Below are 72089 nucleotides of genomic sequence, written 5' to 3' on the forward strand. Positions count from 1 at the left end.
TACTGTGTCTTTCCCGACGAATCTGTACCTGCCAGACGCCCTAGTTTTATCCAATCAGCACAGTAAGCCTCAGCACTCGAGGTTCTCTCCGGCAACCCTTCCACACAGACGCACGGCCGCACCAACGTATCACGACGATCGCAAGACGAGTGCTACGGTATCCACGACCAAGGCACCATCCCCTTTCCCACCGAGGAGGCGCATGACATTCCAGCCCTTCAGAAAAACCACAACGGCTGCTCCGCCACTTGACTTATCTACGGACCCCACTGCGCAGTGGCAGAAAGAGTCGCCGGTGCCACCGCACTATGCGGCACACGACGAACTGGACGTCGTTAGAAGGAAGGAACCTGAAGTGCGACCCGTTCCCGACACGACTAAAAACCTTTTTATATCAACCGAGCCATCCGTGAACACAGCGCAGAAATTTCCCGAGGTACCTCAGGAGCAAGATGATGACCACCACGTCGAACAGACTGCCTTTGCCCTCCCCGGTGAAAATAAAGTTGAGAAGAACGAGCAGGCTACGCTCCCCGCCAGTATAGACACTCCGTTCGGCCCTGACTCTGCCAGTTCACCAGCAGACGACGTGAAGAAGGTACATAGCAGCCTAGACAAGTCACCAGGCAATGTCCCTGTACCGGCCGCCGACGCTGTACAGGCAAAACCATTTCACTACGGTCTCGACGAGGAGGTGGCACCAGCTGTCGTAGCGGGTGAGACGTCTGATGGTGAGGCAGGTGTCCCGTCCAAGGTGTCTCCAACCACCACTGAAGAAGAAAGTGCCGTTGCAAAACCAGCACCAGATTTCACCTCCGGTTCAGAGGAGGGGTCTCTCGGTCTTCCCGGCTCCATTGGTGACCAGCAGAGTGCGCTCGAAATCCTCGAGCAACTTCATAAAGCCGAGGAAGCGCCGGTTGAAGAACCATCTGCCCTCGCTGACCCACCAGCGGATGCCGATGGTCAGCCGTCCTTCAACATCGATGACATGATGGTGTCCTTAGCTATGGGTGAAGGCGAAGGCTCAGACACAGGTAGCGACCAAGCGCCGAGTGCCCCACAAGCTCCTGCTCATCTTACTGACATGGAAGGAAGGATGATCTACTAGAAACACATACCGGGGCGCGATTACCTTTCGGGGACAGCGTGAACTGCATTGGTGATCTGTGTAGCATTGTCAACCTCTCAGCTAGGCTGTTATAGGTGCATAGTCGATGAAAGCATTTATAGTGAGCAGATGCTAAAAACTTGCTTCTTTTTCGCTGCACACACAAAAAAAAATTATGTTCGTGACAGTTTAGCTGCTGGACAGTTTTTTCTGTAAGCCGCGCATGGCCACGAGATTCATCTCGACGAGCACGCGCAGTTGCATCAACAATTCATTGCGCCTAAGTATTGCTCATCAGTCCAATATAAAAAAAAATAATTCCTGACGTCAATCAGCTCTTGCTCTGGCACGTAAAGCGTGGTCGGCGTGTTCATTTGATGGCCAAGAGGGCAGCGCTATTTCACAGTGCAGCGTAGAGGATGCGGTGTACATGCTTAGCAATTATCATTCTCATAACTCGGACTAGGTTCTTGGGTAACGTATTGCATCGTAAGGTTGGTGTCACGTTGTAATCACGGTTCTGCTCGGTTTCACGGGGCTAATAAGTTGGGTGGTAGGGTGTTTTTTTTTTCTTAGTTCATCGTTGTGTAAGCGTAAGTGTCAATGCCGATGTCGTTGTCCTTATCCTTGTTAAAGCGTGATCATGATCTCATCCGTGTTTTCAGAGCTATTGTGTGGCGTAATTTGTTTGCCCGTTTGGGTAGCGCTCATGTCCCAGCACGGCAACTCTCTACAAGGAACCACACTTCGCAGTCGTATGGATGGGAACCACTGTCATTACTCGCTGTACTCGCCCTTATTTATAGCATCATCGAAAGAGCGCTCTCGCGCTCCTCATCTCGTCAGAATAAAATTCTCATAGGTATTACCACGTGCACTTTTTTTTCGCGCGGTTTTACGTCGTACGGAAGACAGTGCGTCTGGCGAATAGCTGTTTCGAATGGCTCGTGTGCTTCGTGGGTCTCTTTGTTGGTAGTGCGCGTGTGTGTGTTTGTGCTATTAAGTCTAATGTGAGCATCATTTAGCCAATCAAAGACTAACAGGAATGACGCAGGTGCTCTCTACAGCAAGATTATCACCAGCAAAGAGCATAAGTAACGGATAAGCAATAAATGCCTACATTCAGAGTTCAAGCAGCAGTGTCTGTATTTCAAAGAAGGTGCCTTCGTATAACAAAGCGTATGTAATAGATATAAATTCCTGGCGTGCAGAAACGGCACCTTACCAGTGCAATCATCTGTTTTAAAGATGAGACATATTTACAATCGCGATATTTTTACTTATATATGTAAAACATGGGGTGCTAGTCTAGGTTAGAGCCGGCTATTCCATCAATGTGGTATTAGTATTGAAGACAGACACATAAAAACAAGAAAAAACCACAAAAATTTACAGAATAAGAAAAGAAAATATAGTCAGAAGCACTACTTGCATACACAGTCTCTGGCGTATGAGGAATGGGCAAACTCTAATGGTGAATTCCATTGGCAGATTCGGAGCACTTCCGGTAGCAGTTTTTCTGCTACATTCGGAGCAAGTCTGTTCCACTGGCGGATTGAGAGTGCTCCCTGTATCTTTCATTGGCAGATCTGGAGCAGCTCCGGCGCCAGATTCACTCCAAGGAGCAGCTCTCTGTACTCCGCGAAAAGCGGCGGATTCGACCGGAAGTCGCTAGCTCCCCGCTCGTGCTCAGAGCGTGGCGTACCGCGTGCGCGACGTAATGAACTGTCCGACCACGCCCGTTCTCTCCGCTCGCGCCCGTGAAGGCGAAAACGGCGCGAAACGCGAGGAATGCAGGGCGCTTGCGAAGCAGGTGTGCGCTAGCGCATCCTACGATTTGCTCTGGCGAGGGCGCTTGTGTTCCATTGGCAGATTTCCTTCGGTTGCTCTCCTCCGGAGCGGAGTGCTCCTGTGGAGAGTTCGTGGGCCACTCCGAATCCGCTATTGGAATTCACCATAAGGGCGGAGTCCAATACATACATTCTCTCATATGTCTTCGCAAGGCTAGGCATATGTTTTATGTTTTTATGCGTGTATAAAATACGTACAAGCATTCACAATTTAGCCTGTATTGCTCCAACCTTAAAGTAGAGCTCGGACATATACTAATCAAAATGGCTTCACAACGCACACTTTTCACTTTCAATACCGAAACCTAGATGCAGTGCACGTTTATAATGCTGGTGTTAACGCTTCCCCTAGCACTAGTGGCGTACATCGACTACGGACAGATTATGCAAGAACCATATGGCGTGGCAGGCTACTAAACAAACAGTGACTCGAGATGAAGAAATACTAAATGCTGGATGTAGCCAAACGTTACAGCATTTAAATTATTGTGATTCGATTTCTAGACTGTATTGCAGAGAATCTATCTATCTATCTATCTATCTATCTATCTATCTATCTATCTATCTATCTATCTATCTATCTATCTATCTATCTATCTATCTATCTATCTATCTATCTATCTATCTATCTATCTATCTATCTATCTATCTATCTATCTATCTAACTAAAGAGCCCGTCGTTATCATTACCGTCATTCAATATTGATTAGGCTGCCGTTATCGTGGCATCGTCTTCATTGCTTCGTCATCATGCAGTTGCCGTAATGCGTTCCTTACCATACAACAGCTGTGATGTCGTCGTGGTAATGAATGACCCTGGCGTGCGAGTGCCATAACAAAATGGCCCAATTCCGGAGGCAACTTACGTCACTCAGTACCAGTAGAGTAGGCAGAAATTTGTTTCGAAGGGGGGGGGGTGTCTCCCTTGATCCGGCATGGGGTCCAGACAAGGGAGCTAGATGTGGTCGAGTGTCATTTTGTGCCCTGTATCCCATGGAAGAAAACACTTTCGTAGGAAAGGTGTGGGGGGGGGAGGGGGGGCACGGGCCCGGTGTGCCACCCCTGGCTACGCCACTGCTCAGCCCGTAGCAATTTTTCAGTACCACCGACGACACCTTTATCTGAAGGTGACTTCGCCAGTACGTACGAAATGCCACTTCAGGGCACATCGCCTGACCACCGACATCTATGGTGGGACGAGTTCAACCAGAGTGCTTCGATTAGCATTAACGGAGGACACGCAGTAACTCTTCAGTCACTGCGTTTTCGAGGGAGGCAAGTGGTAAGAATCAAGAACGCCACGTCGCGGGCATTCTGCCTCACAGAGTAACCCACCACCAAGGCAAAGTAAGATAACGGTATTGCTGATTATTCATAACGTCTACATGGGGGCTTGAGAACAGTATTTTCTTTTTCTGTTCAAACAAACTCGCTTTCAAGCGAGTGGTGCGCTCTACATTACGTCGACAATACGGGTTCATTCTGTGGCGTACCGGTGAGTATGCGAGCGGGGTCAATGCCACGAGCAGACAGCGCGCAATTTCCCGCTTTTTCTATCCCACGGTTTATATTATCTAGCTTAAAAACAAAGCTGAACTAGAAGTGACAAGACAAATTCAAGGGTCCGCTTCTTATTGGTTTTTACCCAACCGTTATTTGCGAACGTATGCCGTCTTAAGGCAGCGTCTCTTAGCAACATCGATCGCGTATTCGACGGAAAACAGCCGCAGCGTTTCTTAAAACGAAACCTTCGCTTCCTCTCTGATATTTCTCGATCCGGGGTGCTCCAGTTCAAAGCGTTCCACTTTCTTTTAAACAGTTCGAAGCGAACCCCCATTTCTCGTCGGACGTGGCTTCGCTCGGCGCGCTTCCTCGGGGTGGTTTCCACTTCCTCCGCTCTGCGAAGCCTAGGGGCCCGTAGATTGCGTGTTTCACGCAATACCGTAGCGCACATGTGGCGTCTTATCCTCCGCCGACACGCAAACTTTTGGAACGCACTCAAGGCGGCTCCTGGTCTCTGGAGCGCACGCGCAGATAACCGCGGCAACTGTGCAACAACAAACAACTCCTGCTGGATCGTCTCGCGCGTGACACCGAGTGTTGGGATGGTCCCGTTAGAAAACTGGTAAGGCGGCACGTGCACTACTTCTCTTCAGTTTGTGCAGTCGGACCCGAAGGAGAACACGAGCCGTACGTTGTTCTGGACACAAGCTAGTAGAATTGAAGAATATCGTTTTGAACTAAAGGTGGTCGGACGAGAACAATAAAGATAGGAATTCCGCTCGTTTATCGACCACAGCAGGGACTCGGGTGAGTATGTAGGTGAACATTTACTACTACTTCTATTGCAAATTTCGTGAGTGGTTGTGTTTGTTCATTTGTTTGTCTATTTGTTTTTACTCTGACATGCTTGTTCACAAGGCTTTTTGGATAAAAATGCTGTGTCTTCATGCGATCCATGTCATAGATAAATACGAATATTTCCATACTAAAAAGCAACATCCACATATCAGGGCACTGCCTGCCGTATCAGCGTGTATAAGTAGTACCTGTATTTGCGCTGCCAGGTGTGGCAGCGCAAATACAGGTGGCATAACGTTTGCTGCTGAGCAAATAAGCCATAAAGTCCTATCAACTAGCCCCCATAGCAGCTTCACTTGCCTATAAGTAGTGCATCTTAAATTCGATGCTACAGCACAATACCACAAAGTGCAGAAGTTCAGGGGAAGATGGAAGCTTGGAGAAATGAAATATTCGCGAACACTGGTTATTGCTGGAGCCAGAGTTTCGACAAGCGGCCTTGTCTTATTCAAGACTGTAGCTTGCATCCTTGGAGAAGACAAGTTCGCTCGCCGAAACGTTGACTTCAGCAGCGTCCCGTGTTCACAAATATTTCATCCGCCCAATACCAGAAAACCCAGTCGCCTGCCCAGAAAACACAGTCGGAACTCAGCTTCTTCTAGCTGATTCGAGTGCCAGCTGTACCAGCTAGCTTTCGGTGGAGCTTCGCACTTCTAAGTAGACGGTTGTATTTATGTTTTCTTTATTTTTTGTGCATGCAGCACACAATGCCGTACATTAAGAAGTCCAACCACATATAACAGTTTTAGTTCCAGTAGTGCGGTAAGAGAGAGAGAGATAAACACTTTAATGAAGCTGGAGATGTTTGCCTGGCTGCTCGCCTGACATGCTACTCCAGATGCTGGGTGACGATTATGATATATACAGTGATAACCACATAACACATACAGTCACACAAGTTTACAAAGTTTCGTTTAGGCTCGTGGCCCGCAAGAAAGTCAACAGCGCTTTCGTGGCACGTAGCGCACAGGTGCTGCTTGGCCATGGACCCAGAACATGTCGCAACTCTAAACACGATCCCCGTTGAAGATGCAAGGCCGCCTTCAGAGACTGTCTCTCTGATGCGTATCGCTTGCATTCACAAAGAACCTGATGTAGATCTTCTTGGACGTTACATTGGACGCACGTTGATGAGTCCGACAGCTTAATCGGTAAGTCTCACCTTTTGCTACAGCTGATGTTTTCAGCCCGTAGTCAAAACATGCGAATACTCGCTGAACCCTCCTGACGTTTCGCTTCCCCGTGTGTACGCGGTGCACTCGTTCCTGAAGCTCCTTGTAAGCTGTAACTAAACACCTCGAAGGCGTCCTCTGAATAATGAGTACGGGGCAATTGCTGCGTTATTGTAACGATGGGACATGCGCGGGTTTGTTGGCTCGCTTTCTTTCACTGACGACTTTCGCTACAGGTTACTCGCACTCTTTCTTTTTTTGTCGTGAAGCTCCTAAGTGAATGTTTATCGACTATGAGGGGGTGCAATAAAATACAACTGCTACCGCGGTGAGAGTCAGCTCGCTTCCATTGTTCAATTCATCGTATTTTATTTTTTATTTTTTGCTCGTTAGTTCGTTAGTTCAACTAGCGGTTAAAGTTGACAGGAGAATATAAAAAGAAATTACTGTCAGAAAGGGTTTACCGGATAGGGCTATTTGATCTTCCTCGGTGCTCAGTGTTGCAGCGTGGAACAAGACGGTGGGACTTTGGATGACACACTTGCCCTCGTTTGTTCTAATTCCTACCTCTTTCTTTACGTCTAGAACGCGCACGCCGCTGAAAGGAACTAATTTAATTGAAACCGAGGAGCCTACCGACATAATGCCGAAGGAGGCAGAAATTCTCCAAACCAATGCAGCAGCTTTATTTGCGGTACTGCTCAAACTTACGCCTCACCGGTGTACTCCGTGCCGCCGTAACCCGGATCGAAAGTGAAATGAGGGGAAGGGAGAGAACAGAGATGGTCCTATAGAGGGACGGTATCCGATTAGAGGGGGGGGGGGTGTCACGCTCTCCGAGTGCAACAAATATCCCCGCATAGCCGGCGAGCCCGGCAGGGTCGCTTTCTTCGAGATGCTGCTTGGGATATCTGAGAAGCCATCTGCGGCGTGCAACCTCCCCTCGCCGTCGAGCCTGATCTCAAGCGCCCTCCTCCTCCTCGTTCCCACCTCCACTCGTACCACCGCCACCACCACCGTACGCTTTCACTAGTGGCGGGCGCCGCAGGAACAAGAACAGAGACGAGGAAGAGGCACCGAAATGCGAGACGAGGAGGGTGCCTATGCGTATAAGGACGAATAGGCCAGGGGGGGGGGGGGGGATTAGCGTTTGGAGCCGGCGTCGGCCCCTTCGGGAATTACGAAAGCGCGCTCGCGTTCTGTCACATCGCACCCAACTGCAACCTCCACCAGGATCGTCCCCTCCCCCACCTTCTGCCATCGTTACGGATGCAAGGAGCACATGTACGATCGGACATCCGACGACAAGGCAGGCGTGCGCGCGCGCATTGTGTACAGGGAGGGTGGCGTCGAGGAGAGAAAGATAGATGCACGGCGCCCTCACGATCCTCTCCGCGGTGCCCCAGTGGGGACAAGAGCGGAGGGACCGACGGACAAGCGCCCGCTCGGTCTGACGCCGTCGACCTTGAGAGGCCTTGGGCACCTCCAGAGAGCACGACGTCATTTACAGGCTCGTGGCTTTCGCCCTCGCCGCCGGGTTCGGCACGCACGTCCGCAGCGCACGAGCAAAAAGCAAAGCGTCTTCGGAGGCACGTCTTCATCGCCATCAGCGGCGCCTCTCTCCTGGCGCTGCCTTCCTTGGCCATCCTTATACCCAATAACTCTCGCATCCGCATCGTCCTCTCTTGGTCCTCCTCACACCTCCGTTACATCTTGCCCTGATTTTTCCCCTCGGTTGCCCCCCGTGTCAACCTGTTCTGGAACACTTTCCTCCAGCACCCCTCCGCTTTCTCGGCTATTCTTCGCTGAAGCCGCTCCTGCTTACTTTCGATACGGCCACGACGTATCAACGGTCGGCCGTCGACATCCGCTCCCGTTGGGTGTTGTACCTCCTGGGTGCCCGGGTGCTCATCCGCGAAAACAGGACCCACCACCGCGAGCGCGTGCTGGACTCGCGCAGCGCCTTTTACTCCGGCGTGCGTCAACTGTTCGTGTGATCCCTCTTCGGAGGGCGGCCTGTGTCACTCATGAGGACGGTGAGTGGAAGCTGCCCGTTTGTGCCGATGCCTTGGTAGCATTCGGCAGCCTTTGCCTCCCTCTTCATCTAGCTATGCGGCTTAGGAACGTGTTGACACTATAGGTTTGTTCTTAAGCTACTTCAAATCTAGCTGTCAATCATGGAGGCTATCGAATTCATAGAGCTTATCTATGCAGGCCATGCGATCGTATTAGGTTGCACTGAGGCAACTTGCAGTTCACCGTCTACACTTCACTGGAAGCTACAATAGACACTTACGATCCCTTTGTTGCACGCCGGGCGGAGCATAATAAGACGGCGTATTGATTAATACCCAAGCTAAGCTACATGCACTGCAAAAGGATTTCTAAAGGGTTCGCCATTCTTAAAATATGAATACGTGCGTCACTAGGTAAGTATGTTATAGAGTAGAATGTAGAAAGAGCAGTTGCCCTGTAGCAGGAAGTGCGAATACCGCTGCTGGTAAATTTGATCGTTAGTGTCATATACGTGAAGATTTGAAGTCATCAGCAACTGCATGCCGTATACTCGCCGTCTCGTATTTATGCCGTCGTGTCGCTGGAAGCTAAGGTGAAAAAGAAAAATCGAATGTATCGATACGTTTGTGCAATTTTCTACATAAAATCTGGAATACGCTGCCAGCAAAACCATAAAGATCAAAGACAAACGACGTTATTCACTAGGCATTGCGCGTCTTTAACGACGTTGCTTCCGGAAATTCGCGAACACTCGCAAGGCGAAGTAAAAAAACCCCTGAGCTCATTTCTATATAACAAAAGAGCGCTGAACAATTGAAACAGGTGAGCAAGTTTGAGCCACCGAAAGAGCTGAATAAGGTTTTCGTAGAAGTTTGCCAAGTCTCAGAGAGCAGTTCGTGTATACAAATGAGCAATGCATTCCGTAACCATGAAGAGAAATTGCAGCGCTCCATTTGCATTCCACACAAGCACTGGTTAGTACACGTTTTGTTTCGAGTGTCACAATAAAAAAAGCTCACTTTACATAACCTGTAGAAATAAGTTCATAGTATTGTATTTTACAACATACTTCACTGACATTTCCTTGATGAGCAGGTGTATATACTGATGAGAAGCTAAGCTTCACTGAGCGTAAATTACAGAAAAAAAAAGAATATTTCCCTGGAATTATCCTATAACATTTCTTCAGCTGTTTTTCGCTTACGTATAATATTGACAGGAAGTTGGCTGGCAACTGTGGTCGGCCTCTTGAGTGAGAACGACGTAGTTAGTCGCGTGTGTCAGCCATTTTCTAGATTAGACGCCCCCGTATTGTATCTTCGCCTCTATATTTTCTAGCATCTACCTTTTAGCCTGGTCACATTTTCTGTATCTTTATGTTTTCGTGTATTCGCTAGCAAAGAGCACACAATCATAACTCGCTAAAGCACAGTCGCAGCATTATTATATTATTTACTGTTGGTTGTAACTCTGGCGGAACTTTCTTTTGCTTTCGACTCATACACTTCGACCGGGTATTTGGTCATAAAAGCTATTTACCTCGTAGAAAGACCACCTATAACATTTGTCGTCATATCGGACTATACTGGTGCCGTACAATAAGCGGCGAAAATGTTAAGCAGCACTGTGCATCGCTACTGCTTTCCGGATTTGTATATACATTTTCCCATGTAAGGGCCGAGACGCTGTAGGCGATGGGACCAGACATCTGCAATGCAAGCCGTAGCACCAGCATTATGTCGATTTAGGCCAAACCTGTGGCTGCGATGCTCATCAATGCACGCTGCCGATGGCACCTAACTCTCATATTGACATTCATTTCGAGGTGATAAATAGGGGTGGTCAAAGGTTCCCAGCCAGCTATCCCCTTTAATCCTATGGCCGTAGGGCCTGGAAATTTTTGACCACCCTTGAACATTTCGTATCATAATTTAAATGGCCCAACAGCGCATCACAGCGGATAACTACCTGAATATTCCGTTGTTATATCGAGCATTCAATAAAGTTTTAGAGCTCTATAGAAATACAGGACAAAAAAATCATTTCTGTGATGCAAGTCAGCGCTTACTCGCCGCGTTCCACCCCCCCCCTCCCTTCCTGCTGATAATTCAGGAGCAGGTAATTTATAGTAGCGATCAAGCGCATTTTCTCTGTGCTATATGTTGCAACATGAACCAGCGAATTATAGCAGGAGGTCCGTGGAGGCACCGATTGAATTTATGTCGGCCAGACATGCTTCAGCGACTAGGCATTGCCGGCGGCGTGCACCTTATAAGCCTCGTCGTAATAGGACGAACTGGTGCGGTCATTTCTTGCAATCTTCTTTTTTTTTTCATTTTGCTCCAAACTTGTGCGCCCGCATATGGTCGAATCCTATTGCCCGCAATGTCGCAACGCGCATTCTTTAGAGTGGTACGGGGCAACCCGTACTTTCCGGGCCTAAACGTCTTTCGTAATATATTTCGCGCTTTTCCATGTAACGCAAGAAACACTTCAAGCAATATGTGTCGTTACTTTCTGTATAAAAAACGATTATTCCGCAGTAGAATTCACATGCAGATACGAATGATGTTTTTTTCAATGTTATTAAATTACGTTCTCAATGCCGTAATTCGCATAGCGTGAAACAATGATTTCGAATTTATGGCATGCAGAGGCTGAAGGTGAGGTATTTGTGTGTACGTGGACAGAGGCAATCATTCGTGTGCTCCAAGCACCTGCAGTTTATCTTAGATGGCAATTATTCCTTGTGAAGTCGTTTTGTGTTAGTTCGTTGATAATTTTAATCAGACTTTCATCCCAGTCGATACCTGGCTTTACTGTTTTTTTTCTAGCACTTCTTTTTTTCTTCTCCTTCCAGCGTAACTCATATGCTTCACTTATTCTAGAGCTGTCGAGGATGTCCTTGAAGAAAGTGCTCCCGAACACCGCTTACTGAAGTCACTACGCGCTGTGATGCAACAAGAACGCGCTCAGACGTGCTTCATTTCAATGCCGGTCAACTTCGATGCACCTTGCGGTATGGTGTCACAATTATTCACCGAGAGGTCTGGCCTAGACTCTTCAGCGTTTCTTCTCTATTTTCTTGCCATTAACGGGAGAGACGTTTGGTACCGGTTAGAATTTTCCTTGTCCTGCACGAATACGGATCGGATCGCGAATTCCCACCGCATTCTGTTTTCATCTCTGCATCCGAAAAACCTTGAGCGTCATCTTTTACCCCATCTGCTGCAAAAAATAATTCTCGTTATCTATAGGCACGCAAGCGAGCACGTGCAATTGGCCTGACAGGGATTTGCAGTATCGACTTACTAGGACCGTAGATCCACGGGGCAAACAGCTTACTGCAGAACAGAGAATGAAAGAAGGTCACGAGATTAGCAGCCTCGGAGTGCGCAGTGTAGGCAAGGTGGAGATGCGTTCTTGCGAAGCAGCCCTCCGTAAGCTCTCATTATCAGCGATCGGCCTCCGCGGGAAGATCTGTTTTGGTGTTCCCCAGCCGATTGAAACCACCTAAATCTCATCCGACTTAGTGCTGACCTCTCACTCGAAATCGAAGCGATTCTGCGCGTTGTGTGCATTGTAAGTATTACCTGTCACTCAAGCATGCTAATCAAAAGTGAAATAATCGCTCGCCAAACGTGGTATCACTTCAAATTAAGCGGTGAATTGTCATAGTTACCTAGTGAACATACATTTCTTGAAATTTAAAGGAAATATTCAGTATTCGGTGAGCCGTTAGAACAGTCTATATATTATTTCTTATGAAATCAATTCTCTATGGCTGCACGAGCTGTACACTCTACGATGATGGCAATTATGTTTATAGTCAGCGACACATGCCAAGTTTTACAACAATTACTAGCGCGTCTGTTGGTTATCATACGTACCAACTGCTTCTTAAGTACTTTCTTAGGTATTCATGTTTGCCCCCTGTAGATAAAAACAAATTCATTGTTTTACGTTAGTCTAAATTCATCTGCGCATGTTGAGAATCATAAAAAAAGCTTGCCTAACGCCACATCCTATCTAGGTAAATGCCAATAAGTTCTCAGAGTTAGCTGTGATTCCCATGCTTCTTGTCTCTGTCGGTAATCCCGTCACCTTTTCACTACTTGTTCATCAATGTTGTGAGCTTTGATCAACTATTTCCTTTGGCTAAATACCACACCGAAGCCTGATTCTTATCATAAGATAAACCTGCTGATCATCCTTGTCGCCTTACTTTTCGTCGCTTATCGCGCGCCCTAGTTCCGTCGTGTATGTTTTGCCTTACCTCGGCTGCTCTCCATTCAAGAGGATTTCACGTAGGACATGAAACCTACGGTATACGTGAAATAATGCAAATCACCGTAGCAGCGCCGATGAATTCGTTCGCGCGAATTGTCATGTTTTTTTCACAGAGTTCGCTGATTCGTTTCTCGAACAGAGAACAGACTTCTGTCGATCGTAATCATATTTGTTCGCGACACGCAGTGCAGTCAACGGCGTTCGCGGAGAAGAAAAACACGTTCATGTGTCGCTATTATCGCAGGCGAGGCCTAGCGTGTATGCAAAAGGCAACGGCTGCGGCACCTTAAGCAACTATTGGCACTGTCTGCGGACACAGAACTTCCTAGCCCCTGTCCGGCTAGTTTTGTAAACAGAAAAGAAAATAACGCTCGTAGACACGGCACGTGCCGACCCCTAGCGCGATCTAGTTCCGTCTCATCTCTCGCGCCACGCCTGTTTTTCATGTTGTTTTTCTTCGTCGTGCAGTCTCGTTTCCGGTTGCCTTCGACCCGCAGCGATTTCCGTCGCTCGTCCTTTCCGGAACGAACAGCAGGCAGCAGCGCTCCTTCGGGTCGCATACGTGAATTTCACTCTCTACAGCCAAGTCCACTGGTGCACCATCGCTGCCTGCCGGCATGAGCGCACCCATCTTATAACATAGCATCACATCGTTTGTGTTTTTCGATCATTCTCCTTTTCCTACCGCGCTGCAGTCTACTTTTCACAGCGCCGATCTGGCCGTGCGATATGCCATTACGGACCACCCCATTGGAATCGAGACGAAAGAGGAGGGCATGCTGGCGAGACGGCTGGCGCACCTTCGTGGGAGCACATGCGCACTGGCGCCGCTTCTATCTATCCGTGGCCATGAGGCAAGGCAGATTCCGCGGGGATCGGCTCGAAAAGCGGCCTCTCGGTGGCGATGAAGTGATGGTGCGCTTTTCTTTTTTCATCTCCCCCTCCCGTTTCTGCTGCCATTTCCTGCGATATACATCGCAAGAAGACAGCGCGCGCGTTCGTTTCGTACGTAAACAGGCAGGCCGCCGGCGGTGTCGAGATGCCTCCGCACTGCTGGCAGTGCTGGAATGACTGCCTCGTGTGCAAAACGGCGACGCGGCTGCGACTGGCAAATACATCGAAGACGCCTTCCTCAGAAAGGGTCCTTCTCGTTCGGAGACATCCGAATCACAAAGTGACGCACCCGCGACGGCCGATGTGTCCGTACATAGGTCAAGCGAAGATTGATATCTGGCAGAGAAAAAAGAGAGAAGTCATTATAAAACGCCTGCCAATACGGTGGAAAGAGGAGGAGATGGATGACGGAGCGACGGAGTGCTTTCCAGGTGTATCCGCCGCACCGCCACGATCCTTCACCCATTTACTTCGCCCAGACGGGTCCGTCGCCGCTATAACGCCGCACGCTGTGTGCATCTACGCGATGAGAGGAGATTGCAGGCCGTACCACGCCGCGCAATGTTGGCTCAGTTGTCGGTTTTGCAGGGGAGCGGCGGAAGCGGCTTTCGCTGCTCGTCTTTTACTCGACGCTGAAGAATCGATAGGAAAGGTGCATTCGAAGTGCGGAACTACTTAATATTCCGGTGGAGCAGGCGTCGGTTGTAGGTTTCTGAAGAGAAGCAATAAAGTTCGCCTCTCGAAGAAGATGCCTGGAGATGTTCTGCATAGGCGCCATTCTTAAGTAGATCACATTTCCTTTTGTTTTTTCGTTTTGTCGTCCGTTGCCTTTGTGCAAAGCTGGCAAAGTAAACGACGGGTCCTTGCCACCGGCTTAGAAAAATGGTGGACTCGAGGACAGGGTACAATGATATTATGCTGAATTCCGCTGACAGCCAAAAGCAAGTACTTAGATAATAGCGAAACTGCAATGTTTTTTGTAATCACACTTTAGGACAGCGACCTCAAAAATTATGCGCTTAAGGCTTCGATAGCATAGGATACAAAAATAAGTGATTGTCTTGGGCGTTTTTGTTTGGGCAGCATTTTAATGAACATCTAGCTATCACCCGATACAACGTTGCATTGTGTAATTTATGTTCACTGCGCGACGGTCGTTTCTCCCAGCGATTCTCAGAAGAGCCCTGCGTCGAGTAATCTGACCCCGTGTTACGCATTAAGATTTTTTTCATTTCGTCACAATTCCTATGTCCATACTTCGCTTCCCATTCAACGCTTTTCCTTTCTTGGCGCCCATTCTATAAATCTAATAGACGCTCCGGTTTCCAGTCCTTCTGATTGCTTTACCAGCCCAGTATCATTTCTTGCTCTTAAAGGAATACTGATACAATAATTTAGAAGGTGCGGGATAGCTATGTGTGGACACGCATCATGTGCAAAATATCGATGGCTAATGCAGCCTAGAACATTTATAAAATCGATCTTAAGGTGTGTGCCGTTCAACTGCAGGCGAGAACGAGCACCTCGCGATATCGACATCAGCTTGGTTTGAATGTAAACATCCAACAACCAGCAACGCAACCAGTTTGTCCTGGCTGCCATGCTGCTTCCGTGCACTCTCTCCCGCGGTTGTCAACTCGGTCATTCACGTTCCCGACATGCCGCGCGTGGCTATAGACTATTTTGCGGATGGCTTTCTGTGCCGCCATATTGGGCTGTTAACCTTGCCATTTTTTATCTTGAATAAATCAGCGAACAGCGCTACGGTGGCCGCATAGACATGAAAACGGTTGGGTTGGTGCATTCGACGTTTCCAGACCTTATGAGTTCACGTCACGACATACAAAAATACGAAAATTTCTTTTAACAGCCCAAGGTGGCGGCGCCCGTATGTCTTACTTAAAATAGTCTATAGTGTCCCACTGTTTCATGTGTTCACGCGACCAGATTCGGTTTACAAACAAAGCACGCTGGGTCATGCCTCTCTTGGTGTCCTCTGAAACCGAAACTGCGACTCAGCGCTGTAAGCACGTCTCCACTTAATCAACTGTCGCGAACTCAAGTTAACGGTGCTTCCAGTCATGATAAGTGGGTCGTTAGCTACTTATTTCGGCAGACAGAAGACGAAGTAAACCTTTTGTGTCAGCACTCTTTAATGGAAACCGCGTCTGCCTTCGTTTTCTCTCAAATGCACAGCGTTGTGCTCCTGCCATTTAACATGGTGCCCACAATTTAGCGTTCCTTCTCTCGCTGAATAGTCTTCAACTGGTACTCAAGCAATGGCCACCGCTACTACTAACTCTTCTTACGCTGCAGCGTTATCGCAGTCACGCAAAAAAAAAAAAAAACGATTCCTGGGAGGCCGTAAAGCTTTTCAGTAATGTGTGCTAACGCGTCGTTAATTGGATCTTGCCAAAGGAATTTCGATGCAAAGAGCACCAAGAAACGGCCCCGTGCGACACGCACGTTTAACAGTTTCTTCTCAATTCTAAACGGTTTACGGCACAACTGTTATCATGTTCAAGCAAGGAACGCCTCGGCTAAATTTTGGCACGTACGTTGGCGAGCACCCCTTGGCTGCACCTTATCTGCCTTATCTTTAGCATTTACGGAGGATAATGCAGGTATTCTGGTTTTGGTGGGATTAATCGCTTGCACGAATCTCTTTATTCTCAAGAATTTTATCAGATCAAGGAATTTTGCAGCCTTGTAGCCAATGATAACGCTATGTTCCTCAAGGAGCGCGCATACCCGTTGCTTTCGAGGTAAGTCACTCCAGCTGTCCGCATGCCTATGGCTGTTCATAACGAAACTTCTCTGCGCAAAGAATACGGGGCAAGAATACCCAGACGACAAAGCCACGTCCTGACAAGAATGCAGACATCACAAAGCCTTGCATTATCTGCAAACATGTCACCTCTCGTTCGCGGTAAACTTTTGTCGTGAATATCGTCACGTGGTTGAGACTGTGCAGAAAGCAATCGCAGGCGGTAAAGATCAAACCCTTTATTGGACGAACTTGTGCCCTGAAAAAGAATGACACTCAAAGTGCAGCGATATCGGCGCGCACACAGTTTTCGGTCGGCGAATGATCTGATCATCGGCGGAATGCGTCGTCTTTTATACATCAGTCATCGAACAACCTTCCAGCGCTATTGCTGGTGCTCGCGTAAGCTCTCGAATAAACTTCACGATTCGCGTCCTGCGCGTAATCTTAACCTAATGATCTGAAACAATCGCGAAGGTTTCCAAACATTGTGGCGCGGGCTTCGCTGAGCGCTGCTAGCAGTTTTTGTGGGTGAATACCGGATACATAAAAATAAAGCAAGAAACGTGCTTGGTAATATGATTACTGAACCAGAATTAACCCGTTTTGAAGAGAACCTATCCAAAATCGTCTCGGTCTAGCACTATCCGCGCCGCGCCGGACGATGCCGGTGTGGTCACTCAGCATGGCGCCATCTTTCACAGAAGCGGCGCAAAACCCGCGCCGCGAAACTCACGGACCATTGGCGTTGAGAAGGGCACAAGCAACCCTGTCTTAGCGCTAAAAGATGACAATTAAGTGTATGGTGCCATGTATCTGCCTTTGGAAAGTCGCTTTTGGAAAAGCCACATAAGTTCAGCGTACTAGCAGTTACAAATTGAGTGATGTTGTGAACAAACGTTTAAGAGGAACTCGAAAGCAATACTTCTTTAACTTGTTTGGCCAGTAACTAGGGCATGCAATGCGGTACTGTACGAAGACCAGGTGAGCGAGGCCGCATTTCTTCAGTATGATCTCGTTTTGTTCTCGCAACGATGCCCGGATGTTCTCGTTGAGAGCCCTGATAAAGGCTCTGGCTTTTGAGTCACGGTCACTTGAAGGTCGCCGACAACCGGAGCTAAAAGCGTTTCACATTTGACATAGGCTGGCCATCCTCAGTACACGTGCTCGTCTACCGAGACAGACGCGTATAGCAGGCAATCAACCCTGTATTAGAAAATGCTTCGTAAATATGGTCGTAACAACTAACTAATCAGCATAAGCAAGTAGTCGTCAAATGCTGCGATCACCTTCGCCATCTCAATGACCTGCATGTTTGCGGGCAACGATGTGGTTGGAACATGCCGTAAAGCCTAAAGAGCTGTGAATCGCTATTGAATAAGGTCCACTCAGCTGTTGCGGCAGGTCGTGCATTTAATCCAAATCATGGCAACCGCAAGCTACATGCGTGAAACAGTTTGTCAAAGACAGAGACTAGACGTGTAGCTGTCGGAGTGGCCGCGATAAATGCTTTCCCAAGAGCCTGCGCCATACGGCTTTCTGTCAGCGCCATTTGCGCACTTCTGACGCTGGTCAACTTTATACTAAGGCTTCAGTTGTGGGGGCAGCCACGGGGGGGGGGGAGGTAGTGATCGTCTCCTCGTCCCCCCTCTGAGCGCGTGCATGGACACGACCGGTCCCGTCACACTCAGCGCTACATTAGCAGCCATAATAAGGGGCTGCGTTTTGTGCTGTATATATTTACTATAATGCTGGAAGGCAAGTCGCACAAACTTGCGACTTCGGATCACAACAATGCTGCGCGATTTTCTTCTTATCCCTCACTCTCAACTCCCCCCCCCCCTCCGTCCCCGAAGCACAGACACATCGGGCTAAACCTACGCATCTAATTACACATAGCAGCAAATGTAACATTCTACTGGAATAAGGTAACCTAAAAATGAAAATTTGCATGCAGTGTAGAACCTACCAAAGCTACTTCAAACAAGGTTCATTCCGATTGCTATACGGAAATAATGTGCTTGAAACTTCCCTGCAGGGTTCGTATTAGGATATTACCAATCATGATAAACAGCGACATCGTGCGCAGCCTAGTACTCCTACCGGAACTTAGCGGTCGGCACACATGTCCCGCGGGCAAGTCAGTTTTCCTTCAGAGTCATCACCCAAAGCGTACCATATGCTACTGAATCGACACGTGTGTCCACGAAGCCAACTGGTTTTTGGCGCGCAACGCACGAAGTCTTGCGCCCCGCGCCCTGGAGGCACGGCCGCGCAGGAAGTCCGAGTTGTCCGCCTCGAACGCGACCATCCGGGAAGAGCAGCGAACATGAAAGAAGCGACATGACGCGCAGTAGCCCCCCGAAAACCCGTAAAGTGCTCTAGAGCACTCTGGCAGGAAGGTTTGCCGCCGATGACGATGGGGGTGCAACGCGCGGTGGGCGAAGGCAGCGAGAGAGAGAGAGAGAGAGGAGTCGGTGCGGTTCTCGGCGTCTTCGATCAGAGCCGCGCATCGGAAATTCCGGAGACGGCAAGCCAGTTGCGATCTCGGGCGGGCTAGAAGTATAGTGCACCGATAGCAAACGCGGGGTGGTGAGCGTTGTCGCTGGATACCGGCCGGCGTGGCGGACCTGCACTCGTCGAATAAGAATCGCGACGGGGCCCTCATTTTTATTTCGCAACCGCAGGAAACGCAAGAAGAAAAAAAAAACACGCGGGTACCACGGAAGACACCGCACTGCGAGGCGTCGGAAGAGGAGAGTGAGGGGGTTCCCGCGGAGGTCCGCGGTGGGTCAAATGTAGCGCACGCGACCGATCAGATCAGCAGCCAATTTTTTTCCTCCTAGGAAGGCCTGAAATACGCTCTTATTCGGGCCCTTTGCCGGCTGCGGATGCCGTAATAAGCGCGACATGGCTGCGCTCGCGCATCTGGCTTCTTTTTTTTTGTTTGTCTTTCTTTTTGCGAGGTGTTGCGAGTTCTGGCGCGGCGAGCAAACATGAATCTACCCAGCGGCTACTACAGCAACTACACAGCGCCCGAATGCGCCTTAACGCTGGGCTTCGTGCTTTTTTGTTTTTTAAATCCCGCCGCTATAACACCTTCTCGAGCTCTCACCCTCTTCGCTATTTCACGAATGAAGAAAATAATTTGCAAACCAGGTAGATAATAAATGAAAGATTGAGCTCCAAACGCTTCCCGCATACCTATCAGGCATTTTATTCTTTTCTTAAGCAAACTCTGGTCAGGGCAGTCCGTTTTTAGAAGCTGTGTCTGCCGCTTCTGTGGTTTGGGCATGCCTTATTGCTGTCAAAGAGTGCAACCGGCATTCGTGGTGCGCACTTGCTCTGGTGGGTGTCTGCGCCGTAACGAATACTGGCCGGTCACGACTGGCCAGCAGAGGGAAGAAGGTTCAAGCCGCCGCTTATAAACCGGAAGGTAACCACGTGTTTCGGAGATGCTAGTCGAATGCGCCCTCTGATTGTTTTGCATCCTTGCCGTTACCTACGAATTGCTACGCTTGTAGGCACGCCAGACGGGCCGGAAAACAACGCGTGGGGTGGAAGTTCACATCCGCGCCGACCTTTGCACTGCAACACTTTTTAAATGCGAAGCATTTCTTAGCGAACCTCTGGCACTTTGAGCGTTTCTATCTACGTATCTATCTATCTATCTATCTATCTAGCCGCCTACGTCTGGGTGCTCTCAAGGTCGCCTATTTAACTTGGTGTCGACCAAAATTGGCATGGGAGGGTAGGAAGATGTGGCGAATATGACTGTGGGGTCCTGATATGAATAACGCGAAAATCCTGTCGCGTACGTCGTCAAACCCGTTCCTCCAGACCCGTGTGGCACATACCCTTTTACCTCGGGCCGTGGTGTACGGGTATGCGCCACAGGTGATTGACAATTTATATCTACCCAGGAACGGCGAGAACAGACATTGGTAACTTAAATGCGAGAGCGTTAAGAAAAACCGTCATTGCAGCGGTGACCCAACGAATGCAAAGAATGAAAATTAGTATCCCGGCAGGAATCGAACCCAAGCATTCTGCGTGGCAATCAGGTACTCTACCACAGAGCAACGCCACGTCTATGAACTGGTTTGCAAAAACAGCCTACGCAGGCGTAATACCGGTGCAACGTCAATTGTGCTTATGGTGCTGGCTATCTGCAAGAAAGCAATAAACACTACATGATACTCCTACCACGTGTACTCCTACAATACAGGCGTCATATCAGATTGAAGTATGTGGTTCCGGTGTGGGTTCCGCTTTTATAGCAGTCTAATAAACATTACATTTGTACTCCTATGATTCAGCAAGCTATATTGAAGCATCGCTCGACCCTGGAGGAATACATTAACGAAACTTACGTATGATATTCACATCATCGCACCGGAAAGTGCACTTATTCCGCCAGAACGACGTAGTGTCCGCTTCATTTCTTCCGAGGCTGGGCGATGGCCGCATGCTGACCTAAAATGATGCCAGATTCACTACAGCCGCTTTACTAGGCTACGTAGGCCCCATACACCCAGGTAGTCTAATAATGCGACAAGCGTCATCCACTGATGTTCGTTTGCGTAGCACTATCCAGACCTACCAGCCTCGACGGCCTAAAGTTCACCAACGCGAAGGGTGACTTCAGGTTCCGACATGTCGCTGCCACTATCGAAAGACAATTTGTCGACGAAATGACCGAGACATCCACGATTTCCAACAGCTGTACTATCCCTCATACTTCACTACACATGGACCCCTCGTCACCGCGATCACTACCGGATCCGATAACAAGTCATGACCAGCTGCTGGTGCTCACTGTCCACGGTGATGATGACCTTGTTCAAGAACTGTCAAGAACCTCTTCCACACGTGCACACGGGTTCGTGAAACGTGCGTGCGTTCTCCATCATAACGGACAAGTGTAAGCACTACATATCAGGTTACCGCTTCTGGTGATGTAATACCTACGTTGCCGCTGGCAGCGTTACCATACTGTAAACAACTGGTTATGTAACACATATGCGACTCTTCAACATGTATGTGTGCGTATAAAATTTATACAAATCTATAGCGTCACTTTGTAAGGTTTCGCTCAGTAAAAAGATTAGGCCACAGTCACCTTCCCGCCGCATGCTTCGCATAACATCGACTCCCACGGTACGTGGCATCTGCCGAATTTTGTATTGTAATTTTTCAAAAGGAAATCTGTTAGATCAGAATGTGCATGTACAGGTCGTGAGATGGCACGGGTCGCGCTCGGTGCCCCTTCTATGTTGACGAATTTGCTCTGTTTAGCATACTAGCGATGCCTGCTGTCACCATGGTCACTTCGCTGCACCACGCCGATAAGACGTCGAACTGGCAATAAGAAGCGACAACGTGTGAAATCAATTATCGCAAGCTTTTCAATCAATCAATCAATCAATCAATCAATCAATCAATCAATCAATCAATCAATCAAATAACTTTATTTTCACCAAAAACAAAAGCATTTACGGTGAAAAAAGGTGGCCGGGAAAAAAGCTGTCCAATGACAGCTTGACAAAACCCCAGCCACCCATCGGCGGTGAAACGACAGGGTACAGCACTTGATAAAAGTAAAAAAAAAAGAATGCATACTAATAGTTGTTCTACAGTTACGCATTGATATCGTAGTGCATTCACTACGGGCGCAGGTGCACTAGTTTTACAAGGTCAAATATAACTAATTATACACTTCCTAAAAATAAATAAATAGGAAGAAAAGATAAACAAAAGAAAAAAAGAAGCCAGAGAAGACAAAACAAGAAAAAAAAAATGCAGAGAAATATACTAAGCACTTCAAGTACGTTAAAATGTACAATGCGCAGTTATGTACAGATATGCATGCGCATATGATACATATAGCCAACAGCGTCAACAGCGTAGTCAACAGCGACCATAGAAAAAGAAAACAAACTTTCTTTTTCCGGCGTACATGGCGGCACGTGTGCCCTAAACTTGTAGATATCCTCGATTCGTACGATTCGCGTTGCTGTCTGAGGTCATCAGAAACAAAACTGGTCCATTTCCTACACAGTTTAACTACGCCGCATCGCCTGTCGCGAGGGAACGCCGGTTTTCTCACTTCCCGAAAACCTACAAAAGTTGCGTGTTTCCATACACCAGAAGACTTACACCAACCATCTCTTCAGCTATCTTCCGAAGGCCTCTTTTGCCCTCAGCCAGGTCGATCGCCGAAGGCGACGACTGCAGCCTTTGGGCGTTTCACTGTTTGCCCTGGAAGCAGCACTGCACCTCGGCCGGTCACTGTTATGTAAAACGAGGCGAATCGCGACACTTATCGCTCGGGCCGACATACCAACAACGAACGCATGTTCCTTGTCCGACCTCGAAGCGCGCGTGACTTTTGTCAGAAAGGGGGGAGGTCGCGTGGACATACGTGATCGAGCTTGTTTCGAAGAAAGGGGAGAGAGCATTGCGATGACATGCTGAACCACTTTGCTTACTCTGCGTTTCCCTCTTGTCAAGGAAGCGACCTAGACGCATCGATGACGCCCTTTCGTTCCCAGAGGCTCGCGGAAGAGAGACAGCGTGGGACCATCAGCACGCGACTATTTGTTGTCGTGTTTTTGGGTTGTGGCGATTTTTTATTTTTTTTGCCAAGCGACAAGCACCTTCGATACTGCGCATTCTGTCGTTGCAGAGCTTGCACAGCTCTCGCCGTTCCTTCCTCATGTGCAACGTGAGGACAGCGTTGTAGGTTGATGTAGTGCGCGCGTATCTGCGAGCACGACAACTAGCGGTCGAATGGAATCTCGAGGCGCGGTATAGACCTCGAAGACTCGGTCGATGCTCGTAAGCGAGCGTACGGCAGCTGTCCTAAATGCATGCGCATCGCTTGTACACAAACGTGTCGTCAGATCTCTTCCGGTGGACAATCGTACTGCGTCCCAGGAACGCAGTGGTCAACTGCAAGCGGACGATAAGGATGGCGTCGAATCGTTGTACGAAAGTTCTTGTGAAAGAGTGCTAGCGATGTTCGCAAATGATTCCGCGACGACAACCACTCGAACGACACGCGAATTACTGAAACGCTATTGCGCAGTGCTCCAAAACACGGGCTGATTTCGGAATTCGCCAACTCGGACAGAATGAGCTCCTGCTTATCAATCGCGATTGCCTCAATGATACACGCTTTCGACAGTCTGCTTTTGTTTTCACAAAATGCTTTCAGAGTAAATATATAAACAAACTCGTGCCTTGGCACAGATTAGGCACAGAACGCATTTAGATAGATTTTCTTTTTTTTTTTTTTACTCATTGAAAGCCAGTAAAGTGACAGAGTTGAAGAATAGGAAACGTTATGAAGGGGAATGTCTTCCCAGTCAAGCCCAGCCTTTGTTCGCACGTGTCATACTTTGCTAAATTTGTTCACTTTCCGGCGCGGAAGTTTGTTTTGCTTTCCTTAATTTTACACAACCACCACTTCGGCATAATTCTCCAGCTGCGTATCGCATTAACGAGTTTGTTGACACTCGCGCGGCCGTCTCGTTTGTATTCCAGAGACCGCAGTGGCTCTGCTTAGTCATGGCAGTCTTGCTAAACCAGGTTTTCAAAGAAAGTTATTTGCGTCCATCCGTCCTATCGTTCACCCGTCTCTCCATAAAATAGAATAAATGCCGAAGCCGTGCGCATTACTAACGAATGCTAATAACGATCTTTAAATACGTTCAGCCTGTTTTTATCAGGGTACACTTGGTCTGCATATACAAAGGTGCGTTTGGTCAATAACGTGAAGATGGCATCTCTGTGCGAGGACGCTAGGTGTAGTGGTAGATGCTCGGCGGTTCGCTCATATGTAGGGGTATAACTTGAAGAAACGGCGATGGCCTGAGTACTGATGTCTGGGAGTTTGCAGTGGAGATTTTCATTCTGTGAAACACTCCATTTAGTCCTGAAAACGTTGAGCACTGAAGAAAGTGGACGTTAAATTAGGTGCGCATTAAAAATGAACAAATGTACGCAATTCTGGCGGACTACAACGCGCGCGGAAGCATTCCCTTTCCTGTGTAATGAATGCTCACGAGGCCTAAGGTGCCCGCATAATTTAGGCAAATCTTGCTCGACGTGACAAAGCGCTGAAACGTAGGATCGACACCATTTTAAGAAACTGGCGTCGCTGGTGGTAAAACTAGATGCTTATTTTCCTGCCCTCAACAGAAGACATATACGTTTGAACTGGAAGTTGTAAAGGAGTACGTCTACTTAGGACAGGTAGTAACCGCGGAGCCGAACCATGAGAGTGAAATAACTAGAAGAATAAGGATGGGATGGGGCTCATTCGGCAAGCATTATCAAATCATGAATGGTAGTCTACCACTATCTCTCAAGAGGAAGGTATATAACAGCTGCATCTTACCGGTACTTACCTACGGAGCAGAAACCTGGAGACTTACAAAGAGGGTTCAGCTTAGATTGAGGACGACGCAGAGAGCGATGGAAAGGAAAATGATAGGTGTAACCTTAAGAGACAGGAAGAGAGCAGAGTGGGTCAGGGAACAAACGGGGGTTAAGGACATCATAGTTGAAATCAAGAAGAAGAAATGGATATGGGCCGGGCACGTAGCACGTCGGCAGGATAACCGGTGGTCGTTAAGGGTAACTGACTGGATTCCAAAAGATGGTAAACGCGTGAGGGGGAGACAGAAAATTAGGTGGGTAGATGAGATTAAGAAGTTTGTAGGTATAACGTGGCAGCAGAAAGCACAGGACCGGGTTGATTGGCGGAACATGGGAGAGGCCTTTGCCCTGCAGTGGGCGTAGACAGGCTGATGATGATGATGATGATGATGATGTTATCAGGGTTGTGGACGCCACATCCTTATTATAAGTGGGCATACAATTTTAAGGTTTTGTATATGTCATTAAGCAACCGGAAAGGAGATCCCGCATGTTTCAGTTGTTTACTGGAACAACGCGTCCATTTATGATCCCTGGTAGAAAGTTAATGACACATTGACTCCACTTACGGAGGGAACGCAACTCTCGCATCTTCGATCCAAACGAAAAACAGACCAAATCAAATTTACAGCGGAGAGAAAAGAGGAACCGAAGTGCAGGAAAGGTCCTTTAGTGTTGTTTTTTCACCTATTATTATTATTATTATTATTATTATTATTATTATTATTATTATTATTATTATTATTATTATTATTATTATTATTATTATTATTATTATTATTATTATTATTATTATAGAGAGGTGATTACACGGGCCTCTATCATCACTTGTCCACCGTTGACTGGTCACAGGTTACTGACAAACCGAATGTTGATGACCAGGTTGATCAGTTTGCGGAGCTTGTACTGAGCAGCATGCGTAATTTTATTCCCCAATACACACATAAACAACGTAAATATCCCCACTGGTTCTCATCTGAACTTATCAGTGCACTGAAGCATAAAGATCACGCACACAGGAAATCTAAATGTTCTCCATCGAGCGAGTGGAAGGAAGAGTTCAGCTTTTTTCGAACTCTCGCTAAACGCCTATATAAACGGGATCATAGTTCGTATATTGAATTCTTAGAAAAAGCGCTTCTGACAGGCCAGCTGAGTTTTGGAAGTATGTACGTAAACGGTCCAGCAAAAGCGGAGAGTCTTTCAGACTACTAGACTCAAATGGGGTAGAAGTGCATGCCGTCGCTGACTGTTTTGCCGCACATTTCTCATCCGTTTATAAGGCCTCAGACTCTAGCACTGATATCAGACAGCCTAAGGCAGTTCGCTCACCCAGTGCTTTGTCGCTGGATGAAAATCTTATCTGCGAATGCATTAAGTGCTTAAAACCATCCTTATCATGTGGCCCACATGGCATCCCCTCCGCCATACTAAAAGCTTATAGTAGTATATTTGTCCCAGTACTGACTACGATATTTAATAACTGCCTGGACACTTCCACATTTCCTAGCATGTGGAAAACTGCTCGTGTTTTCCCAGTATTTAAGTCGGGCTCTAAACAGATGTTTCTAATTATCGCCCGATTTCTCTACTATGTGCCACATCAAAGATCTTCGAGCTGGCTCTTCACAAAATATTGTCTTTTAGTGTTAAAAGCTCATTGATTCCTAATCAACATGGTTTTCTTGCTGGCCGCTCAACTACCACAAATCTTGCTAGTTTCATGACGCAGATCTCCACACCTATTTCTCAGAGAGGACAGGTTGACGTACTCTACTGTGACCTGAGCAAGGCTTTTGACGTAGTCAGCCACACACTGATTATGGTTAAACTTGCGCAATTTGATGTTGACATGTCGGTTGTGAATCTCCTGCAGAGCTATCTGCTCAATAGATATTGTTATGTAGCGGTAAATGGCCAAACGTCTTCTTTGTATAAAGTGACTAGTGGGGTCCCTCAAGGGTCAGTACTAGGCCCACTCCTATTTTTAATTTACGTTAATGACGTTTCTTTTGCCATTCGTAATTCTTCTTTCCTCTTGTATGCCGATGACATCAAGATTTTTAAGGAAATTCATTCAGTTAACGACTGTCGCTTGCTGCAGTCAGATTTGCGCTCTTTTTCCGAATGGTGCAACGCTAATAACCTTTCTCTGAATGCCTCGAAGACAAAATTCATGTCTATCACTCGCAAAACATCTAGCGTGTCATTTCAATACTCTGTCAATTCTGTGTCCTTATGCAAGGTTTATGAGATCAGTGATCTTGGTGTTGTTGTTGACAGCGCGTTAAACTTTTCTTCTCACGTTAAGCGTGCTGCTATGCGGGGCCTTCGTTCTCTCGGATGTGTTTGTAGAATATCTCGAGAATTCAGGTCTCCCATGGCCCTACACAAATTGTACACGGCAATATGTCTTCCGCAACTTGAGTATGCGTCCGTGATATGGAATGGCATTGCTCAATCCAGCGGTAACACCATTGAACGAGTCCAGAAAAAATTCCTTAGCATATATAACCATCGCTTTGCTAAAAAATCTCGTTCAAATACTGCTGAATTATTATCATTGCCATCACTTCACTGCCGACGAAATCGTTCTGATCTCTTGTTTCTTTACAAGCTAGTCCACGGTATCATATCCTGCCCTGTACTTCTCAATTGTGTTAATTTTCGAATTCCGCGTAAGTTAACCAGAGAGAACAGACCGTTTCATGTACCCGCCTGCTTCTTCCAACACTCTACCGTTCACAGAATACAAAGTCTCTATAATGTTAATTTTCTTGATCTTGACATTTTTCATAGTCCACAATCATTGTTTTTATCCGAGCTTTGTACTGTTTTGACATAGTATGGCACAATGTACAAAGTCTTCCCTTCTCCGTCTTTCCGCATAGTTGTATATATGCAATCTAATTTTTCATTCCCCTTCAATATTTCTCGTGCTGTCTTATTTTACTCCTCCCCTTTTGTGTTCATTTCTCTTTGTCTACGTGTATTTGCTCTTTTTATTTCTGAAGACTGTCTGTATTGTATAGTTTATTTTTATTGTTTTTTTGCGTGCGCCTGCACAAAGACCTTACGGTTGTTCCTGGGCACGTTAAATAAATGATTGATTGATTGATTGATTGATTATGTAACCAGCATATATTTCCAGAAAAAATTCCTCAGCATATATAACCATCGCTTTGCTAAAAGTGACTCTGGATCTCGTTCAAATACTGCTGAATCATTATCACTGCCACCACTTCACTGCCGACGAAATCGTTCTGATCTCTTATTTCTTTAGAAGCTAGTCCACGGTATCATATCCTGCCCTGTACTTCTCAATTGTGTTAATTTTCGAATTCCGCGTAAGTTAACCAGAGAAAACAGACCGTTTCATGTACCCGCCTGCTTCTTCAAACACTCTACCGTTCACAGAATACAAAGTCTTTAGAATATTAATTTTCTTGATGACGTTTTTCATAGTCCACAATCATTGTTTTTATCCGAGCTTTGCACAGTTTTGACATAGTATGGAACAATGTACAGTCTTCCCTTCTCCGTCTTTCCGCATAGTTGTACAGGTGCAATCTAATTTTTTATTCCCCTTCAATATTTCTCATATTGTCGTATTTTACTCCTCCCCTTTTGTGTTCATTTCTCTTTGTCTACGTGTTTTTGCTCTTTTTATTTCTGAAGACTGTATTGTATTGTTTATTTTTATTGTTTTTTTGCGTGCGCCTGCACAAAGAGCTCACGGTTGTTCCTGGGCACGTTAAATAAATGATTGATTATTATTATTATTATTATTATTATTATTATTATTATTATTATTATTATTATTATTATTATTATTATTATTATTATTATTATTATTATTATTATTATTATTATTTTCCCTTCTCAGTCTTTCCACATAGTTGTATATATGCAATCTAATTTTTTATGCCCCGTCAATATTTCTCGTGTTGTCTTATTTTACTCCTCCCCTTTTGTGTTCATTTCTCTTTGTCTATGTGTTTTTGCTCTTTTTATTTCTGAAAACTGTCTGTATTGTATTGTTTATTTTTGTTGTTTTTTTTTTGCGTGCGCCAGCACAAAGACCTTACGGTTGTTCCTGGGCACGTTAAATAAATCATTGATTGATTGATTATTATTATTACCGTCATCATTATTTTGTAGAGGTATGCTAATAGTGTGACCGCTCAAAAGCTGCATATCCACACAGATACGAATAACCACCACATCTTGCGGTGTCAAGGGAAAACTGCATACCACTATTTCGTCGGTTCCACGACCGTCCCTGAAAGAGCCGCCTCAAAGGGTCACGCGAATCGAAGGAACGGAACAAACGAACCAGGACGCAGTATTGTTCCCACACAAAAGCCGCCAAGGCGAGCACCCGCGCGTCGTCCTCTCCTAGCCCACTCGTTTCGGCATCGTGTGGATACAGCCAACAAATCCATTAACCCTGAAGATACAACGCGCCGTATTGGCGGAGATGAAAGAGCTATCGAAGTGCCCGCAGGAGGTTGGGGGGAGCTGTTGCTGATATGTCGTGGGCGGGAAAACATAGGTGTACATACAACTTTACGCGCACTGCACGCTTCTGCAAGACAATAATTGATACGTCTCTAGTTCGAATGGCTTGGCAAAGTCACGAGAGAGGCAAGGTCGCCACGTGCATGGCGCCCGACGGTGCGCGCGCCGGCTGGCGTGCAGCGCTTCTCACGACGAGTCGATGGTGCAGTAAACCGTGGGAAACACGGAGGAACCGCAGCGCACGCGGACATTCACTGGGCCGTTTACTAGAGCACGCGCAACGAGCGATTAAGACTTTTAAAAGACCGAAATGAAGCTCTGCGCTGCCGTATTCTCGCAAGCGTTCAAACTGCAATTCCGATGCCTATGTAACTAAGACCAGACCTTCTAACGCAGTCACGGAGTGCCAAGCGTGCGCAGGCCCACTGCCGAAGGAGCCAAATGATTTTCGACGCAGGGATCACGTAATATGTTACGCTTGTGTTGCGAAACATAACTGCAGCGGAATCTGCTCTGAAACTTATCGCTCCATTGTGCAATTATAGCGGGCCGATGCTGGAATCTAGCCCGCGTAATTGGGAAGTGAAAATGCAGCTCGAAATTGCCATGTAAAGGAAATAAATAGTGCATAGCCATTGTTACGAATCGCGTCGGTTGCTGAACTATCCATAATACGGCTGCCTAGATAATTTGTTTCGGCCACAATCTGAAGCGGTTGCCTTTCTGTTGCTACAAGAATACTACAGACCAACAATCAGACCCTTTTGTTCGATTTCAAGGTCTGCCCAGTGCAGACTGCAGGCCGTTCTTGTCATATCGGGAAAAGTCAACTGAAATGACTTCACCGCTAGAGTGCGCCATTTTTGCTTCTGCGCCAGCTTAATTATAATATCTCGCGTTTAACGTCCCAGAACCACGATATGATATGAGAGACGCCGTAGTGGAGGGCTCCGGACATTTCGACCACCTGGGGTTCTTTAACGTGCACCTAAATTCAAGTACACGGGCCTCAAACATCCTCGCCTCCGTCGAAAATGCAGCCGCTGCGGCCGGGATTCGATTCCGCGACCTTCGGGTCAGCAGTCGAGCGCCATAACCACTAGACCGCCGTAGCGGGGCTCTGTGCCAGCTTGTTCTTTCCCAGCTATGTCACAGTGACTGGGAATCCATTGCAATGCAACGGTATCTCCGGATTGAGAAGCCTCAGTTGACATATTCTTTATGTCTCACACCAGAGGACCGTATCCGGTTCCTTCCTTTGTGTAATTGCTGATTAGTTGAAGTGCCGGCTTGGAGTCGCAAAATAATGTCCATTTCGCGGGACTCTGCTGTACAATGTAGCGGGCACCGATTTCATTTAAATATAGCAGCATTCATTCTGTTAGATTGGGAAAAATAACGCCGAGGACAAGGGCACGTGGTAAAGGCAAATTAAGGCAAGTTTATGTGCCGAAGTGACGTTATTAAAGGTGTAAGCTTGCAGATTGATTAACACAGGGAGGACTGATTCGTTTTCAATGAGAGATACCTTCTTCCCGCTGCAAGCATATTCGCACCTTAGGCAAGTTAGGCAACACTGGCAAGGGTGGCGGCGGCAAGGAGGCCCATGTGCGGATTGTTGCTGCTGGAAATACCGTGTTGCATAGATTGCGATGTGAAAACGTGGCGTTTTGTCGAAGGTGAGCTGATCAGCATACGTGAGCGGAATTGTGGTGCCCGCAAATTCTTCTGCTTACCTGCTGCTACAGCAGTGTATCGTTATAGGTAGGTGAAAATTGGCACTTTCCTAGCTCCCTGAACCCAACGATGAGACATCAGGCAGGCTATACCAACGTTACTAGATAAGGTTGGGCTATACCACTTACGCGTGCCCACAAATCAAGGAAATCGTGCCCGCAACATCTAAAGAGCAAGGCTCAAAGCTACTATAAGTCATAATATAGCAAGCATCTCAAGCTTGCCTTGACGCCACGCAGCAAGCACGCTGACATCAACACTACGAGGATTACGATTTTGCCAGCCGCTGTGGCACAGTACGGTTAGAGTGTACTAGATCAGAGGAGTGCTCGGAACGGCCGCAGCACCAATGCACAAAAAGTGAAGCCCAAACAGGGTCAATCCGCTTGTGTCGTCGTTTAAGAGCTGCGCGCAGCTCCGCCAATGTGGTGCAGGGGTAGAATGCCCGCCTCCCACTCAAACGGCCCGGGTTCGAATCGCAGCTGTGGATGGTGGGTTTTTATTCTTAGTGTCACCTTTTATAGCTGTATCGGTTTTCCTTTGTTTCTTAAGACTAGCTTATGTTGCTACATATTCGTACAAAAATCAACATAAACTGTGAAATGTCATTTCGAGTCTCGTATTCGCAAAAATCTCGGAGGCCAAACTTTTTCGTTTTTTTCAATCCCCGGTGGTGGCGCTGCAAATAACTACGATCACTGGCAAATTTATTCCATTTTGCTTCACATTTTGCGTTACTTTTTGGTCGCTTTTGTACCAGTAACGATGATTTATCTACGTTGGGCCTTTTAATAAAATGTTCTTGTTTATTTTTCTGCATACTGCATGAATCGTTGAAGTTTGTGTTACTTGCCTCTGTTCTACGCATCACTTCAATCCTTGCCCGCTGCTATATATGTGTGTACCTTGACGACATTATGCATAAAACAAATCAAAATAAATAATTCAAGACGTGTTATGAGCTCTAACGTGGTCAGAGATGTGGCTCGTCGTTTTTCAAGCGTCGTCAATACTAAAGTCACAAAAGAAAACTATTCTAACTTTCAGCTACGTAGCAGAAAGGAGGAGGAACTTCGGTCATAAATTGAGCAATTAGACATTATACAAGCTGACGAAATTTCTTAGGCTGCGACGTTCATCTCAAACTTCTTTTTACTTCTTTGCGCTTGCATCTTGCCAATCTCTTAGTCTATATTCAGATCATCTAATCGCCCTCCCTCTCTCCTATCTGTTTCAGGTGTGGCTGCTGCTCCCTTTTCTGGCTGTCTCCCTCGCCGCTTCTCTCGGCGGCACCGAGCCGAGTGGCCTGATTGGTCGCAGGGAGCTCCGCAGACCTGCGCTCTTCGTGGAGGCCCAAACGGTCAGCAATGGCGCCGCAGGCCGGCGCCAGGGTGTCCTATTCAAGACCTTGTCCAACTTCGGCGGCCGCAGGAGGCTCTCCGCTCCTGCTGGGTCCGACGTAGCCGGGTCGGTGGATCCCGGTTCGAGCGAAAGCAGCTCCGACGACGCCGTGGCCAGTCTCATCAACGACTTCGGAGGTGTGATACACCAGAAGCGCCGACTAGGAGATGACGACGCGGTTTCCGAAGAGGGCGAAGAACTTGTCGCGGGCTCTTCGGGCACAAAGAGCCCGCTTCTCAGTGCAGGATTCGACGGCAAGCCTACAGCGCCGGAGGAAGGCGAGGCTTGGATGCCGACTTACGGCGGTGGCTACCGCCAGGAGCCGGAGCTGCAAAGCAACTACAAGGCTCTTCTCTCTGAGCCCGACTTCGGTTCCAATGTGCCACCTTCAAGTAACTACGCGGCAGTCGTAGCTGGCAGTACCGTTGGAGTACAGGATACAGCTGGAGGTGCCGCGGCTAGCAACCTCCCTAAAGGCGGCGTGCCTCAGCAAGAGAAGATAGCAAGTGGGGAGGCAACCGTTAAGACTGGGGACTCGAAGGACTGCAAAGACAAAACTACAAAAACAGACGCGGCAAAGCCTTCGAGTACCGTAGACGCTGTGTCCATTATGCAATCGGAAGTAGCTTCATCGGCCGCTAACTCTGCTGCCGAGACATCAGCCAAACAGCCAGCGCCTTCGCAAGGAGCCCAAGATGTGCCTAAACATGTTTCTGATGAAGATGACGAAGACTACGAAGATGATGAGGATTATGAAGACGAAGAAGAGCATGTACAAAGCAATGCGGCCAAAGGTGACGCTAACAAAATTGAAGGCGATGATGTCAAAGCTACAGTAGTAGGGTCTGCAATAAACGAAGCATCCAATGCCAATGCTGAAGCAAGGCTTTCTACAGGGGGACAAGGAAGCGAAGCAGTTTCGAACGCCTCCCATATTTCTCACCTTAACGAAGGCGATCAAAGCCCTGTAACGTCCAGCGCGGCTGCGGTCACTCCATCACAAGATAGCATTGCCCTTATTGCGAACATTGAGGATTCACAACAAAAAGCAGAAAAATTGATCCCCAGCATTCACGCACCAGCTAGTGGGCCTACGCGTATGGTTACAATTCTGCCACTTAGTGCGGGTGCTGATAAAGTTACCGGAAGGAGTTCAGTTGATGTCGATATTATAACCAAAGAACAGCTGGCCGAGTCGCCTTCTTCGCAGCAAAAGGAGGTTTCTGCTGGGAGCAGTTCCAGCAGTGGTAGTAAAAGCCCCGATTCAGGTAGCTCCGGAGGAGCGGATGCTTCTATAACTACATCATCGGAACTTTCGGCGCTTCTAGTAGGAGGCCAATCACTCGCTGTTAACCCCAATAATATACCGCAAGGAAATGAGCAAGTTGCCAGCAAAATGAATCCCAGTGATCTGTCGCACGTTGCAGCCGAATCAACTGGATTAGGCTCCGGTGATATAACTAAAAGTGGTGGAAGTTTATCAGGAAATACTGGTGTCGCCGCTTCAGAAAAATCGCCTGAAGACTGCAAGGATAACTCTAAGGACAGTGATAACAAAGCAAAAGAAAGTAAAACGGTTGTGAATGCGCAGCCTGCGCAAGACGGCACCGAATTAGTACGTCCTAATGAACAAGAGCAAAATTCCGGGGCTTCTACTGCTGTCTTACACTCAAATGGTCAAGGCGTGCAACATGCAGTTGTTGACACTGTCAGCCGTGAAGCCGCAGAGGCAGAGATAATCGCTGCCTTAAAGCTGCGTGCCGGAAAGAACGGCTCATCAGAGCAGCCAAACACGCAGACTGAGATTGTGGCTGGAAGACAACCCGGACAAGAAGACCTTGGTGTTATTCCAGATGGTCACGTGCAAGCTGCCGCAGCTGAACAAGCAAGCGTGCCACTTTTGATGAGTCAGAAAGTGGCCGGCCATTCTCAACCGGCGGTTGAAAGTACAGGTCAAGGTGCAGGTGTTGTACTCATCGACCATGGTGTGCCGTCAGAAGTGCCAAAAGAAAACTTACCACTCTCGGGCCCTGGAAGCTACAGTGAACTAGCTATGCCAGAAAGCGTCATCCCTGGCTACGGAAGTCCGGAAGATGTGGGTGTGTTTTACTCTCTGGGAAATGTTGCAAGTCAAGGTACTTTCCCGTCTGACACGGCTGCTTTTGTAGCCGAAACGCCCGCTGTGGGATTGCCGAAGGTCAGTAAAGACGAGAATCAAACGCAGTTATTAGAGCATCCAAGCAACGAAACGACACAAAATTCATCTAATTTATCGACTAAAATTACCGGTGAGGGTGGTGACTTAAAAAGACCTAGCGAGAATTCCACTGGCGAAGGAATTTACCAAATGGCTTCCTCTCTCGGTGGAACCGTTGAAGGTGTCGAACCTAAAAGCACGCAGGAAATTGTTGCGGACGACTCATCAACGTCGTTCGTTACCGGTACAGACTCACTCAGCACGTCCAATGAAAACAAGTTAGCTGTTAATGACTTGGAAGAGCCGACAGGCGCGAACCCAAAGCCCGAATTTCATGGAATAAGCATCAATGTCACGGATGCGAAAACTCCGATTGACGTCAGCGGCATTGTTATGACGCCTGCCGACAATGATAGCAGTACACCATCCCGGCCCAAGCCTTCCACAACCATCACGGACAGCACGAAAGCTCTCATCGTTGAAGGCGGGAACTCAGACGAACCCATTGATGTCAGTGGCATAGCTACTTCTTCGGAGACGCCAGCAGACGAGAAGGAGACACCCGGCACAGGACCAACGGAAACAGACGTAGGCGGCGAAACTCTGAAAACACCTCAAAATGAAACTGGACAACCCTCAAGCGGCAGCACTACATCGTCAAAAACGAAAGAGGACTGCAAGGATGATGACAATGATTCGACCGCGAATAAAAGTCCTCATGGAAAGCCTGTGGTTTTTGACGTCACGCTTAATACGACGGCCGCTGGTGCTTCTAGTCCTGCTGCTACTGAAGGTAAAGTTGGAACATCTGAAAAAGCATTGGGCAGCGCAATAAGAAATGTATCCGAGGAGAACCTCACAGAACAAAACGATGCGCCCTCTGATGAACCAACTGAAAGGAGACCTGGCGACGCCTCAGTGCCAAGTGGAGGAGAATCCACAGTTAACGACAGCAAAACTCAGCCACAGAAGTCCCAAGGTACTGGAACAGGGTATGTTGTGGCAGTAACTTTTACATTTACTGATGATGATGAAATTACCACAACCTCAGCACCACTAACTGACGTCAAGAGCGTTATGACGTCAACTCCCAGAAGCAATGAAGGCGCGTCACCTTCAATGATATCAGAGGCGCAGATCACTACGCCTTCGTCAAAGACAGGTAGTAACGAACAAGACGATAGAGAATTGGGCGGCGTTGATGTACCTGAGCCTAATTCCAGTGACGTAGAAAAACCAGCAGAGCAAAATATTGCGAAGGTCGTCAGCCAGATGATGAATTCGAATGAGTCGTCCAAGCATGCCAGCACTACCATCTACGATTGGAAACAGCGTCCTCTCGGCAGCCGTCAAACACACGCCACTTCCCATTTCAAGCGTAAGCATATCGCCTGTGGGACCTTCAACAGCCACGCTTCCAGCACTTGGATACGCGACAGTGAAAGAAATTCAGATCTCCTCACAGCCAGCAGTGGCGCCTAAGCTAAAAGAAAGTCCTTTGTTAAGCGCTACCACGTCGTCTGACAAGAAGCAGGACATTGACAGCGTTGCAGACCAAAACAACGCTTCTCAGGCCGCACAACCAAACGTTGTTGAAGTACAAACTGTTACCGCGGCAACTGCTCCAACGAGTGGCATCGTCTCCACTGGTCACCACACTGTAAGTGATGTCGCGTCCAGCGAAGCGAGCACTGAAACACCAATGCCTGACATAGTGCCCACCGAACTAACATTGACCCCTGTAAGTCTGAACGCCACTACAGTACACAGGAGCACAGCTGCGCCATCGGCCGAAAGTTCATCCACCGAAGCGACGTTATTTGCGAGTACTTCCGGCGCACTCACAGAACAGTCTCTCAACCAAAATGCACCTGGTGAGTTTCCTGTTTCTGCAGAGACGCCACAAGTTCTGGCTGAAAATGATGGCGTAACTACCCACTTTGTTAACGAAAGCAAACCCGGACTCGGCGCAGCGCTGGCAGAAGTTCCGTCAAGGGTCGTAATCAATTCAAGTGAAGCAGCACATGACGTAGCTTCAATAGAAAACGTGCCGACAAACCAAGGTTTGGCCCCTGAACCAAGTGAAGGTTCGCTGCTCGGCAAAATTAGCACAAACGCAGGGGCTGCACAAGGAGTCAGTACCGAGGCGCCGTCACTTACGCCCACCTTAGCGGTAACCTATGAGCCGTCACCTGCACTGAGCTCCAGGGGTACTGAAGCGCCAACATTGCAAGCAAGTGTGCCTATTCCCGAGATCCCACCAGCAGCCATTAATGAGCCATCACCTACACCCATCTCCACGGCAACCGATGCACAAAGCTTCGAAGAAAGCGTGTCTACTCAAGAGAGCCCATCAGCAGGCGTTAATAAGCCATCACCTACACTCAGCTCCACGGCCACCGATGTGCAAGGTTTGCAAGAGAGCGTGCCTACTCCTGAGCGACCACCAGCAGCCATCACTGAGCCCTCACCTGCACCCAGCTCCAAGGGCACCAATGCGCAAGGTTTGCAAGAAAGCGTACCTACTCCTGAGAACCCACCAGCAGCCATCATTGAGACGTCACCTACAGCCAGCTCCAGGGGTACCGATGTGCAGGGTTTGCAAGATAGCGTGCTCACTCCCGAGAGCCCAACCGTGGTGAAGCCGTCCGTTATTACAAACGCGCAGGCTACAAACGAGACGTCACCATCAAGCATGTCTGTGCCATCAAGCTCTACAAGTGCCCCATCCACCACGACTGAAAATCCCCATGCAGTTACGATGCAAACCGTCACTGAAACTGTAAAGGAATTCTCAGGCACAAGAGAACACGCGTCGCCACCTGATGCAACTGTAGCTACACAAACGTTACCGACTGTGCATTTACCAAGAAGGCCGCATGTTACACCGGTGCTCCCTCTAAAGCGACCGCTATTTCCTGCCCGGCCACCGAGCTTTGCCACCACAGTTGGACACAGAAGGTTACGGCCCTCAGATCGGGTTAGCACCGAAGGCAACCAGGTCCAGCAAACAACCACTATGGCACCAGAAACTCATTCAGACATAAACAGTGCAAACATACCCCCCACTAATGAAAACGAACAACCAAGCCATCCAGTCATAGAAACGCCGAATATTCATTTGAGGCGGCCCCACTTTCCGAGGCCCATAAGTGGTAATCGCCATGCCACATCCAGTGGGAAAGCTCCCGGAAGAGCTTCAGGCAGGCGACGTAAGCCCGGTAGCAGAGGTGGCAAGCGCCGTACCACTACGACACCGTCACCACAAGACACTACAACCGCGGTACCTGTGTTCCTTGAGGATACCAACGCAGGACCTTCCGGAACGGCACAGTTCGGAGCACGTATTGGAGCTCGTGTGCCACAGGGCACGCACCAACCTGTGCCAATGACAGAGCAGCCACCAACAACTTCAGAACCGATAACCACAGGTAGGGTGCTAAACCGGCCAGCGAAACCTCGCCGCACCAAACGGCCTAAAACACGACCCGTGACAAGACCACCTGGAACCGAATATAACGATGTTCGGTATGCTTATAGAGCACCAAATTTTGCGAGTACTAGAATCGCTGTCGATAAGGAAACGGCCTACGAGACGACACACGAAGCTTACATTACCGACGTTGCCCCCGCTTCTACAACTTATCGCACGAAGTCGCCTCTTGTTGCCGAAGTGACGCTACCGTCTACAGAATCGGCTGACAGAAGCGCCATTTCCACTGTGGAGTACGACGAACCCCTAAGTGATGAGCCAGATTCATCAAACACAGAGGAGCCTGGCCAAGAGGCATCTCTGCTACCTCACAATGTCGCAGCGCAAAGCGAGTCATTGGAGGGGCAGCTATTACAAAACCAGCACAATTTAAATGTTGATTCGGGTGTTAGCAAGCAAACCGCAGAAGTTACTAGAATTCCTCATGTCACAACTGACAGTCTATTAAGTCCAAACAACGCAGCTACAATTACCATTGACAATGAAGATTCAGGGGCGCCTGGAACTTCTGGTTCAACCTCTCAGTCATTTTCCACCTTGTCACCTACAACTTCTTACGGTGCGAAATTGAACTTGGGGCCCAGTGTTGCGCCAGGGACTTCAGGCGATGTGGCAAGAGGAGTTAGTCATGTTGAATATAGCGAACCAATATTGACCGATGGTCCGCCAGTTGAAGGTCACAAAGCAGTCACTGAAGGTGCGCAGGCCATGCCAGTCACTGCAGGGGAAATCACAAGTCAGTCAGGAAAGGCGGTAACCCAAGCGGGCTTTAGCGGTCCAAGCCTGTCCAGTGGAACGCAAATCAGTTCCGGTAGTGTCACTGATTCATCCGGTGCGGATGGGAAATCCTACTTTACTGGCTATGACCCACAACATAAAACAAGGGCACCGACACAGGCTCCTACAGAAGGACCAAGAACCTCGATTACAGACACTTCAGCAGGACAGCCTACGAGCGCACCAACGGCAAATGAAGAATTCTTCCCCTTGACTCCCGAGCTCGACATATCCAGAATCACCACCACTACGACGCCGAAGCCAACGCAACCACCGACGACACAGAAGCCGTATTATCCGCCTCTTCCAAATCAGCCAGCTAATCCAGTGGCCGTATTTTTGGTCGGCGAGCCCGGGCAGGAACAAGGGAACACCTCGGCTCAGAAAACCGTGCCCGAAACAAAAACTTCTCAAGATAAAGTTGTTTCTGAGAACTCTAGCAGCGGAGGCCTTCTCCAAGGTCCACAACCATCCGAAACATCTAAGATTTCTGAAGTTCCCCAATACTCCACGACAAAGAGACCAGAACTGGCCGTTCCTCCGAGTTTCCTTATTCCAAGTAACCCTCCTCAATCACAGGCAGCTGTCTATGGACAGACTAGAAAGCCGGGTCAGTTAACGCAACCAAACCCCGCAGCAGTAGCCACATATGCTACAAGTACTGATTCTCTGGCCGGAACGAGTGTAAACAGAGACCAGCAGAACACTGCCGTGTCTTACAGCGCTCAGACAAGTCGCGCCCCATACACAACAGTTAGGCCTCAGTCAACAAACACTGGTGCACCTACTTCAGAAACATCAGTGAGCGGATTGTCCACCCCTCTACAAGGCAACGCCGCACCCCCTGAAACAAGGCCAAGGCTTCCTCCCTCTGCCTTCTCTCAACACCCAAGCTCTTTTTCAAATGTTTCTCCTAATGGTCCTTCGAACACACACACGATAGGGACATTGGCAAAGCAGCCAAGCGCTGAAGGTGTTCCGCCGAACACCGGTGTCAGTACCAAGCCGCAATCTCACCCATCAGCATCTACAACGAAGTACCCCATTTCGTCAACCAATAGACCTCGCGTACCGCCATCATATGTTCCACAGCCTGCTTTCTTGGAACCTCTAGGCCTCCAAGTTCAACCATTTATTGTCAGTCAAGTTCACCCAAATGCACAAAGTTCACAGCCTCAAAAGCAGACAAGCTATTTTCAGTCATTGGGCCTAGAGCTAAGCAAATATCAACTTCCTGCGCTTCAGCTACCAGCTGGGCCAACACAGAATAGAGACACGGCTACCGCAAAGACACAAGCTCAAAGTGTGCAAGGCTCGCGCGTGTCCGCTGGACAAACACAGCAAACTGCCACATCTGGCGCTGCCACAGGACCCAGCAGGCCCACGTATAATGATGGTGCGCCAATTAGACCAAACCTAAACCAAGCAAAGCGGCGACCGAATGTATCACAAGGGCCCCAGACACAACCGGCATATATACAGTCCTTGGGACTGCAAGTTCCTTATTTACCGGAAGCGCAAGGTCACACAGTAAGCAATGCAGCCGCCTCTCCACGCTTGCCTCAGTTAGGAGTACTGGTGCCACAAATTACTCAGCCTGCTCTCTCCAAGCCTACGGTACCGCAACGCCCGCAGGTCGCAGCTGCAAAGAGCCAACCACAGACACCACAGACATTTGTTTCTGGCCAGACAGCTGGAAGGATTCCACTCAGAGGCGCTGGTCAGTATGTTGTGGGGCAACCTGTCCGTCAAAATAAACCTGGACCTGGCTCCGCCCCCGCAAGGATTGTTCCCAGTGTTGCACAAGCACAGAGTTTCGTTGCACCAAAAGCACCACAAGCCAAACCCGGTGCTCGAAGACCGCCTGTTGCCCCCACTCCTTCTCGGGCTAGCAAACCGTCAGAAGCTTCACCAATCGCTCAGCAGCCTAGGCCAATCAGCGTTCCTCAAGGGCAGGCTGCTCAGAGGCCACACATAGGACAGGCCCACACACGTATATATTTCTCTCCACCAGTCCCCACGAATAAGAATGGATTAAAGCAACCTCCGCTGCCGGTTGCTCCTTTCTTCTTGAGCATTCGACACGATCAAGTTGTCCAAGAGAATGGACCTTTCCCTGACGTAGGCAATATATTGTCCTTGAAGCAAACTATTCCTGACGACATTGTTTTGCCCGCTCAGAAGGCATCGCAGCCAACCCGAGTAGCCGTGGCGCCCAAAAAGTCAAATGCCGCTTCTGAAAGGCCTCTCCAGATTCCACAAACACCGAGGCCTACGCGCGTTCAAGCACAGAAGGCGACGGTTTCTGCGCCCGTTCCAGCGGCGAAGAAACCTTCCCTTTTCCCGAGCTACGCTCCCCAGTCTCAGCAGCCTGGAATCGTGAGGCAAATAATATTGAGCCCAGCGACAGGGCCTATACCTTATCAGCCAAAATCTGTCGTACCAGCTAGCCAACCACCTACCCAGCAAGGAACTCAAGGTGTGTACAAAGTCAGCACGTACGTACCAGTCGCGTCAGCTTCCTTGCCAGGAAGGCCAGGCCTGACTGCCACATCATACGTACCCACAACGCCAGACGGTCAGGTACTAAGGGTAACGTCCGTTGCAAAGCCAGTGCCTTCCACCGTTAACCAGGCTAACAAAAACGGAGTGCAGGGTGCCGTCGTAAGCGCTGCTAGTTCACCAGGCGTTTCTGGAGAGCAAAAGTCTGTTAGCCCGGCAGCCGCTGCACAGACCTCTACCACGGTTCCTGTTGGCGGCGCTCAAGTTCAGGGCGGGTCCGCTGCAAACGTTCTCCTTCCGCAAGGTCTCGTGCAAGCACCCCAGCAACAGGTCGTGCAAGTAACTTCATATACACCACAGGGTAGCCCACAGTTCCAGCAAACACAGCCTACCTACGTACAGCAAGTCCCTGCACAGCAGGCTTACACCAGAGGTCAACAACCCGGTCTCGGATTACAAGTGCCCGTATTTTACGCTGCCGGCCCACTGCCGTCGGGACAAGTACAGTACCACCCGAGTGCAGCCGGTCTCATCAGGCAGTATTCGCCGCAACAGTTCCAAACCGTGTACGCTGTACCACGAAATGTGAGGACGTCTGGAGCCAGCGCTTTAAGGGCGTCGCAACCCGTTTACGTGGCCCGTGGAAACCCCGCTTTACAAGCCGCGGTCGCCGGGACAGGAAAGGCGCCGGGCTTCGCACCGATAGTGTACGCCAGGCCTCCCGTGACACTGGTCGAGAGGAGACCGTACTACGCCTTTCAACAGCCTGTATATGTGGCGGCATCTCCGCAACAGCCAGCTCAAGGCGCGCCTACGCTAACAGGTGCTGGCAACCAGCTTCAGCAACCTCTGACTCTGAGCGTTGGCTAGAAACGCGCTGTTGGTCCTAGGTTAAACCTATTTAAAGCGTCCTGCTGAGGATAGTCCTTGGTCCGAAGAGGACCGTGATCGAGGGCTGCGCATACAAGTGAAAGAATTCCGCCAATGTGGAGTAGCAAGTACGGCTTACTTCAACGACCGTTAGTTTCGGAAGTGACCTGTTTCTCGAAAGAGCGTGACCGTCCAATGGTCAGTGCCTGGAAAACTGGCTGCCTGGCATGTTCAAGTCGCGTTTCAAGGCATGTATTTAAATAGAGCTGTGAAAGAATCCGGATGCGGTAGCGAATAAACATAACTGCACGGCTCAACGTCAATAGCAGCTTACTATACAAAAAGAATGCTGTTGTTGCTGCACTGTGACTTAAAGATTGTATTTATTTGTGTTCATGTTGGAGAATGACGGGCTTTTTTGTTTTTGCGAAAGAGGAGAAAGCACTGGCAGCCTGCTTGCCATGTTTTCACGTTTCGGCAAAGCGATGGCATATAAAATGAACAGTACTTCTAAGGAAACAATGTAGAATATGCAAGTTGCTTTGGGTTATTTTACTCACGTTGTAACTCGAAGATTATAATTATTCGACATTCTTGGAACGTCAGAAACATACAGCACAGAGATGGTATATCTGTGCCTCGTGAACATATGCTAAGGACCAACCGGATTTTCATATTTTCGGGTCTAGAAACATCCACATACGTAATTTTTTGGGGCGTCAAATGGATGTTCAAAGTGCGATTGCACAAGATGCGTTGTTCGTTTTGTGTGCCGCCTTGTTACGTAGTTTTTGTAGCAATCACCTTGTCACAGTGAATGTGCTTTGTAATGAATTTCGCGAACAATGTTTTGTCTCGTGCACCGTGGATGTTTTCGAGCACGAGAGTGTTAATTATGTGTGAATGTAGTCAGTGTGTCGTAATGTATGGTTGTGATTCATGTTACAAAATAAAGTTGTTTGAACACAAACGTTGCGTCGAGCACTTTGGCACAAGAGGTTGCAATTTGAGCACCTCACAGACGTTCTGCAATATGTAAACAAGCTACAGCACATATGCACGACAGGTGCTTAGCCTTACGCTTCGCCTCATGTGCGGCCCTTCGGAGCGACTATCGAAAATTTCAAACTCATCGATAAGGCAGATAACATTCCTAAGAGTTACCGTCAAAACAATAACAACTGGAGCTTCAACTACTGCAAAACACGGAACGTAAGTTCGAAAATAATCTGTTGCTCACCCCACTTCACGCGAGACGTGAAAATAAATCTCCTCCCACGAGGAGTTTACTCGAGAGATGCAAATGTAAGGACCCGGCCACGTCTCGGTGGAGAGAAACCACGCCGCCATGTATGTGTTTTGTGACAAGTCCATGGCGACGAGAGCTCGCCTAATTTTAGAAATCCATCGTGAACTTAATTAGTAATTTACTTTCAGGACAATACTTTCAGTTCTTCGTGGCACTGTGATTAAAATATATTGTTACAATTAAGCAAGTATCCTATATTAAGACACAATTACGTCACTGAAACATGTCCATTTTTTAAACCGATATTGGTTTGTAATTAATTACAAACGACCACACGATAGCATTATCTCTATTTTTTATAAAATTTCGTGTGAAGAAATTTCAAGCTTGTAGCAATGCGTGTATTTTTAATAACAGGAAACCATCATATGCGCTCCATGCACACTGCGCTACAAAAACTGCCGGCCTTTAGCGCCTCCGTAAGTGGTCGTATTTTGCGAACTAATTCCTCTTTTGTTTGAACGCCGACAGTTTATGCTTATTCGCCTGCTTGCTACAACGTGATCGTTGTGAGAGCAATGTACTCCAAACTATCTGCGCGACAGTGTTCAGTCCATAGCAAGAGCTGAACCTGCGGCGACAAACGTCCTGCAGACAGACGTCGTCCCCACATTAATGCAACATTATTGGCCACCAACTCGGCGTCATATAAATATTAGTGCGCGTTCACTGGGTCAGACTACGTACACGTTGCTCCACTAGGGCGTCACGCGAGACGTCGCCTCACGCAAGGTAAGCGTATATCTCGAAAGCGATTCGCATCGCGTTTTACCACAGCACAAATTCGTTCGAGAAAGAATTGTGAAACGAACTGTCGCCTATGCGTAGAAGCCATCACATGTTTTCCAGCTATATCGGTGCAGGCATCGCATATTCTAGGCGCTAAAATATATCCTAATGCACCTGTCATCCCCAACTCCTCCAAACTCACAATTACACAAAATGGAATTGACTGAAGAGGGGACCCCTGAAGCGAATTACAACGTCGTAATTACCACAACTGGTTTCAGCGACACCTGAGGCCGTTTTAATTACCAAAACCTAACACTGTGTCTGCCGCCACCTGTGCAGTACTTATTGTATGTGTCAACCATAACCACAATAAAAAGAAGGTGGCTTCATGTGCCTACGCTAGTCAGCACTTCTTTTTTTTTTTAATTTCGAAAGCCTGTCCTCAGGCATAGTACAATTTGGTGCACTGTTGCCTTTGAGATGCATCCTCCCACAATGCTACTCCTCTCCGTTGTACCGCGCCCACAGTTCCCAGAATTTCTTCGCGATTGCATCCTGGCTTAGCTTTCAATATTCTGGCTGTTACAATACGAAATATACCCCAATTTCTCCTACTCGCACCGTTCCAGTGTAGAGTGTATACACTGCCCCTGTTTCAAACGTCCCGTCCCTTCTTAAACATTCTGTATGCAATTCTAATACTTCCATACCTTTCTGTTAGATTCTTACGGAAATACAGGGCAAATATATTCAGTGCGTAGGGAAAATATATGAATTCCGTGTGAAAACATGAAAAATGGATTCCGGCTGCTGGAGCGTCACCCCTTTAGGGTAAATAATGAACTGTAATAATTTGGTGAGCGAAATGAGCTGTAGCAAGGTATGCGAGCGGGCAAATTGGTGTGTACACATATGACAGCGTGCTCTTAGACAAAGGGCGAAGACAGAACGACAAACGAAGACGAGCGCTGCATAGTGAGCGAAAGGTGTACTTCTTTTAGAAGCTAGAACGGCTGCAATATACGCAGGACCGAAGCGTGGTTTGACGACAAATGAAAAAAATTCTTCAAGGAAAGTGACATCGCCATTTGTTCGAGCGTGACACGAGTATGCCCTGCTGTTCACGCAGAGGCGCAGCCTCGCGCAATATGTCTTGATGTGCATGATAATGGATGGCAACTCGTTGACAAATGCGTCATAAAAAAAAGTTGCGAGAAGTTAGCCCCGGTATTCATTTGAACGTTCCTACTCAATACCTCACGTCGATTCAAGAGGGAACAGCCGCACTGGCCCTCTACAGAAGTGGCTCGCTTCATTCACCGTCAACTGCAATGTTTCAGAAGCTTGGCAGCCTTCTGTAGAGAGGTGATGGTGTATTGAAATCAATGTGCAGGGAGAAAATCTTCCTGTGGAATGTAACATTAGGAAACGGGAGTAAGAATACGAGAGGAGGGACGAACTGAAAAGAAGCATCATCCAGCTACCAAGGGTGTACAGAGAGCAAAAGGCGTGTAACTCATTTCGTGAGAGAGAGAGATAGATAGAAATAACATTTAATTTGGTTGCCGGCAGATTGGTAGGGGGTGGGGAATGGGGCGACCCCGGCTAGGTGGCGGCCTGGAGCCCCTAGGCTCTGGCAGCACCCTCGGCCTGCTGGACGGCCATGAGTTGGTCGTCAGCGGCTGGCTCCCACTGCCTCCCATTCTGAGCTTCTTGTCCCTGACGGGTCGCCTGTGGGCAGGCCCAAATAATACCGCCTAGACCCGCATTTCCTTGACAAAAATTACGTTTGGCAGAATAGTGTAGTCAGGTGTCATATAAAATGTGGTCTATTAAGCCAGGTTATGGTCACAGAGTGACTCGGAAATCACGTACCGCCTTTCCGACGCGTCCAGGTACGTTATGCGCGTTGTAGGGCTAGGGAGCATGAAGTTAAGTTATATTAAAACCATGACCCAGTAAGCGTTCGCAAATCGGTGAACATCATGTCGGCCGAAGAGGCCACTGCAGCTACGTGCGTACTAACTCCAGCGTGGTGCAGGCTGCCATTCTCACTTACTATTTGAAGTTGTCTAACCGATCACTTTTTGTTTCTTTTATGCTCACATTGCAAATACCTGGGGAAAAATTCGACTTTTTCGAGCATCTCATAACTATCAATTAAACCTGCGTTGATGTGACGTGTCCAGCTGAGTAACCGAGAGTCTGTGGCCACTAGCACGTGTGCGCGTATGTCATCACGCATATATGTGGAAAATGAGTGCAATGCTGTACAGGGCGATTGAGCTAAGAAGCGCCAAGTACTAAAAAATTAAACATAGAGGCTACACGTCTCCAATTAGCGCATTATTGTTCTGAGCCACATTGTCACGGGCGGAATAAGGCAGACAGTCAGGTGTTGACGTCTTCCCCAGAACCAGACTAGCAACAACAACGTTCTCTTCTTCCTCCACTCGCGTGCACGTGCCACAGCGGATGGCTGATACATGATGGCATGTGGCAATATAGAGCACGTCAGAATATTTTTTTTCAATCCAAGCTCAGTAATTAAGATTGCTTAATGAACATTTTTAAATAGTATTTCTATTGAACAATCATCACTACAAAAGTTGTAGCGCTTGCTCAGGAACATGAATCTTTTTATTCTATGCTAAGATAAGTCCCCTGCTTGATTTCTTCCAGCCTTTTTTTTTTAACGCGCGAACTTTACAAAATACCATGTTACTACCGCCTAACGCGCGGCGCTTTTAATGCCCTCGAATGTAAATTGAACGAATTATCACAGGCTACTCCGCTCACGAAGGTCCATTGAGCAGGCTATCGGTTACTGCGATGGACGCTAAATGATGGTAGGGGCGTACAAAATACAAAAAACATGGCTGATCCCTCCGTCATATGAATCGGTAAAACATGAAAGTGAAACGTGTCGACACAAAAGTAGTGCTTATTCTGTAGTGATATATGAGAGCTTGTATTCGTGTTTAGCAGTTACAGCACCGATTGGCGTGAATGCACCCATGTCGACGCCTAGTTCGTAGAGGTTCTTAGCTTGAGCCGCAAACGCGTGCGTCCCGCTGGCCTCTGTCTCGCTCCACCAAGGCACGACATTCGCCCGTCGAAATTGTGTCGTTTCTGCAACGCGTATAGCAGCAGTTTTGTTAGTCGGTGCTCTCGCAATCGAACTAGTCGGCGGCGGAGAAATTCCGTTGGTGCATGTGGAAGCTACACTACTCCGGTGAGCCGGCGCACGCTCACACGAAGCGAAAGGCAAAGAACGTAACTGCGTCTAGGGTGCCTCGGCGACGCCAGCATGGCCCGTGTCCCTCGCTGGTATCGAGACGATTTAACCATGACCTCCGATATCGCACGCAATCTCGGAGTAAGCGCTAGGAAGTGTCGATCGTGACGCATTACTTCTTTTCACCTCTCACAAACGGCGGCACCGCCCACTCTCCGCACCGCCTATCTACACCGCCAACGGAGAGCAACGTGCAAGAGAGAATGTGTGAAAGATATAACGCGCGTTCGTGAAGTGTCCGGCATCTCTCAAGCTAGCTTAGTTGTTTTAGCGTCGGGCGCTTACCGTCGCGGCCCCAGCGTCGTGGGTTCAGTTCTCAGCGGCGGATCTTTTTCTTAGTTTTTTTTTCTTTCTCACCCGTTGGAGTCCATTTTATGAACGTCATGTCCGGTAACGGAAGTACTTGGTGGACCCCGGCATAATACACTTTCGTTAGAGTGTACTAGAACAGGGGAGTGCTCGGAATGGCCGCAGCACCAGTGTACAGAAAGTGAAGCCCAAACAGGGTCAATCCACCTCCAGCGCTGCGATCGGTAGTCTGCAATGCGTCGTCGTTTAAGAGTTGCGCGCGGCTCCGGCAAAGCGGTGCAGGGGTAGAATGCCCGCTTCCCACTCAAAAGGCCCGGGTTCGAATCGTAGCTGTAGATGGTGGGTTTTTATTCTTAATGTCACCTTTTATAGCTGCGTTGGTTTTTTACTTTCTTTCTTAAAACTAGCTTCTGTTGCTACGTATTGTTACAAAAAGTAACGTAAAATGTGAAATCTTGTTTCGAGTCTCGTCTTCGCGAAAATCTCGGAGGCCATACTTTACGTTTTTCTTCAATCCCGGGCGGTGGCGCTGCAAATAACTGCGCTCTAGGGTGCCTTGATGCGCGTTTTGTTGCGCGTTTTGTCCAGGGTGAGGACATCTGCGGCGTCTACTGCGGCGCGGCTGCCATATTTTAGCCCACGGCTTCTTACCGGCGTCTCACCCCTCTACGGCAGCTGCGCTGAGAGGCACGAGACGCGGGGCAAAAAATGGCGTCGTGGCGGCATCAGCCCCTTCAAAGAATGGCAACACCCTAAGGGGGGCGCACACATCGAGGCACACTACCGCGCTCGCTCTCAAATTTATTCTATATTACTTCACATTTTGCGTTTTTGAACCAACACGTAGCAACTTAAGCTAGTTTTAAGAAACAAATGAAAACGAATACAGCTGCAAAAGGTGACACTAAGAATAAAAACCCACCATCTGCAGCTGCGATTCGAACCCGGGCCTTTTGAATGGGAAGCGGGCATTCTACCCCTGCACCATTTCGGCGGAGCCTCGCGCATCACTTAAAAGACGTCACATTGCAGACTACCGATCGCAGCGCTACAAGCGGATTGACCCTGTTTGGGCTTCACTTTTCGAAGCTCGTTCCGGGCACTCCCCAGTTCTAGTACACTCTACTTTCGTGTTAAATAATCTACGAAAGAGCGGCTTCCACCTGTGTGTGAATCTTTTACTGCCGTCCTTCATCCCGCTGTTACCCTTGCCCCTTCCAATGTGTTTCTTCATTGGTGCGAAAAGAAAAAAAAATGCCTACGCTGCATCAAATGCTGTCTATGCTCTCATGTGGCGTTTGCTCCGTGGCTGCCGCTTTTTCGGTGAAGAATTTCTTTCTTTTTTTCTTTGAAACGGTATGCTCCTTTTGTCGCTTAACGTCCATCACGGTCACCGATAGCCTGCTCAATCGACCTCCGTGCACGAAGCAGCCTTTGATAATTCGTTGAACTTGAGCACCGCGCGTTAGGCGGCATTCACGTGGTACTCATTTCTTTTAATTTGCGCGCTTTAAAGGCCAGAAAAAGTTAAGCAGGGGAGTTATCTTACCGACTGAAAATGTCGATATTTCTGAACAAGCGATTCAACTTTTTTGTTGAAGATTTTCCTCTAGAGTTACTACTTAAAATATTCATTAAGGAATATTTGTTAATTTCCGAGCTTAATTGGAAAAGGTATTCTGACGTGCTCGATACGGCTCAGAAGAATGCTGCGCCTATTGGACACGCGTGGCGCCTATGTGTAATCTTTTTTCAATACTTGGTGCTTCTTAGCTGAAACACTTGTATAACCTTTGCTCTCCGATCACGCAGAGCTGGGCATCGCGTATTGGCTACAAGTAAGCCGGCAAAATGAGAGGGCGTCGTGAAATGGAAGCGCTGTCATCTGTCTAAAACCAGTGCGAGGCTACTAGGGACATCAAAGCGAGGAACTTAATTGAAGTTGAACAAACACTAATCTTTTTCTGAAGACTGAATTCGATACCAACGTCCCTGTGGTAAACACCGTGGTTATGCTGTAAGCGCTGTTATTGCGCATATATTTGAAGAATAACTTGCCCTTGCTCCGTGACCTGTTAGCCTTCTGGTTATCTTAACCCAGTGTTGTGGACCGTCCCTGCACTAAGCATTTCACACTGACTTGAGAAAGCCGATGGCAGCGCCACTCCTCCGCACAAGTGGTCATTGAACGTTTATCCACGCACCACGGCATACTTGAGAAGTGTAGCGTCTTTTTCAGCCGATGTGCGGCGCTGCGCTGAACTTGGTAAAGTAAAGAATGAGCTTCGAGTCAAACATCGTTTGAGAATACGGAAGTTAGAGTCGTTGGTTGTCCACTTCTGAAAAGTTTGATTCGATCCCCGGACCGCCGTTGTGACGCGGCCGGATGCGAAGTGATAGTACCTGAAGAAACAAGTTGTCTCTCGAGCTGGTTTCTCTTGGGGAGCGTAATTACCTAAACGAAATGTAAACAAGGTTTTATTGCGACAGCAATTATATGGACAGTCTCGGCTGAAAAATGTCCGTCCCCGTCGCCGTCATTCACCGTATATGTATAAGTGTGTGTGTATATATATAGAAAAGCCACGAAGGAAAATAATTCAAAAATTCCTTCCGACGCGCGAAATCGAACGGGCGACCTCTCGCTTTGCAGCCCGCCGCGTTAGACGTTAGGCCACGACAGCACCGTCTTTCAGCCTGCTAACGGCGAGCTATTTTTTCATGATGCTACCGTTGAGCGCAAGCGCAAATGGTGCATTCCGTAACGCTTTATTTCTTTGCCGCGTATGTCTACATGCACTACACCGTAGTACTTGTACTAATTCAAACGACTTTGCTTATTTGAAGAGCTGATGGGAAACTTTGTGCGCAAAAACCAGACAATTCACGAGACGAGAAAGACAGGACGGGCGCTTCCTGTCTTTCTAGCACCCGTCCTGTCTTTCTCGTATTGTGAATTGTCTGGTTCTTGCGCACAAAGTTTCCCATCAGCTATGCACCATCTCGCCGAATTTCAAGTTTTGTTAAACGAATTATTTGAAGAGGGCGCGAAATACTTTATAGTAAATGTGAATGGCATGACCTGGCGTTCGGCTTGACGGTGGAGTCCCTGCTCGTGTCAAAAGACCGGAAACCACGGCAAAGATGGGCCCCAGCTTCTGCCGCAGCATCCCGTGTGGGTGTGTGCGTGTGTGGGCGCACTCCACGCAGCGGCGGCGCTGCGTGACGCAAATGATGATGCGTTCCATCCACAATATTCTGCTACCCACGAGATACTGGGGGTCAAAGGAGGCAGCGAAAGTAGAACGCTTATCGTCGTCGAACAATCGAAAGCGATGGAAACCAGTCGATCGAATGCACGCGGAAGGAGCTCGGGGAAATACGTATACGGCCGGTTCTCACGGGTATTAGGCGAAAAACTTGGCAGTGGGCTAGTTGGTTAAACATTATCGATGATTTTTGCGCAAACTTTACAAAAAGTGACTGGGGACAGAGAAGGACCACACACACGGCACATATGAGCGCAAACTAACAACTGTTTATTAGAACTATGGAATGAAATATATACGGTGACCCACGCATGCGCAACGCTGCCCTAGCTACGACGCCCCCTGCTCTCCTTTATCATCTTGATTTCCATATCGGTGAGCGCAATAGAAGGCGCGCTATTACACTTGCCCTCTGCTGCCGTTCTGATAATGAAGGCCTCGACGACCTCTCTTTTGGTGCGCTTGCTCGACGTGTGCAAAATGTCCGTTTCTTCAAACAAAGGATGACACGTGCACCTGCTGCAGTGTGTCGCCAGATGCCCCGGAGCTTGCAGGAGGCCACAATTGTGTCTATGTTCCTTCAGCCTTTCGTTGACACACCTTCCCGTCTGCCCCACGTAATGAGCACCGCAGGACAGTGGAATTTTGTATACCACGTTTTTCGCGCACTCGACGAACCTATTTGCATGTTTGGTCAAACACACTGCTTCCTTGTCCCTGTCAGAGTCGCCGTTCACTTTTGCGCATAGTCCGATGAGCTTTCTCGGCGCAGTGAAGACCGTCCTCACGCCGTACCTTGCCGCAACCTTCTTGATTCGGTGTGCCACCGTGTGCATGTACGCCATTGTTATGAAAGGAGGCCTTTTGCCATCTTCTAGAAGTTGTTCTTTTGTATGCCTTAGCACAAATGACGACATTATCGATGACACTAAATGACGTGGATAGCCACTCGTTTCAAGGCGCTTCACTTGCATGCCAACCCCTTCTTCGATGGAGTGCTCACATGACTTTTTAATCGCTTCCAAAAGGCATGCTGTGGCTATGCTTCTTTTTACGATCTTTGAGTGTCCGGAATTGTACGGCAAAATTTGTTTTTCACCTCTCGTCTTGTACATCCAGCACGTGTGCTTGCCTTCCATGGTGATGATCAAATCGAGATACTGTAAGCGTCCGTGCTCCGGAACCTCTGACGTGAACCGAAGCCGTTCATGTTCTCTTTCAAATAAGCGCAGCACTTCGTCTCTTGTCTTCTCAGACATCAGCCCATAGGGAAGGCAAACTAGAAAATCATCGACGTACCTCACACACTTCACCACACCCACTTCCTGTAAACAGGCCTGCAGTTTTCTGTTTCCTTTTGCCATGAACAAGTCACAAAGCGCTGGAGCAATTCTTGAACCTATGCAAATTCCGTCTTGTTGTAGAAGCATCTTCCCACCAAACACGACGAACAGTGATTGGAGGTACCTCCGAAGTAGGTCGATAAAGTTTCTCATGGACGTGCCACACTCGTTTTGAAATTCTGTCACGCCGAATCCTTCGATTGCTTCCTCAACAGCCTCGACAGCCACTTTTTGTGGTATGCTGTAAAACATGTCGGTAACATCCACTGAGAATGCACATATCGGGTCGCACTCTTTCAGAAATAGCACAACTTCTTCTGAGTTGCGAATTATGAACGGGTCTTGCACATCGAGTTTTACCAGGTGTTCTTGAAGGTACACCGCGAGTGCCTTCTGCCATGTGCCCTTGTCCTCAACAATCACCCTGAAAGGTGAACCAGTCTTGTGGGTTTTTGCCGTAAAGAAAGGGCTTAGCGTAGACGCCTTGCTCGCCCTTACTTCCTTCGCTGTTTTCTGTAGACCTGCTTCCTCACACAACTTTGCAGTCATGCTTTTTTCTTTTGACAGCTTCTTTTCGGTGATGTCATGGATAATTTTGAAGTTCCTTCGCATGGCTTCATCAGCTCTGGAATCGTAATCATTGCGTAATCTATTGCTCTCACCGATATGGAAATCAAGATGATAAAGGAGAGCAGGGGGCGTCGTAGCTAGGGCAGTGTTGCGCATGCGTGGGTCACCGTATATATTTCATTCCATAGTTCTAATAAACAGTTGTTAGTTTGCGCTCATATGCGCCGTGTGTGTGGTCCTTCTCTGTCCCCAGTCACTTTTTGTAAAGTTTGCGCAAAAATCATCGATAATATTAGGCGAAACTGTCGGGATCGAAAGAGCCCGGCTAACACGAACGAAACTGCGTTCAGGGATGTAAAAAGCGATGGTAAACATTTCGATAGAGGGAAAGCTCTTTGTTAAAGAACAGAAATTGTAATGAAGCCTGCGCGAATTTCAAACGCCCACAAACGTCCGAAACACGATTCCTCAAGTGAGTGCAATGGCACCTAGGACATTGCTTCTGCCTAAATGTTTCTTCCCAATATTGGTTTATTCAGCAAAGGTAACCTAAGGACGAGCATGAACTTGATGGGTCTCATGTCACAAAGCATATTCTAGATCTCTTTTGCTAGGTGTGAAGGAGTAGCCGGTACCACCGTAAAGGCACCAACATCTCCTATAAATAATTTTTAAAAAAAGAATGTATGGAAGCTTTGCACTATAACGGTGTCAAGCCTCAAGGAAGAGCAGGGCTGGGTGGCCTTCCATGTTTCCCTGTATTTCTCCATTCTTTCTTTCTCTTTCTGTTTCTTGTATCTGTTCTTGTACCTTTTTGCTTTCTATTTCTTTCTTTGTTTCTCTTTATTTACATATTTCTTTCTCTTTCGATCTTGCTCTCTGCTTTTTCTTTCTCTTTTGCGTGTATGTTTCTTCCTTTCTTTTTCTTGCTCTTTCTTTCTATCTATTTCTTTCTCTCTCTCTCTCTCTCTCTCTCTCTCTCTCTTTCGCGTGTTTCACGTGCTCCACTTCGCCGAGCAGAGTTTTCGTTTAATGCTCGCACCTGCTGTACCCGATAGTGGGGCTTGCCCAATTCATGCGGCGCATACCCACATGTGGTTTTCTGCGGATACCAAAGTTCTTACGGCCGGCTTCAACAGCTGCGCTGTAAAAAGAAAAAAGAAGAACAAAGGGCCTGCGCCTGGGTTTTGACAAATGCCGTAGCGGAGGCTGTGCGAAATCTCACTAGAGTAACGGTGTTGCTCCTGGAAGAAGGTACACGAGTGTTTATTACGGCGAAAGGTCCTTAAATGCCTCCTCATACGCGAAATTTAACCGTCGGCGTCGGCGTCCCGCGGTGTCGGGGACGAGTGATGCAAAGAATCATCTCGTGATGGCGTTACAGATCGCCAAAATTTGTTACGTCACGTGACGTAACGTTACCTGATGGCGCCATCGCAAGGTATCGTAGCTTGGTCAAAGGTGGCCCGATCACGAAGGCAGTGCAAAACCAGGTGATGTGCCTCCGATCTTGGGGGCAGTGCAAAACCACGTTAGATGCAGACAGCTTTCAAAGGGTGGCGGAGCAAGATCAATACGTCGACTGAGAAGAAAAAGAAGATGGCTTTAGCCTTACAGACGTCTTAGGTGAATGCATAATGGACACTGTGACATTTTGTCTTCCTTTGCAGCAAAAGCGTATCAAGCAACTTTTCGGGGTGAAGGACGCCCGTATATGCATGCTCGTGCGTGTGCGCGAATGTGTGCATGCATATATGCACGTCCAGAATGAGATTTCGGAGGGGCAGCTTTGACCCTACACACACGCTCTTTTCCTCTCTTTGGCTGCATCGATGTTTTGTAGGAAGAAAGGGGCAGCTATGATCCGGGATCAAACAATCAACGTCGTCGTTCAGATGCCAGAGCCAGCGAACTAACGTGGCGAGTTTTATGGGTTCGTTTCATACAAGAATGAAGTGCACCGATTCATAAATGATGCATCCGTATGCCAGGGCGGAAACAATTCGCCAGTTTGTTTTGAACATTGGTGCTGTTATTCTTGGACCAGTGAAGCACTCCTCATTGTAAGAACAGATTTTATCATCAACACATGTCACCGATAACAGAGAGCACAAGGTACTCTTGGTACATCTCTTAGTGCATCATGTATAGTCCTAGAAAAAAATACGTCCTCCCCCGCCCCCCGTGTTCATTCTTTATGTCTGCGAAAAACTATAAAACACACAAAAACACCAGTAAACTGTAGAACAACAACCAAAATTGGACCAGCTCCCGGAAGGGAACGCTGATGGGATGCGAAGCAGCAGCGTTGCGCTCGGGTGGCGTCACGGGTTGAACGGCGCTAACGTGGGTGCTGCGGTGAGCGCTGGAAAATTCGTTTGAAGCGAAACTCGGTGTAGCGTTGACTGTTGTAAACGTTTGTTTGAAACGCAGACACGGGAGGCAGTCGGCAGCTGCGGCGCTCCGACGGGTGAGGGAGAGAGTGACGTACGCGCGCGCCTGCGAGGAAAGCGTGTGAGGGGTGCGTGACGCCAACGCCCAGCTGCGGCGTGACCTACTTGGCACCGCTCCAACACCTGCGCCGAGGGAAGCGCGTTGCCTCGCGTTTGTGCGGACGGACAGCGTTACACAGGCTAGTGAAAGAACTGCTACGCATCTAAAAAAGCGGGCACACTTGGAGGAGTATTTGTAATCGCGTAGCATGCGTAGACTTTTGTACCTACACTCTCCTCGGCTTTTTCTCAAGCAGCCTGATTGCAAGGACTGCGTTAACCCCTTTATTCTCGTACCACTCGCAGGCTGTTCATATTATAAAAAAACAATGAGACCAACAGCGACAACAACCCATTATGCAAGTTAAGCGAAAAAAGTGATTAACTGTACAATGACTGCCACCTGAGATGTGCAGTACAAATATGTTTACGTAAAGGTTTGCTCGAAGGCGTGCTAAACGTAGAGCAAGCGCTTCTTCTTGCCGCGTAGGTTGCGGTGCATGTGCGCGCTGCCCCATCTTTGTGGCTAAGCAACCTCTACATTTTGCGCATTCGCTGCAGAGGATCACCATTAAACCAGCTTAACTATCTGCTTCGAGCAGCCCGGGAAACACTCGAAAGAACGCCAGCGACGTGCTTGTAGAGAGAAGCCTTAGGGCTGGCGCTCTATGCAGGATAGCGCTATGCACAGAGAGGACTTCCGCTCGACAGCATATATATTTTGTTATTTTTCGTACGCTTTGATAGTTATTGACATTGGGAGAAAAGTCTGGTAAATGCTATCAGAAGCAGTGTAATTGTAGCCGTGATCACGATCTTCACCGCGCGCGCTATCTCTCGGTTCTGGATGTCTCATTTGTAACAGAGAAAGAGAGAGAAAACTGTATTGAGGCCCTGAGGAAACGAATCATGGGGGCCATATGGTCCCCCTAGAGTCAGTTCGGTGGCTCCAGCCAAAGTTGGAAACTGGAGACGGAGTCTCTCGGCGACGGCTCGGGCTCTCTAGACACCTTTCACAGTGTCCGTGAGTTCCGTGCTTCTCAACGAGGCGTCTCAGCTGGTCTTCTTGCAAAAAAAAAACAAGAAAAGAAAACAAAAGAGAGAGAGAGAGTACACATGGTATGCATTCCCGTAAGACGGCACGAAGACGCCGAAAGCCATCATCTTTTTCTTTTTAAAGCGAAAGCCCTGTATGCCTCATCAAACGCGAAATTTGACCGTCGGCGTTCCGCGGCGTCGGCGACGAATGATGCAAAAAACATCATCACGTGATGACCTCACTGTCTGACGTCACTGTGACGTCACAGATCACCAAAATCAGTTATGTTATTATGACGTCACTGTGACGTAAAGTAACGTAACGACACATGGTCACGTCACCACATGACATCGTAGCTTGGTCAAATGTGGTCCGATCACGGACGCAATACAAAATAAGGTGAGTTTCCTCCGGGCTTGGAGGCACCGCAAAACCACGTTAGGCACAGAAAGCTTTCGAAGGGTGGCGGGACAGGATCAATACATCGGCTGAGAGGAAGAAGATGGCTTTCGTCTTCGAGTCGTCCTAAATGAATGCATAAGGGATCCTTGTGAGTTTTTTTTCTTCTCAGCTGATTCTAGGGATCCCCCTCCCCCTTCGCGTGGAGCTTTCAGCGTGTCACTTGGTATTGTACTTCCTCAGGGATCGGCCCACCATTGACCAAGTGACGATGTGACGCAATGACGACCTCATGTAACTTCGTGTTATCTTACTTCATAGTGAGGACATGATCACGGCACAGATGCGTCATCTGTGATCACGTCACATTTTGGACAGTTCATGTTGATGACGACGCCGCCGACGATCACGTTTCGGGTAGCAGGAATGCTATAGAAAGACGTACCATTTTGGAATAGATGCAGGACAATGATGAAGATAATAATTTCCACAATTCATCAGAGAGTTTCAGAAGTGGGGCCCCAAGACGCTGGGTCCACAAGCTGCGTTGGGTAGTCTGCTGTTGCGTTCGGAGGAGCAGCAGTGTTTGAGAGCTGCGTCAAACGCAAGCTGCGTTGGGTCAAACGCACGGGCCGCCACACGTGGTGAAATAAAAATCATGCGATACGCGGGCCATACAGCGTCGTGGCCCTCGCGGCGTCTACGTAGTCTCGCTGCGACCCAAGATGTCTTGGGAACCCACACTAGTTTTCGATTTTTGGGTCTAGGGCACACGCGAGCGCAAGAGCCCAAGTGTGGCTTGGGTTCTGCGCATGCGCCCTGGCGGCTGGCAAGCTCTTTGGGTCCCCAAGCACCTTGGGGCCCCAATTCTCAAGCTCTCTATTTACACATGGAACGTCCCGTCAGCACAAAGAGGTAGTTATTTACCATGGCGGAACCACGTAAGCAAGTCACAAGCGAGCAGTCTTCAGCAGATAAGCTATTGCTATGCATGATATATTTATAGAAGAAATTGTGTAATTGACTAAATTCCGTGCATTTACTACAGTTATGTCAAACTGCAATCATAATGCGGAATATCTCCACGCATCACGGAAAACCTTCCACGAAAATGAAGGCGAGGAAGATCACAGCCTTACGCACCACGTGATGGTTATAACGTGAGTCGTTGCCGACGAAGAAGAAGGCGCTTCTTAGTCGAGTGAAAGCTCGGTCGTTTTTTTGCCGTTTCGCTTTCCGCTTTGCCTTGCCCTTAAGAAGATGCCTGTCGTCTTACTGGTGGCAGCATGCGTCCAAATTCTCACCGCAGCCTTCGCAGTGGTGAGTAACGCTACGAAGCGGCGGCCTGCTGCACTAAGCCTCAGAGTTGTATCGTTCTTCGCGCAAAGCGAAGATACCACAGCAGCAGAGCACATGAAGAAGGTAGTAATTTCATTGTAGACAACGTTCGCAGCTATAAAGCCGGTATCCCGAAGCCGTCCCCACGGACTCGATCGCTTCTATATCCACTTCGGCAGTGAAGTTGTAAACTTAATCAGTCGCCGCGCTTACCTATGGCAAACCCGAACTGGGGCACTTTAATTTAAGCTTCTACCATAGCAGGATCTGCGGCATTCCGTTTGATTGCCTTACAGTTTTAATAAGAGAGTACTCAGTTCGTTGGGCAATAATTTAACACACGAATAATAATAAATATTTATATTATAGGTAAATTAATAAACACATTTACTCTCATATTTTCAATAATATATTAATATGTAACTTATTACATGTGGCGGTTTTTTTTTTTTAAAGGAGCGAGGTCAACTTTAAGTGAACCTGAGAAAAATGCAGTATTTTGCTACTGAAAATATGGTCGCGCCTGCTCCAACTAATTTTTGCCAGTGTCCCCCTGTCACCAAAATACCTCAAACCGAGATTGCGGCTGAAATCTATATAACCTCCTATCGTTGGTATTCAGGATTAAACTTTATAATTGGTTCTTATATATCGAAACAGTTCATTCGAGTTGGAATTGGCTACGCAAAATAAGTCAAAGCGGCAGCGAACGAACGACATCACAATATTTTGCGCCAAAGTAACACCATCCTTGTGCCTCAGTCGGTGCCTTTCCTTGTTTCACGGGCGTAATGGCGATGGCTAGACTTGAAGAGCGAGTGGTCCTTTCAGGCAACCATGGAGGAAGGAAAAATAAGGAGAGGCCCTGACGTCACATTCGTGAAGCCTCCACATCGCAAACGCCCGCATCGCCTCCTAGCGAAGGAGCCTCGAAACATTTCGCGATTTCCGCCGTGTCGTTTGCAAGCGCATGCGCCATTCGAGCACTTTCTTTTTCGCCGTGCAAGCGGCGCCGCGGCGCAGTCGATTCACGCATGCTGCTCCTTGTGTGTGCTTTAGGAAAGCTACGCAATGCCTAGCTTTGTTGCGTTGCGTATACCCGGTGCAAATCGCGTGCACTGCGGAAAGTACCGGGTGTCACTTTTCATGTGTACGTACACGTTCGCTTCATTGCTGATCACTAATGCATGGTATTTGCATGCGAAGCTCTCAGATGTGCGCTCTGTTGCTTCTTACTCATTGTGTCAACTCAGAACACACGCGAACTTTGTTTTTGGCGTCTGAAGCGCCGTACATAACATGCGCCGAAGGCATCGTACGTTTTTAGAGGCTGTGTCGTTCAACGAAAGGGCAATAAACTGAAGTTGTTGTTATCGGACTACGTGATGTATGTATTGTGCTGTGTGCGTTCGCTGCGTGCTTGTTGTTGTGTGCGTACTGGAATTACAAACTTTACGTGCACGATCGCGTATACAATACAGCGGTGTCCTCTTTTCGACGTGAAGTTACGTCAACTATAGGTTGGCGTTGCGCCGAATAGCTACTACGCTCACTCCATATACACGAACTAAGAACCGCTAATCCGGCAACAGATCGGGAAATCGGGCTACGAGAAAGGGAAGGCCTAACGCCCAGCAGAACGCGTAAGTCACTGCTAGGTGAGTTCGAATACGATGATGCAGGGGCTGAACGTTTTTGATCACGGCACGTACTGGTATTCTGTACTGTTGCACAAAAACGCTCCACGAAGAATTTCAGCACGCAGCGCTCGGGCCTGCCACGCACGAACAGCCTGGTAAACGTCTACTTGCAACATTTTACTGCGTGCGAACCGCACAATACGCGCTAAGTTTACGCCGGGACTACAAATCTGCGCAGAAGCTAATCACCGCGGAGAGCACGCCGCGGGGCGTCTGCTGTTTTGTTTGCCCCATACCGGTTTGTTTGCCCCATAAATCTGACGTCACTTCCGCCACACTTTTCGCAATGCATTGAAATACGATAGGGCCTCTCCTTAGTATTCCTTCCTCCATGCAGGCAACGGGCGCACCATTCTTGACTGTCGGCAGCGTCTTCCTGCTAGTGGCATCCCTTCAAAATGATGTTGATGATGATGCGCCTGGGATGATAGGCACTCACCAAATGAAACAGATTGGATGCGGCCATGTTGGTTGTTTCGGTCGCGATTGTGGATGCACTGCTTTTTTAATGGGTGTGGCTCAGTTCTATTCAAACAGGTGCAGGATTCGGCTCATCTCTTTTATTCGAGACTGCTTTTTTTAGGTTCACGCAACAATCAGGAATTCACCTGCTTTGATTAAAAGTGTTTTAAAAGTGAGATACATAGGCGTGCTTCACGTTCGCGTGAAATTTTAGCCCAGTTTCGGTTTCTGGATTTGGTTCTTTTAGAAAAAAAAACGCCACATTTGTTCTTATTTCAAGTAATACTTATGAATTATTTTGTGATCTCCTTTCCTGTATGATGCACGTTGCAAGGTAGCCTTTTTCTTGTGCCTAAACTAACTATTGATGGCGACGAAGACTTACCACGGGACATTTCTAATCTGTAGTTACCCGACGCACCCGCGGTGGTAACTTGACGCATAAGGTTATCGAGCTTCCAGGCTCGAGGGCGCAGGTTCGATTCCCAGCAACAGCGTCCGCATTGCAATGGGGACGAAATTCAACCACGTGCGAAATTCAGCCACGTGTCAGCCACGTGCGAAGATTCAGATGCAGTGTTAAGGTACCCAAGAAAGTCCAAATTGATCCGGAGACCCACGCCACGGTGTGTCTCAGTCATATTGTGGTTTTCCAGCGTTAAAGCACCCGAAAACAATCACTTACCTATCTGAAGACAAAATGTAAAAATAGCAGCAGTTGCACGAGGACGACCATCGCGCTGTGATCAGAGCGGTCGGATATGCGTAACGAGCCTACGCGTAAATCATGCAGCTTAAGTGCACGCTGTGATAACGTTTCCAGAATAAGTAATCTCGAAACGATTTTGTAGCGGCAGGAAACACGTTAGTTGCTGACAGGAGTCTAAATCTTATTGGAAATTCAAGGCCGCGAATCGACTTGAGGGCAAGGTTATGTTTCGCTTGTGCTTCACCCGGATGTGTGTCTATCAATACAGTGCTCGCAATGCGACGAGGCTAGAGTGTCCACTATACTTCAGATATTAATCAGCAGTAAGGAGTGAAGAAATTCGCCTCAATATCCTCAAATCTCTGCAAGATATGTAACAACCTTTTAGCGTTTGCAGATATGTTCTTAGATCTACGATCTTGAAGTGCCTTTGAAGCGTCTCAAAATACAACCTGCTGTGGGACTCAAAAACGCAATAAGGGCGTTTCAAAACTAATAATCCATTTTTCAGCCACGCACATTTGAGAGGGCGCAATCATAACTGTCAAGGCTTTTTTTTTTAATCATCATGGCCATCGACACTATGTTGGCCATAATATGGCACGATCATTTTTGACCGTATGTTTACGTTTCTCAGATTTCCCGCATGCTTTGGCGCTGTCCACATGCACGAGAAAGTCTCCAGGCAGTGTGTAAGGACAGCGTGTTTTAAGTGGCACCGTTCCAGGGAAGCTGGTCGTGGTACACGCGTTTGCATCCGAGTCTTCCCAACCTCTCAAGGTATACCTCAACTGTGACGTTGCAATGCGGAGCAAGAAGAAAAAAGGTCGCGATTTCGCTCTCGGATGATACGATCGCTTTGCTACGGGGCTGCAACGCAAGGACTCATGATGGTCGCGTGTACCGGCCATTTCTTGCGCGGTAAACAAGTGCAGGTGGTCAAAAATGATATCGTGTTTTCTTTCTTTGTTTTCTTTCTTTGTTTTTTTTTTTTTTGCACGGCAAACAGAATATTCTTTCAGCATTATTATCTCTACAGCGTTCGTTCAAAGTATCTTGTTCAGAATACGGTGTCAGAGTGCTCCATAAAGTTTTCCTTTTTTCATTGTCGTGTTTGCATGCATCGAACTAGCAAATCTTTCCTTGACTACACTAATCCCCTCTAACACGGTCGCCCAGCAATCGGCGCAAGCCGCGAACCCCGCCGCGACCGCCGTGCTCCTGGTGAAGGCGGCCGACGAACTCCCTCCCATGGGGCTCTGCGTGCTCTACGTGCCCGCCATCAAGGACATCGCCAAGAGCGAAGAAGAAGCCGTGAGTATCCGCGTTCACCATGGGGCTTCTGCGCCACACTCATGGCTTGATTTGAGCCGACGATAAATTGGCAGCGGCATTAAGAACTGACGTGGTCCGGTCCGCTCACTGTGCTCCTGGTGGGATGGATTCTATACTGCAGGATCGGAAGGTATCGAAGCCTACGCAATCCACACGGCCAACCACCCTTTCCCTCTAACAAGTGGCAGCTCCGTAATCGGGTACCTATAGGTACGACTATTTGAAGTGCGCACACAGCGCAAAGAGATGCAAGACTTCTGGAATTGTATAGTTACGCGATCACGAACTACACTGCCCAGAAGCGCGCATAGCATTTGTCTGTCACACTTTGCGTACCAACATTCCTAGCAGTTGTTTTCTCAGTGTTCGCGAAGCCTATGTTCCTGGAGTATGATGAAGCACGTTCACTCTAAAGTTACTTGAAATACGTGGAGCAAGGTTGCAACTGAGAAGAAACAAGAAGAGAAAGAAAGAATTCTAGAGTGCATTTCCGGTATGGGGATTCGGAGAAATGGCCAAGTTAGGTCAGCTCAATCTTCGGCAACTAAACAGCAGAAACTTGGTACAGACGAAAGAAAAGTAAATAGCGCTTGCATAGAGCTGATCTTTGTGTATGTATAGGCTATTTTTTTGTCTGTGCTAAGTTCCTGATTCCCTAATCGTCCACGTGCAATGCATACGCTCCAAACTGTATCATGGAAATCATAGAAGCGGCACCAGTGAGAAGGTAGAGCACTTTTTAAAACTCCATTTCTGTCCACCGAGTAGAAACGGGGGTTATGTATTTCCGTCTTGCTCCTTGTTTTTCACTAAACGAACACCAAGACTGTTATGTTGCTCGTTTCAACTTCTGTACACGTAACTGTTTTTTGTTGCATAGATATCAGCAATGTTTTCTTATTGTTTGAATAAATTTAAGCCGTCACTATACCGTGTAACTTTTTGTATGCTCCCCTTACGCAATGTCCTATAGGGCACTGTAAGGTATTTCGAATGAATAAAGTAAATATAGGTTTCATTGCCCTGGGCAGCGCTTTATTCCCATTTGTATCGGACAGGCACAGTGAGCCTGACAGAAGCGCTGCATAAACGCATTAACGTTAAATTTCTGGCAGGTGGACATCGGTAGGACAACCAGAAATGGGCAGTAAGCACCAGATATGATGCAACAATTTCCTCTTCCCGCTCTTTCACAGCGGGGCACCGTCGACCAAGAAGGTTACGAAGAAAATGCACTGCTTTCTTTCAGCCTATTTGTATAGTGTTCGCGCCGGCCAGAGAGCAGGTGCGGCTGAGTGATATTGGCTTACTAGATGGCACAGCGTTATTTTTGTCTGTGCGTCACTGTTTCTTAAAGCGGCTCGCGCAGTGAATTTACATAGGGATCCACCTACCCTAACGCAAAACTCGGCAATGGCAAGGAGGAAAACAAATGAAAGGGAATGTCGCTAATAAGAACACAAACATAAAAAGCTTTGCAGGACAGGTCTTATTGGCGAATGGAAAACATGTGAGTTCCGATGATTACACTGTTTGTTGCTTGCACGCGATTACTACATTTCAGATATACGACCGAGAAATCAGGCTAACGCTGATTTAGCCGCGATAAAATGACGGCCAATTCCACTGTTCAGTTTTGCTTATCGGCAAGATTCTCACTTCTGCATTTGCAAACAAAGAAATTGTGTTACTAAGCCCAATGCCATTCTTGACCTTTAATGAATTGGCTGATTGTGAACGCGACTGGCTGAGAGGATCCGTAAGATTAAGATTTAGAAAGTACCTCCTCTCGCAAATTTAGGTAGGTTGCTCCCACGCACCTCCAAGGGAAATAACGCGTTCGGTAAACCAGTTCTTTGTTCCTCGTCGCCAAACCCAACCTCATGGAAGTGCAAGAAGTGTAAGTATGCCAAAGGCAAAGTTAAAAGTCCAGCGTTTGGACCCGCACAGCACCCCCACGCCACGCGAAGCGTGAACAGCAGAGAACCACTGCTTGAGAGGCTAGTGCCATCTGGAGTACTTTCTCGTAACCGCAGGACCTTTCTGCGAGGATTCCGAGATTGTCAACGTAAAAGCGCGTATGCGCGTTTAGAATGAAGGAAAATAATTTATAAGTGCTATGTAATATCCCAAGTGCGAGCGATAAGTCTTCGCTTAAGTATGACGATGACGACCCGTTGCTCTTCGGTCCCATAATATTCTTCTTCGCTTCAACATCCGTGGCTCCTGTTTTTTCCATCGTATCACTTGGTTGCGTACAGGCGGGGCTTTCATACATTCACGGATAGCATTGTCGCCGCAGAATCACTTAAGTTATGGTCTCAAATATGCTGATTGATTGAAGAACCGTATTTTGAGCTGTCTATCGCGCATACGTCTACAACAGCGAATTTATTGGAGTAGATTTTCGTGAAATTTTGTGCTCTTTAAAATCGCTTTTCAGAATTGCTCAAGCAGAATTAAAAACGTCTGCGGGCGTAGATAAATGCAGTGATTTATGCAGCACACAATTATAGGTATCAATACGACAAAATCAAATCGTTCCCCCTGAATTCATCTGCCCTTCATACTGCTAATAGTTGGTTGCCGCCGTATTTTTTATTACACAGCGATTTAAATGCGCATTTTCTTTTTTGCCTTCCTTTAAAAGAAGTCGTTTTGTTCGAGGTTTAAGTATTATATACAAACACATCCCTAAGATGGTAGAACTGCCCTCTTTTGAACTACACGCACATATTATTTCAACGCGTTTGCATCATCGCGTAATTTTTATGCCGCATTCCATCGTCAACATTTTCACCACCGAGAGGACTGGTTTCGATGGTTTCCGTAAAACGGGTCATTCTAAATCTGAGACCAACGTTTCGTGCAGTCGTCAAAGCAGCATCACAAATTTCCTTCATTTGTCACTGCAGATGAGGTTATCCGGGCTTTGAGTGGGCAGATTTTTTTTTTTTTTGTTATTGCGGTGGCAGGCATTTGCGAACGAGCCACGCTTGACAATTAGTTCTTCGCACGCTTCGCCGCTTTTAAGGGAAGCCGTTATGGCGCGTTCACACTGATGGCTACTGGGGAATCCGCCGGCCACAGCGACCGGAATTCACGCGCCGCCGAAATTCCACATTGTTCACACCACTTAGCAACCGCACCGCCGAAACTAGGGCGCCTATTTGTCATCGTCCCGTCGCGCGAAGGAACGCTGGCATCGACGCGCTCTGCGTTGTGTACGCGTTTCGTTACGGCGAAGCGCATAAACAGGAGCAGGGTCGTGGAACTGCTGGGCCTGCTGGAAAGCAACTTTCTGGCGATGTCTGAAGAGGAGAAACATGCGTTCGCCGAACAAGAAACGACGCAAGCAGTCGTGGTTGGTTCGCCCTTATTTGCAAGACGCGAGAAGCTTGGTCGAGCCGAGATAATGCTTTTTGCGAGATCGCGATGGTGTATTGCAAAGATGATAATCGCGACAACACTTGGCACTTGTCGAGAGCTACAGGATGATTACGAAAGACTTCGCTGTTGCTGCGGGCTTCGACGACTGCAATATCACAAGCACGCCGCCATTTTTCGAATGTTCTACTCGCGTTCCGATTGGTTCGCGGTGAGGGAATCCGGCGGCAGCTGCCGCAAAAATCGGTCCAGGACCGATCGACGCGGAAAGGGTTTTTCCGGCGGATCTCACTGCCGCCGAAGCGGATTCCGCGCGCTCTCGCCGCCGAATGTCTCAGTGTGAACGCGCCCTTACTGCCTTGCCGCGGTCGCGATTGACAGTAACGCTGCCGCAGGCGGTTCGTACGTCGTACCGACACATGTGTCCAAGTGAAGATGTAGGTGCAACACTGCCCGTCGTGGCCTGGACTCGCGGCTTCGATCTCGGCACTAACAGCCGCTGCAGTGGGGCGAAGTGAGCGCCCATTTGCTGGTTGTTGAGTTGCATCGCGTCTCGCTTTCCTTGCACGCTCGCGTTCACTTCTACAAGCGATTTCGTGTTTATCCAAACCAACACCAACCCGCTGCACTTGGCTTGTCTAAGCATTCGAAACACGCGTTTCGTCTCATCTTTTATCAATCACACGAGCCCCAAAAAAAATTACGCCGTCGAACACGGTTAAACCAAGCTTGTCGAGCGATAGCAGCAACTACCACGAAAAGCATGGCGCGGTGATGTCTCGAGCGTCAGCGCCTCCGCGTGGCACGCAGTCCACGTTTCCTAGCACATATTGACTTATATTACATTCCGACTCGTAGGTTCATCACTAATGACTGTGACCTAAATACTTCGGCAATATCGAATCATGTGCTATTGAAATCTTTAGAACCCTCCCCCCCCCTCACCCCCGCCATCTTTTTAAAAGCTATTACCAGTTTCTTCACAAGGGCGCCTGGGAGGCCCTCATAAGGACAGAAGATGGGAACCTCTAACTGAGTCTCGCTACCTCGTGTCAGCAGGTCGTCTCTACCGAGACCATCTACGAGTCCTGCTCTCTTGATCATACGCTCTGAATGTGCCCATTCAATGTGGCCTCCGGTCTGCACAATAAGATGAAGTTGGATGAAGCTTTTCGAAGTTAGGACATCACTACAACTACAGACTGTCCAGATGGCCTGGGCCGTTACCGAGAGTCACCGCCTCCCTGTTCCGTCCTGGGTAGAGCCACTGACTTGATGGGGAGCCCTAGGCCTCCGTTCATCATTTTCCTCGGGACTATTAAAGTCCTTGTCACTGTGCCGAGAGTAGTAGAGCTCTTGCTCTGTAAAAGCTATTCCGACATGTTCAGAGCAAGTACAGATATTCACCGAGCAAGTGGGTGCCTTTGGTAAGACGTAACAGCTGTTATAGGCGAAAACAAAGGTGAGCGGAAAAGGTTCGCCACTTAAGCGTGAATTCCAGTTCAGGTGCTGCAACGGATGCATCGCATCAAAGGACAGTGAGGCTAGTTCCAGCAGAGAAAAGTAGACCAAGAAGCGCAAACGTGTTACTCAACCACCATGACTTGCCCCACAGCCGGGCCTCCATAAAACTGACCCTGGAGCAACAATTAATTCACGTGCAATACATAACCACACGTGTGTGGCATGTGTCTGACGGCTGATTGTCTTGAACGACTCATTTTAGCGGCGAACAGCTCAATCTTGAACGATTGGTAATCCCAAAACCAGAGATTACGAATGGTTAGAGATATACGTGTACGCTGCACAAATGAATCGTTCAAGGCAAATAGGGAACACAAATATGCGGCGCACGTGTAGTTATCTGAGGGGAAACGCTTATCTGAGAAAAGCAGCACATTTAGGGAGCAGCGACCGGTGGTCTTTTGATTTGTGGTTTCACAACAAAAATTCAATGTCCTTTTTTTGTTAATGGGCATTGGGGAACAACTTCTTACTGCTAACAATCTGGATTACGAGGTTCCCGTTGTTTAGATTAGCGCATCGCGTAGATCTTCGTATGGAATCTTCTTTCATACGAAAGGAACCAATAAGCGGACAATATTCTGCGTTGCATCTGCAGGAATACCGCCCGCTTGTGAACGTCCTGAATGACACCGAGTGCGACTACGAGCGGCGTAGCTTCGAGGGCAAGGTGGTGCTCATGGAGCACTGCGACAACACCTCCAACGACGACATCATCCAGAAGGCCAAGAGCGCAAAGGCGGCAGCCATTGTCATGACTTACAACGAGAAGCGACCGGTAAGGCTGTGTTGCAAAACGTGCATTAGAAGCGCGCCCGCGTAACTTTATGTTAGATAAGACCATTGTCGACTAGGAAAGTTTCGATGTTCTCGTATCAAAGAAATGTCAGGTATGGTGCCCTATGCAAGTACTCCTTGCCTTAGCTTTTCAAGTCCTGAGCATGAGACTCATCTCCTATTTTCCGTGTAAAAGCGATAGTAAAGTGCCCCTAAATAGCCAACGACAATGTTAACATTTCATCACGATCGACAACGCCAAACGCGGAAGCGCTACGAGCCGCGGGCGCACCACAAAATAAAAAAATAATAATTCCTTGTCTTCTTGGGACCTTTAGGTATCCCCAGCGTTGGCCGTGACGTCACCACTCGCGTCTGGTCATGTCGGGAACAAAAAAAAAACCGATTGCCTGCTCGCAGGTACGCGCGCTCACCGCTCTTGCTCCTCGAACGGTACGGAGGGGCACTTGGCCAGGAGGAGCGACAAGCCGACGATTCGAAAAAATTCTCCCGGCTACGTGTTTGTTCAAGACTCGTGCACAACTGCAACACCATAACTAAATTTCGACCTTTGGGTGGTTTAGGGGCACTTTAAAGTTGAACCGCCACAGACACCGTGAGGACTAACGAAAACGTTATAAAAAGTCCTTCAGTGTTTGGCGCTGCCATAAGTTTCGCAAGTCAGTATAGCGTAGGTTCATGTAACTCGTTGTTTCGCGCATATTCCAGGTAAAGGATACGACCACCACCATAAAGAAGCTGGACATAATCGTCGCTTTTGTCAGGAATTCAACGGGGCAGCTGATAGCCGTGAGTAGTAGTGCTGCCTACCTTCCGTTGGCACAGAAAGTGTGAGCTGAACACTGTGAAGTTGGCATCACTGGTACCAAAAGCAATCGCGCACGTAACAAGTAATCCACGTCACGTGTTATACGTTTAATCTAATCATGTGTTGGAAGTCTATGTCTAATAAATGTGTAAAATCCGAGGAGGAAGAAGCTGCAATCTTATAGAAGTGTCTGACACGTAGTCCCTGCCAGTCTACCAAATTTAGTCTTAGAACTGAATAGCGAGGCCACCCATTAAACGATAAAATGAAACAAAGAAAGTAGAGAAGACGCTACACACAGTTTCTCGTAATCGGTTAAGACAGGCTTTTCAATCCTATAAGGCGCGTCCTAGACGTGGGAACGCGCGCTGCAGAGACCTATGGAACATTTGGTACTTAAACCGTCTAGCATATGTGACAACAGGGAATCAATGAGTTTTAACGGGCGACTAAAGCACGCTGTGCAAGAGTGTACCAGAGGGACCAAGGCATGCGATGTCAAGGTGGTATCCTCTCTGCGTCCCTTTCGCATCGCACAGCAATATGAAGAGAAGCAGGCAAACAGCACCGTCATGGCCAAGCTATTCACGCGTTCTACGTCCCTGGACTGGAGTTTCCTGGTCATCTGGCTAATCGCTGTCGCCACGGTCATGGTAGGCTCCTACTGGTCAGGCATCTCCCAGTACGAACAGTGAGTACACATGTTACTTGCGAGGCTCAACATTTATCTTGCCCTGCCGATCATCAGTCTATCATCTAAGCCGTTCATTCGTTCAATGAAAATAAGGGGAAGACTGCCGTCACTGACTACCTTCCGCGCATGCGTACATTTGCATCCATTTGGCTCCCATCCCGTATCATCCGCGGTGAACTCTGGTGGCATGCAGATACAAGTATACATTTTACGAGAAGAGCTTTCAGCTTCGAACGAAAGAAGTGGAACAAAGTCGGGGGGGGTTACCGACACTGCAGTGCAGAGTAGAATGGGAAATCTGTAACGAGCAATGTGAAGAAAAGACACATTCTATTCGAGTTCACTCATTAGTTTTTCAGCGCGAAATGATCCACTAACAACGCGTCTAGACAAGTCCCCATATGCGGCCATTATTCTGAAAGGTTAATCAATTTAAGCGCTACAAATGCTGAACGTCATGATTATGTCAACGATAACCAACTGGCGGTTAGTTAATGTCCTGAGATGAGCTGAACCAGTGCCCGCAGCTTGGTAAATTACTCGAATGGCTGACCAGTGGCACGGAACCTACAAACCATATTGGTTTTCACTGTGCCATAATAGTTGTCTTTAGTGCGCAGCGTATCAGGTGAATAATGATGCAGTGGAGGTTGAATAGAGTGTGTCTATGTACGTCATGTGAATTCTCTTAAATGTGGTTTCAAAATAGCTGACACAAAAGCCATTCAACTGTAGCAAGACACGGGTGGGATCGTGAGCTTCCCCTTACTGCCGTTTGAAGCTTTCTGTCAGGCCACAAACAGTACGCGCGCGCAACATTCTTATTCTACCTATCTTCATACCATACCAAACAGTCGACTGCCATCCATGTCGGAAAAGCCGACCAATATTATTTTCGTTCGTTACAGTATACATTCCCGACTTCTGGTGGACCTCTTTCACGGGAGTCTTCTATTAGCTCGTATTGTTGATCAATATGGTGCGGACTGGAGCTCCGACGTATTAGCAGTGATATGTGATGCCGTGATTGCAGGCATGCGAAATAATTGCACCGCGAAAAAAAACCTCCGAACTTTTGTGTGCATTACCACTTTTTTATTATCCATGCCTTTCGGTCCAACCGTTAGAATAAATTTTCATCGCATGTTGCACCCGACGCGGTTGTTTGCCTGCAATGACCGGTCGATCAATTTAGCGATTTTCCTTAATTAACCCCTGTGTTCCTGCGCTCAAATGTTCGCGAAAAGTGAGGTTCTGAAGAAGCGGCTTCGGTTTCTGTACCCTTCAAGGTAAAAAAAAATGGCATCCAACCGTTAGTAGCAAAAAGCTACAAGAAATCTAACACGGATACGTTGGAAAGAAAGCGTCCCACGTGACGATAAATTCATCCTCCTCCGGAATTCAAACCAGAGAACAAATCATATCCGGTACAGTCACTTTGCCATCTCAGCGAACCAGGATGCTAGCAATTTGCAGAGCAGGATTGAATTTATCACCTTCATGAACTTTCGTCCCTATGGCCGGCTTCCAAAGAACCGATTTGTCACTTTCGTATTAGTTTGAAGCTAAATAATAGATTTACAGCCGTGGTGAGTTATTCCCCATTCGTTTCAACAGCGCAGGGTACTTCCATGTTGACAAAAATGTAAGTAAATGGGCACTTTTGATGTCCCCACCATTTAATGCGGCTGCCGCGGCAAAATTCTGCCCGTGGCTTTGACATGGTTTAGTCTCGCAAAGTCGTAGCCGCTAAGTAATCACGGCGCTTATACGAACACGTGCAAGTCCTTGTTATGGCAAAGAAGATGACAAGAATGGCTTTGAACGAAAAACACACTGCGCTCAAACGAAGCGGCGCGTCTTCGAAGTCATAATGGCAGACAGGTCAACCAATCGATTTTCTCCGCGCAGGTACTTTCCAAAGCCCTCCTGTCCTTCAGCACTCAAGAGGCCTAAGAAGATCAGTAAGAGTCTGCGGAGGCCAAGCGAACCGGACAGAAAGAAGTAAGCACCAGAATGTCTTGTGATTTTGGAGCATTGTTCAGTGATCTCACCACTGTTCTGTTTTTATTTTAAACAAAGCTCAAGATTCACATAGCCGTGCTTCTTCCTAAAAGAATTCCTCAAGTACGAAAAAAAAAAAGCAAAGAAGGCGAGTTTTCAATTACGTTTT

General features: G+C 47.9%; 2 protein-coding genes across 2 annotated transcripts in view; both read left to right on the top strand.

Moving 5' to 3' along the window:
* Nucleotides 1–36446: 36446 nt before the first annotated feature.
* LOC125758119 (proline-rich protein 36-like) lies at nucleotides 36447–43362 on the top strand. Its single transcript, XM_049414926.1, has one exon. It carries the CDS (start codon nucleotides 36462–36464, stop codon nucleotides 42399–42401), a length of 5940 nt encoding a protein of 1979 aa, XP_049270883.1. The 5' UTR covers nucleotides 36447–36461; the 3' UTR covers nucleotides 42402–43362.
* Nucleotides 43363–69661: 26299 nt separating this feature from the next.
* The window catches only part of LOC119391674 (signal peptide peptidase-like 2A), a 21010-nt gene continuing 18582 nt past the window's right edge, over nucleotides 69662–72089 (top strand). Inside the window, exons 1-2 of the mRNA XM_037659339.2 lie at nucleotides 69662–69913; nucleotides 71828–71920. Coding sequence (XP_037515267.2) covers nucleotides 69795–69913; nucleotides 71828–71920 — 212 coding nt within the window. The 5' untranslated portion in view covers nucleotides 69662–69794. The remainder of the gene's footprint in view (nucleotides 69914–71827; nucleotides 71921–72089) is intronic.

Source organism: Rhipicephalus sanguineus, chromosome 4 (assembly GCF_013339695.2).
Source record: "Rhipicephalus sanguineus isolate Rsan-2018 chromosome 4, BIME_Rsan_1.4, whole genome shotgun sequence".
Classification (NCBI taxonomy): Eukaryota; Metazoa; Arthropoda; class Arachnida; order Ixodida; family Ixodidae; genus Rhipicephalus; species Rhipicephalus sanguineus.

Coding starts and splice junctions, on each gene's coding strand:
- LOC125758119 (XM_049414926.1), top strand. CDS start 36,462: ATGCCTGACATAGTGCCCACCGAACTAACATTGACCCCTGTAAGTCTG.